Genomic DNA, 72089 nt, shown 5'->3' with positions numbered 1-72089 from the left:
AAAGTTCTGCATTCAACCTCTATGCAAGCTTTATGACTGTGTTTGTATTAGTCTAAAGCCCCAGACAATACAATAGAAAATGTATAAATAATGTACTGCTGAACAATTTATGAGATAATTTCTGTCTGTTTATAACAATGTATGGTTAGTAAACACTGTACAAATTGATAAAACTAATGCACTAAATGTTCTGCTTCCTGTCTGCATGACAGAAGTGCGTGTCAGGAAATTGTGAATTCCCATGATTTTCTTTCCATTCATTTTAAGAAACAGAAAACTCATACTTAAATCCTTTAAATCAATCAGATAACGACAGAAGAATTAGTCTGACAGTGTACAAAGTGGTGGAGGGACCACCTAAAAATGCAAAAGGAGCTACAGACAGTTTGGGGGAGGAGGCTGAAGGCCAGGAATATGCAGGAAGTTGGAGGCTGATTGTTGCAGTTTGGATCCCACTACCCTTACCTCCCCACCTCTCCACTGGGCTGTTAGAGGCAACTCTCAATTCTACCAGAACCAAACAAAACTCATGCAGAAGAACACCTTCCTCAGTCCTGCCAGATCTCAGAACTCCCCCTGCACAGATTCTAGGACCTCCTCTCATAGCTCAGAAAATTGCATTCCCAATGCTCCCAGATCCCAGAACTGTCACAATGCATCCAGACCCTAATACGCCCAATGCTCCTAGATACCAGGAACCCTCTCCCAAGCTTTCTGTGATGTTTCTAGAGCCTCCATCCCCAGCAAACTCTGGGACCCACCCTCCCAAAGCTTCTGAATTTTGGGAACATTCTTATCAAAATAGTGCTAGACAATGAGAGTCCATCCTAGTATGGCCAAACCCTAAGCAGAAGTTAAGGCCAACTTCAATGGAGTGAGAACTGATCTGGCACAAATAAATTGGAATCAAAGATTGGTAGGCAAAACTGTAACTGAACAACGGGCTGCCTTTAAAGAGGAGATAGTTTGCGTACAGTCAAGGTACATTCCCACAATGGGAAAAGGTAGGGCAAACAGATCCCGAACTCTCTGGATGACGAAAGAGATAGAGGCCTGGCCAGCAGGTCGGATGGTGGCGTGGGGGCAGCATAAAATTGAGCAGCAGGCTCCAGGAGGTCTACCCGCCCGGAATCCGCCTCCGGACAAGTTTACAGAGGTCAGGCGGGGGGGTGGGAAACAGCCTGCCCGCCCGAGGCCAATCAAGACCCTTAAGTGGCCACTTAACGGCCACTTAAGGGCCCTTGCCCGCCTCCACGGGTATTTTACCCATGGCAAATGGGTGTGCTGGGGATGTGAAAGGCCGCCCAGCGATAGCTGCCGACCTTTCTGCCCCGGGGGCCGCTCCCACCTCCCAACCCACCCCGGGATCCAAGATGCACCCCCCCCTCACCCCAAACGACCACCCTAGCCTCACCAGGGCATGATCGATACCCCTGGTGAGGCAACTCAAACTTACCCACTCCATGACTTCGGCTGGGCTGCAGTCCCAGCAGTGGCCGCCGCTCTCTGTGGCGCTGCTGAGACTAAGAGCTGCTGGCCCGCTGATTGGCTGGCAGCTCACTGAGGCGGGATCTCCTCCCTCAAGTGGGTGGAAGTCCTGCCTCAGGCCAATTAAAGCCTGGGGATCCGTAAAATACAGGACGGATCCCCAGGCTGAGCAGAAGCGGGTTTGTCACTGACATTTACGTCGGAGTCCGGCTCCCATCCACCCACTGTAAAATTCCGGCCAGAGAGTAAGATGAAGCAATAAAAGGGTGCATATGACAGACGTCAGCTGGATAACGTAATTGAGAACCAAGCTAAATATAAAAAGTTCAAAGGGCAAGTGGAAAAGCAGATAAGAAAAGCAAAGAGACAGTATGAGAGGAGACTAGCAGCTAATGTAAAAGGGAACTGAAAAGTCTTCCATTGACATATAAACAACAAAACGGTGGTAAAAGGAGGAATGGGGCCCATTAGGCATCTAAAGGGGGATTTACACATGGAGTCAGGAGACATGGCGAAGGTACAAAATGTGTACTTTGCATCGGTCTTTACTAAGGAAGAAGATGCTGCCCAAGTCATGGTGAAAAAGGAGGTAGTTGAGACATGGGGTGGGCTAAAAATTGATAAAGGCGAGGTATTAGATAGGCTGGCCGGACCTAAAGTTCATAAGTCACCAGGACTGGATGAGATATAGCCAAGGATACTGAGAGAAGTAGGGGTGGAAATTGAGGAGGCACTGACCATAATCTTCCAATTCTCCTTGGATAGATGGGTGGTTCCAGAGGACTGGAGAATTGCAAATATTACATCCTTATTCAAAAAAGTGGGTAAGGATAAGTCCAGCAACTACATGCCAGTCAGTTTAACCTCGGTGGTGGGAAAGCTCTTAAAAATGATGGGCTAGATTTTACCAGCCCCCCAAAGTTGTGGGTTATGGCAGGGGTGCCTGGAAAATACTTCTGGGAGAGGCCCGCCACGAGTCTCAATGTCAGGAAGGCCCTGCTGCATTTTATCGGCAACAGCGAGGCCTAGGGATGACCCCCCCCCCCAATGGCGCCACTCGGTGGTGGAGTCTTCACTTAAATATTTAAATAAATGCATAAGCACTTACCTTGTCCCTACAGCCATGGCATGCCGTTATTCCAATCGGTGGCCGGAACCCCCGCGTCTTTAGATCTTCGTTTGGAGATCCAAGGTGTGACGCTGGTGGGGAGGGGGGAAGAATGAATTTTTCAGGGCGGTAGGGGGAGTGGCAAAAACAAATGCGATTGGTTGTGGGGATGGTGGGAAGGGGTTGAGGGATATAAATAAAAGTTTTTGCTGGAGGGAGAGGGCAATTTATATATAGATTGCTCTTTGGGGGTGGGAGACGGGATTCAAAGTTGTATTAAAATGTTATTTTTATTCCTGGAGACTGGGACCTTTAAAAATTTAAATGTTACTGAAGGGCTTGAAACCCTTTAAATACAGTGCTGCGCCTGCCCGGTGGTGCCCTCTATGTCATCGGGGATGGGCATTCCATCCCCTCCATGTAAATGAGCCATCGTGTGAAATATTATGGCGGCTCAGCGGCGCACAAGTCATGCGTGCCTTTTTTGATGTGCGTCGCCAAGATCGGTAGACAGCTTTCAAAATTCAGCCTGATAATTCAGGACGTTAACAGTCATTTGGACAAATGTGGATTCATTAAGGAAAGCCAGCACGGATTTGTTAAGGGAAATCATGTTTAACTAACTTGCTTGTGTTTTTTGATGAGGTAATGGAGAGGGTTGATGTGGTGTATATGGAATTCCAAAAGACATTTAATAAAGTGCCACATAACAGGCTTGTGAGCAAAGTTAGAGCCCATGGAATAAAAGGCACATTGGCTGCATGGATACAAAATTGGCTGAGTGAGTGAAAACAGAGGAGTGGTGAACGTTGTTTTTCAAACTGGAGGTAGGTACATAGTGGGGTTCCCCAGGCGTCGGTGCTAGGACCCCTGCTTTTCTTGATATATACTAATGCCATAGACGTGAGTGTAGAGGGTACAATTTCAATATTTGCAGATGACACCAAACTTGAAAGTGTTATGAGCTATGGATAGTGATAAACTTCAAGAGACCATAGACAGACTGGTGGAATGGGCGGACAAGTGGCAGATGAAATTTAATGCAGAAAAGTATGAAGTGATTCCTTTTGGTAGGAAGAATGAGAGGCAATATAAATTAAAGGATACAATTCTAAAGGGGGTACAGGTCCAGAGGGACCTGGGGGTATATGTGCACCAATCACTGAAGGTTGCAGGGCAGGTTGGGCAAGTGGGTAATAAAGCATACAGGCTTTATAAATAAGGGCATATAGTACAGGAGCAAGGAAGTTATGATAAACCTGTATAAAACACTGGTTCAGCATTAACTGGAGTATTGTGTCCAGTTCTGGGCACCACACTTCAAGAAGGTTGTTAAGACATTAGAGAGGGTAAAGAAAAGATGAGAATGGTTCCAGGGATGAGGAACCTCTGTTACATAGTTAGGTTGGAGAAGCTGGGCTTGTTCTCCTTGGTGAAAAGAAGATTAAGAGATTTGATAGAGGTGTATAAAATCATGAGGGGTCTGGACAGAGTAGATCGGGAGAATATGTTCCCATTGGCCAAAAGATCCAGAACCACAGGACACCAATTTAAGTTGATTGGCAAAAGAATCAGAGGCAACATGAGGAAAAATTATTTTACACAGCGTGTGATTAGGATCTGGAATGTTCTGCCTGAGACTATGGTGGAGGCAGATTCAATCGAGGCCTTCAAAAGATAATTGGACAATTATATTGTCACAGTCAAGTGAGGAGGGGTTGAAGGGCTTCCCTCTTTCCCTCTCCTTATTTGACCATAACAGGTTTAATTCTTTCTTAAAGTGGATGTGCTGGCCAATTCAGTATGTGTTTGATTATTTACTTGCTATGTTCATAACAAGAGCCAGACAGGTTTTCTTGAGTTTAACAAAGAAACAGGTTAACTTTATTGCACCTAAACTGAACTAATAATATCATAAACAATGTGTCAACTTTCACTCTCATGCACACAATAGAGGTTTACACACACACAAATAGGTTACAGAGTGGGGAAAGGTAGATTGGTTGAGTTAGAGTCCATAAAAAAGGGGCATACAGTCTATGGCATTTGGTGATTCGGCTGGCTTCATGCTGAATTCGGTGGTCCTGAGACTTTTAGTTTGAAGAGTTAGATGACTGGTTTGGTGAGTCCTTGGAGATAGCGATGCGGATGATTTCCTCCAAAGGTGTTTGTGGTTGTAGCTGGATTATGCAAAGTCAACAAGCGGGATTTGAAAGCTTTCAAGCTGGAATGGAGAGAGAGGGAGAGGGACCTTCACTTAGGGTCTGCTCATGTCAGAGTCCAGTTGCTTCTCATTTGCTGCAGAGAAAACACCAGCTTAAAACCACAGATGGGAAGGGGCTTGTCACATGACAGTCACGTAGTCATTCAAACATAGCAGGTAGCAGTATTTTTCTGCTTGCTGAGAGAACAGGTAGTTCCTTTAAACGTCCTGGGTCTTGGTTCTTGCTGGGGACTGAGCAGACATTTCATCTCTCTCCTCACAATCCTTTGCAATGTAGGATACAGTGTTGCAACTAGGTAAACATCTTAAGCTTTTCTTTATTAAATGTCTTTAAAAAAAATAAATTCAGATCTCCGATCAGCAGACCAAAGAAAATTATCATTCAACAAAACCATTGGCGTAATAAATGAAGAGAAAAAATTTGCAGTGGTATGAGAAAAAGGCCAGGGAGTGCATCTAGGTGAGTTGCTCTTGCAGAGAGTTGGCACAGATGCGACAAGCTGGGTGGCCTCCTTCTGTGCTGTAGAAATTCTATGATTCTATGATACGATGACCCTAAGGCTGCCTTAAATGCTTACGTCAGTGTCTCCGGTAACACGACTTGGCATAACACCCTTGTTCTTATAAAACTCACAACAAGCAATGTTATGGGAGATCTATTGAGAGGTGAAGTGATTTGTTATAAGTTTTCAGAAAATAGCAATAACTGCTGCTTCACTCATAATTCATACCCTTATCGGTTCCCAAGATTTGATCTTTTTGGGGCATATGCGTTTTTATTATATGTTAATATCTTCTTAGTAACAACTCCTAAGGATTCTGCACTTGATATGTATTAGGAGTAATTAATTTTAAATTTGTTGCTTATATTTTATATTGCAGACAAATTAGTGTTGGACATGTCATATTTCTGTATACATATTTGAGTTTGCTTTGCACTTCGTTCTTTGAGGGGGTTACATGTGCTGTGGATAAAGGGGAACAGGTGGATGTATTGTACTTAGATTTCCAGAAGGCATTTGGTGAGGTGCCACATCAAAGGTTATTGCAGAAAATAAAAGCTCATGGTGTAGGGGGTAACATAGTGGCATGGATAGGAGATTGGTTAGTTAACAGGAAACAGAGAGTAGGCATAAATCGGTCATTATCTGGTTGGCAAGATGTAACGAGTGGTAAGCCACAGGGATCTGTGCTGGGGCCTCAACTTTTTACAATTTATATAAATGACTTAGATGAAGGGACCAAAGGTATGGTTGCTAAATTTGCAGATGACACAAAGATAGGTTGGAAAGTAACTTTTGAAGAGGACTTAAGGGGGCCACAAAGAGATATAGATAGGTGAAGTGAATGGGCAAAGACCTGGAAAATGGAGTATAATGTGGGAAAGTGGGAAATTGTCCACTTTGGCAGGAAGAATAAAAAAGAAGCATATTATCTAAATGGTGAGAGATTGCAGTGCTCTGAGATGCAGAAGGATCTGGATGTCCTAGTGCATGAATCGCAAAAGGTTAGTATGCAGGAACAGCAAGTAATTAGGAAAGCTAACAGAATGTTATTGTTTATCGTGAGGGGAATTGAATACAAAAGTAGTGAGGTTATGCTTCAGCTATACAGGGCATTGGTGAGACCACATCTGGAGTACTGTGTACAGTACTGGTCTCCTTATTTAAAGAAGGATGTAAATGCATTGGAGACAGTACAGAGAAGGTTTACTAGACTAATATCTGGAATGGGCGGACTGTCTTATGTGGGAAGTTTGTACAGGCTAGGCTTGTATCCGCTGGAATTTAGAAGAGTAAGACGTGACTTGATTGAAACATATAAGATCCTGAGGGGTCTTGACAGGATGGATGTGGAAAGGATGTTTCCCCTTGTGGGGGAATCAAGAACTAGGGGTCACTGTTTAAAAATAAGGGGTCGCCCATTTAAGACAGAGATGAGGAGAAATTGTTTCTCTCAGAGGGTCATGAGTCTTTGGAATTCTCTTCATCAAAAGGCGGTGGAAACAGAGTCTTTGAATATTTTTAAGGCAGAGGTAGATAGATTCTTGATAAGCAAGGGGGTGAGAGGTTATCAGAGGTAAGTGGAAATGTGGACTAATCAGTTCAGCCATGAACTTATTGAATGGCGGAGCAGGCTCGAAGGGCCGAGTGGCCTACTCTTGCTCCTAATTCGTATGTTTGTATGTATGTTCGTATGTTAATGAATAATTTAGTATCTGCGCATTTCCTGAAACCCAGCTATGGAGACATAGGCACCTGGGATCTCAGGTCTGGTTGGATGTATTCATGGCAGTTTTATCACATGACCTCCCATCACCTACTGCCCCACCAACAAAAGCTTTTTTTTCCATCTGCAATATTTTTTATAACTAATAAACAAAAGTGTTCAAAGAAAATGAAAAGATAAACACACGATTTTATTAATGCCCCTATGATTTTTCTCTCGTGCTGCTCCCAACAATGTTCAGGAGATTAATCTTTAATTCTTAGAGACTCCAGGACAACTCTGGAAGGTTAATAACCACAGTTTACTATATAAATTGTTATTACTGAGGCAGGAGCAATGCACTGTCAATTCAGTCCCATCACACCATAGGTCGCAGCATATTATTATTGTTTTCCCAACCGGAAAACAGTCAAAATAAACACTCGAGTAACCCTAGAATAAAACAGACCAAACCAGGTATCTTTAGACAACAACAAATTAATTATTTATTAAAACTAAAACTTGAACACTGTTAAGATAAACATATATCTAAAGACCTTATAACTTCTTATTTTAACCTAACTCCCCCATTCACACACATGTACTCAAAAATCAACGGTTAACAGGTTTTTAAAAAAATGATGGAATGAATTTTACCGGCCCCTTGATGCCGTGGGTCGCGGCGCGGGGGCTGGTAAAATTCTGTGGGGAGAGGCCAGCCTCGACCCGCGACGTCAAGAAGGGCCCGTTGCATATTACAGGCGGTGGGGGACCTCGGTGCGGCCTCCCCGCCACCTGGCGGCAGGCCCTTCATCTAAATATGCAGATTAACATTAAGTAGATGCAAATAAACTTCCCTGCACGCGGCCACCATCCCACGCCGATTTTACGACCGGATTTCATTCCTCGTGCGCCTTCAGAACTCCTTCCGAGGTGAGGAGGGGGGGAGGAATAAAATTTCAGGGGTGGGAGGGGTGGGGGAGCGGGGAAAACAATTTTGATTGGTTGTGTGAATGGTGGGAAGGGGTTGAAGGGCAAAAGTTTGAAGGTTGGGGGTGGTGGTAACGTTCAGTTCGGGGAAAAAGACGTTTTTTGGTTATCCTTGGCAATGAAATTACCATTGGGGGGCTTGGGGAAGGGCCTCCATCACAACAGTTTTTATTTCATAAAAGTTAATAATGCTACACCTTTAAAAATTGTAATTTCATCTAAGGGCTTAAAGCTATTTAAAAATGTTGCCGGTGCCTAAATGTGATGCCGGTCGCCGTTGCCGGGGACGCGGCAGTGGCCCCGTCCACGTCATCAGGGGTGGCCGCTCTTCCCCCTCCATTTAAATGAGCCCCCGTGCGTAATATTGCAGGGGCTCCTCGGCGGCACTTCCGCCTGATGTTTCAGCCTGATGTTTTTAAAATTAGCTGTTTCTTAAGAGTAAATAAATAACTGGGTTATAAGTCTTTGTGGGTTGCGTTCCAGATGGGTGAGGTATCCCAGTGTAAAAAAAAATCAGAATCCCCTTAAAGTTTCCACATGGATTTGATGAGACCGTTCTTTCTTGATAGGCATTCAAAGCACTTCGGCTGCAGCAGGCACCAAACAGTTCTTTAACATGGGGTATAATGACAGATCTATGTTTGGATTTTAAAATTATTAGATTTCAGTCTAAGTTTTACTTTGTCAATCTTGAAACAAAGACTCCTTAGATTAGAAGTAAAGAAAAAGGAATTTTGCTACCTCCAGCAATATGAATGTTCTCTTCAAAAGGGATTTTTTTCTCCTTAGGCAATTAACACAGCCTGTGGCTCATTGTAGAATTTCTGTTGAGAGAATGCTCTTCTTTCAAGGCAAGCACGCTTTGCTGGTATCTCTCAAAACTGGTTTAGCTAGTTTTTACACAGTCCAATTGAAACATTACACCATATGAGCTCTCTCTCCTGCTGTTACCTAGGTAACAGGTGCAGCTGTGGCACACCATTCTCAGAAATCTAAAACTTCTCTCTCTGTCTTAAAGCTACACTGTTTTTAACAGAGTCTTAAAGGTACACTTTATTTAAACAGAGTCTTACTGGTACACTGTTTATAAATAGAGGAGGGAAAAAAACAGTTTTGTGAACCTCTGCCCTTGGCAAATTGAAACGCCATTCTAAAAATGCGTTTTATGGCAATGCAAACAAAAAACTGGGAAAAAACACTCTTACATTTTTTCACATCCATGCCCCATTCACTCTACTGATAATTTACAGAATTTTCTTTGTACCGTCGCCATCCATATAACTTAACATGGTTAAATTTGTGACAAAGCTTCGGCGATAACATTGGTTTTTCCCGAAATACATACAATTTTCAAATGATAATGCTGTAACAACAAACTTCATTTAAATATTCTAGCATTTTGGTTTTTACATTTTGCCACAAACGTTAATGGGTTATGGTCAGTGTATATTAATGTTTCTTTATAGTCTTGGCAGACATATACTTTGAAATGTTTGAGTGCCAGCAAAAGTCCTAATGTTTCTTTTCCCACAGTGGAATACTTTTTTTGATGGCAATTTAGTTTTCTTGAAAAGTATCTTATTGGCTTCTCTATGCCCGATTCGTCATACTGCAATAGGACTGCACCAACTCCCAAGTCGCTAGCATCGATCGCTATTTTAAAGGGTTTAGCAAAATTTGAAGCAGCCAACTCTGGTTCATTAGTTAAGATTGCCTTTAGCTTTTCAAAAGCTGCCTGGCATTCATCTGTCCATACTACTTTGTTTTTCTTTTTTTGTAACAAATCGATTAATGGAGCAGCCGCAGTACTAAAGTTCCATACAAATTTTCTGCAAAAACACCACATCCCTAAAAACCTCATTATATCACATTGAGATTTGGGGATAGGGAACTCTACTAAGGCCTTTGCTGTTTATGGCAATACTTGTCCTTGCCCCATTATGTGTCCGAGGTAAATTACTCTTGCTTTTCCAAATTTGCTTTTTACCAGATTTATCACAAAGCCCACACTTGTAACTTTTTAAACAAAATGTTTAGCTGGTTTAAGTGTTCTTGCCAAGTTACATCATCGAGATACACTACATAGTTGGGAACACAGGTTACCACTTGATTCATTAATCTTTGAAAAGTGCCTGGGGCATTGTTTAGCCCGAAGAGCATCACCCGGCACTGATAAAGACCATCAGGTGTTACAAAAGCTGATATCTCTTTGGCTCGAGGAGTCAAAGGAACTTGCTAGTATTCCTTTAACAAGTCAATTTTGGTAAGAAACATGGCACTGCCCACTCTGTCAATATAGTCTTCTAAACGCGGAATTGGGTAGGAGTTCGTTACTGCATTGACTTTTCTGTAGTCTATACAAAATTGCGTTGACCAGTCAGGTTTAGGTACTAGAACTATTGGTGAACTCCAGCTGCTTTGACCAGGTTCGATCAAGTTGTTTTCCAACATGTATTGGATTTCTGCTTTTATTTGGGCCTGTTTGCCTGGACTTAAGTGGTAAGGATGTTGTTTTAAAGAATGGTTCCCCCTATATCCACATCATGTGTGGTTAAGGTTGTACATCTCAGCTTATCCCTACAGATTTTTTTAAATGTTTTGAAAAGCCTGGTTAGATCTTCACATTGTTCTGCCTCTAAGTGCAAAAGCACGTTGTCCAATTTTCCTAGCCATTCTGTATTCGCTAATGTGATAGTTGGAGGTTCAATCTGAGAATTGTCTATGCCTCCTTCTGCCTCATCCTCACTATCCTTTTCCTTCTCAACAGTCCCGATTACCTGACATACCTGTACTGGCTTATCCTCCTCCCTGCGATAATATTGCTTTAACATATAGATGCGACACAATTGGTTCTTCTTCCGGTGATCAGGGGTGCCAATCAAGTAATCTACCTGACCCACTCTTTTGATCACTCTATATGGGCCACTGAACCGTGCTTTTAATGGTTCCCCCTGTAATGGTAACAGCACCAATACTTCATTCCCTGGTTGAAAATTGTAGGTTTTTGCATTCTTGTCTGCCCATTTTTTCATATTGGCTTGGGATTATTTAAGGTGTTCCTATGCCCTACAAAACTGCTTTACATCCTTTGTAAGGCCTGGCCAATAATAATGTTGGCTGATACATGATTTGATCTTCCGAATTCACCTGTGTCCTGCAAAAGGATTGTTATGTGCTAACCTTAATAATCTCTGGCGATATTTAGGTGGTACCACTACCTGTTCAACAACTGTCCAGTCTTCATCTGCAGGTCTATGAGACGATCTCCATTTCCTAGTCAAAACCCCATTTGCCATATAATAGCCTTCTGGAACTCCTTTCGCCTCAGCTTCTGTCAGAGACATCTGTGCTATTTGGTATAACTCTGGATCAGCTTGCTGTGCTGCAATAATAGAAGATCTGTACAACATCCCATTTGGATTATCTAAATCCCCAAATAAGGTTTCAGATATTTGGCTATCTGTTTGTGGTGCCAATTTTATCTCCGACAATGGATTTTGTTTAGCCATTGCTCGGGTGACTACACACGCAGGAAATATTCCTGGAAATTGTTCTGTTTCCCTAACTTCACTTGGTTCCTCTGTAATTATGGGAGAAACTGATACTTTTGATCTGGCCAAACTCTTTCCTCGGAGTAGATCAATTCCCTCTACTGGCAAACTGTGGACAACTCCTACAGTTACCATCCCAGATATTAAGTCACTCTCCAGGCCTACTTTATATAAAAATACAGGTATATACTCCCCGCCAATTCCATTAACTAAAATTATAGCATTTAGGGTGCTCTCTGGTGGAAATGTTATACCTTTCCCCAGCAAGAGTGTTTGGGTTGCTCCTGTATCCCTGAGTATAATGATAGGTGTTCCAGCCTCACTTAAAGGATATGGATTTACGTTCCCCATTGACAAAAATTCATTATAACTTTTGGGTATCTTATTCTTAACCTCTACACTCACTTTTGTTTCTATATCTGGTTTTACAGCCGCTGTTAAAGCTATAGCTTGGTCTGCTATACTCTCAGTCAGAGTCTTTTCCTCTGCATTAGCTTTGCGTACCCCAACAAGTCCTATGGGTTTACCACAGAATTTCCATCATTCTGAATGAAGGTGACCCGTTTTGTGGCAATGATAACACATTGGCTAGTGAACCTCACTTCTACCCTCAGCACCTTCCTTTCTGGCCGGAGGAGGTCATCCTGGGGCATTCTCAGTTATTCCTTCTCGCCCTGGCTACTTGCCTTCCTTTCACCCTCCCACTTTCTATCCTTCTTGGGTTTATGGGGGTGATAGACAAAAGGTTTTGGCTCATTCACAAGCTCGAAACATCAGCAAATTTCGCTGCTTGCCGAGCTTTCAAAACTTTCAGTTCATCTACATGAGTTCTCACTACTGAAGGAATTGAATTTTTAAACTCTTCCAAGAGAATCAATTCTCGAAGGTTCTCATATGTGGTTTCCATCTTTAATGCCCATATCCAATGGTCAAAATTAATTTGCTTCACCCTCTCAAATTCTACATAAATCTGCCCAGCCAATCTCCGTAAGTTCCGAAACTTCTGATGGTAAGCTTCAGTGACTAACTCATATGCAGCGAGAATAGCCTTCTTTGCCATCTTATAATCTGCAGAAACCTCTTCAGGAAGGATGGCATAAACTTCATGAGCTCTGCCTATCAACCTGCTTTGCATTAGCAGTGTCCAGCTTTCCTTTGGCCATTTCATTTGTTTGGCTATTTTTTCAAAAGATATGAAAAATGCCTCTATATCTCTTTCCTTAAACTTAGGAAGAGCTTGTCTAAACTTAAATAGCTTTTCACTGGGTCCTGAGCTGAATTCAGATTCTTCCTGACTAGAATTTTCCCTGGATTCAAGACTACCTCTTTGTCTTAGTTCCATCTCTTTCAACCTAAATTCTTGCTCTTCTCTTTCACTTTCTCTCTGAAGTTCAAGTTTTCTTAATTCCTTTTCAGCCTCAAGTTTTTTCATTTCTAACTGAATCTTAGCCAGTTCAACTGCATTACTCTCTGACTTACTACATTCTTCTTCTTCTGATTTTAAATGTTGGGCTATAACATCAATTATCTCTGCTTTTTTAGCATCTGATTTTAATTCTAACCCAAATTGTGCTGCTAATTCTTTTAATTTAACCTTAGTTAAAGTTGTCAAGTCACTGAGGGACACATTCTCCTTTCCCAGAAAAACTGCTGCAACTGCTAATGCCATTCTGATGATATAAACTATACCTTATTACACAAGAAAACTAGTTCCTTTTATTTTGTTCGCAATTGGCATTAGATTTGGATGCCAACAATTGAACACTCCAATTAATATGATCCCAGATACGAGCGCAACTAATATGATGCCAGAGGCAAGACCTCAATTTATATGTTATCCCAGAGACAAGCAATTATTATGATTCCAGACGTGAGCTCCCCGATTAATCTGTTTCTGGATGAGCACACCAACTAATACGTTACACCGAGGTAGGAGCAACGCACTGTTAATTCAGTCCCATCATTCCACAGGTCGCAGCATATTATTATTGTTTTCCGACCCAACCAAAAAACAGCCAAATTAAACACTCTAGTAACTCCCAGAATAAAACAGACCAAACCAGATATCTTTAGAGAACAACAAATTAACTATTTATTAAAATGAAATCTTAAACACTATTAAGATAAACCTATATCTAAAGACGTTATAACTTCTTATTTTAACCTAACTCCCCCATTTGCACACATTCACTCAAAAATCAATGGTTAACTGTTTTTAAAAAAATGATGTTTGAAAAATTAGCTGTTTCTTAAGAATAAATAAATAACTGGGTTATAAGTCTTTGTGGGTTACATTCCTGATAGGTAAGGTAACCTGATGTTAAAAAAGAAATCAGATGCCCCTCAAAGTCTCCACACAATTTCATGAAACAGTTCTTTCTTGATAGGTATTCAAAGCACTTTGGCTGCAGCAGGCATCAAACAGTTCTTTCAAAATGCTGTATAATAACAGATCTATGTTTGGATTTTAAAATTGGTAGATTTCAATTGAAGCTTTACCGCAAATTCCAGAAAACACAATCTGTCAAGAGAGAGTCAATCTTGAAGCAAAGACTCCTTAAATTGGAAGTAAAGAATAAGAAAGTTTGCTACCTCCAGCAATACGAATGTTCTCTTCAAAACGGATTTTTTTTCCTCCTTAGGCAAATAACACAGCCTGTGGCTCATTGTAGAATTTTTGCTGAGAAAATTCTCTTCTTTCAAGGCAAGCACGCTTTGCTGATGTCTCTCAAAACTGGTTTAGCTAGTTTTTACACAGTCCAATTGAAACATTACACCATATAACCTCTCTCTCCTGCTGTTGCCTAGGTAACAGGTGCAGTTGTAGCACACCATTCTCCATGAAATCTAAAACTTCTCTCTTTGTCTTAAAGGTACAGTGTTTATAACAGAGTCTTAAAGGTACACTGTTTTTAAACATAGTTTTAAAGGTACACTGTTTTTAAACAGGAGGAATAAAACAGTTCCATGACAAAATGTATATCATTGTAGCTGTGGGCTGAATTTTTGCTGCGTACTGGCAAGTCCTGCTGCTGGGACTGGAAACAGGAGGTGACCGTGCTTCGGCAGGTGACAGGATCTGGGGCGACATATTGCCAGCAGCAGCCAGTTAACTGGCCACCGCCCGGGCTGTTGTCCAATTAAGGATGGAGACACACCTGCAAGAGCTGGCAGCCAAAATGGAGGGCCAGCAGCTCAGCGGCGCGCACTGCTAGTGGTGGCTATTGCTGAGGCTGCAGATCCAGGGAGAGTGCACCTCAATGGCACCCTTAAAGACAGTTGAGGTAGGTTGGGGGAAGCCAGGGCCTGGCAGCCATGCCCCAGTGATTGGTGCAGTAGGGGAGGTGTTGTGGTGCATCGGCGGTGCCATTGCCACGGGGGCAGCCATTGCTACCGGGCCATGGGGTTCCCATAAATGAGTGGCCTCCATCACACGGAGCTCACTGGGAGGTGCCAGGTTTCACTGGGCGGTGTCCCCGGACGATGGCAGGTCCTCCCGATGTGGGCAAAATGCCTGCAAAGGTGGGGACTGGCCCTTAATTGACAACTTAAGTGGCTCAATTGGCTACCTAGCAGGTGGCCAAAGCACCAACTTTCCTGCTGCCATGTCATATTGCTAGTGGCAGGAAGATGTTGGGCTCACCTTTCGATGCCTTCCCCCGCCATTTTGCCAGCCCTCCTGCTTCCTTGCTCATTGCCAATGCACTGGGAAAATTCAACCCGGTGGGCTGGATGGTGGTGAACTCAAAAATTGGCGGCCCACCCACGAGGTCAACCTGCCCCCTACCTGCCCCCCAAGTCTCGTGGAAGGGCCAGGTTGTCCCTCCCCGCCATTCTTAAAGGTCAGCCTGTCCTGCTGCCTGATTTAAACTTTTAAAGACGGACGCACCCCCCAAAAAAAATTAAATAAATACATTTCTAAAGCCCTTTTCCAGCACCCCAATAACAATCACATTAACTATTTGCCCTTTCTCCCCAAAGCACTTAACTTTAACATCATGACCTTTACCTCCCTAAACTGCCCAAAGTTTACAGTTCAACCCTTCCCACCATCCCCTACATCCATTACATATATTTGACCCCGTTCCCCCCCACCCTGCACTGACAATCTTATCTCCTCCCCTCTCCCCACCAGTGTCGCACCGCCTTTCCCTGGACGGGGATTTGAAGGCACAGGAGTGCCAGCTACTGTGCCAAAGACCATGGCATGCCCACAAGATTGCAGCTAAGTGGATGTTAATTAATTAATTTTATTGATTTGAACATTTTAAATGTGGTCCCGTCGCCTGGCGGCAGTTGGGGGGCAGGCCACCAAGGAGCCTCACTGTCGCCAAGAGGATCGGGCCAGGTCCTCACGCCATCAAGGTCCATGGCAGGCCTCATCCAGAACCATCTTCAGGCTCCCCCCACCCCACCCCGCCATGGAACCCGACACTGGGAGAGAACAAGATCCGGCCCTATATTTCTATATGCACTTCTATGCGTCAACCTTGACTTAGTGGTAGCACGCTGTCATCTGTGTCAGAAGGTTGTGTGTTCATGCCTCATGCCAGCAACTTGAGCACATAATCCAGGCTGGCATTTTAGTACAGTGTTAAAGAAGCGTCGGAGACTTTAAACTAAGGCCCCAATCTATCATCTTAGGTGAACGCAAAAGATCAGGGGAATTCTCCTCATGCCCTGGCCAAAATTTATTCCTCAACTAATGTCATTAAAATACTGGTTATCTGGTCATGTATTTCATTGCTGCTTGTGGAACCTGCTGTGCACAAATTGATTGCATTATTTACAACAGTGACCACACTTCAAAAAGTATGTCATTGGCTGTATGCTTTGGGATGTCCTGAGGTCATAGATGATGTTTTATAAATGCAAGTCCTTTCCTTTCCTCAGCATAAAAGAATCACTGGTTTGGTTACATGCCCACAAATATCCCTTATTGAGTTGACAAATTTCAGTGTGCCAGTTGATTGGAATGCTAAAATTCCCAACATTCATTTTGTGGGATTACTGCAATTTACATTTATAGCAGTTGCTGTAACATCAGAAACCTTGTGGTCACTGCAGGTCAAAGCCATGGTTGTCATTGCATGACAATGTGCATATCTGATTGTGCATGTTTATGTCTGTATGTGCATGTCTGATTGTGTGTCTCTGTATGTCTATATGTGTGTGTTTATGTTAGCATGTATGTTTATATATGTGTATGCATGTCTGATTGTATATATGTGTGTGTGTGTCTGATTGTATGGCCATGTATCTGTATGTATATGTGTCTACTGTGCGTGTGTGTATGTGTGTTTGTTTGTGTCTGTATGCATGTGTATGTTTATGCGTGCGTGTGTGTGTGTGTGTGTGTTTTCAAATGCAGTCCCCATCTTTGTTTGGTGTGTAGAATATTCCTCAACTGGAAGATAAACGAACCCCTTAATGGGATGAAATAAGTGAGGGAGAGAAGAAGGGAGAGAGAACTATAGGTGGAAAGAAAATATCTTTTCATTTATACAGGCTTATATCATTTTCTCATTAGATCAAAATGTAGTTTCCATGCAATTAACTCCATTTTCTTTGAAGCACAGTTGTTAAATAGGCAAACGAAGTCACCAATTTGTGCACAGAGTAAGTGAGATGAATGCTTAGTTGATGATATTTATTTATTTATTTATTCATGCATGGGGTATGGACATTGCCGGAAAGGTCAAAATTTAATGCCCATTCCTAATTGCCTTTGAGAATGTGATGGTGAGTTGCCTTCTTGAACCACAGCAATTCATGCAGTGATGGTATTCTTACATTGTTGTTAGGTACAAAGTTCCAACATTTTAACCCAGTGATGATGAAGGAACAGCAATATATTTCCAAGTCAGAATGACATGTATTGCAGTGTGCCCACAGCCCTTGCCCTTCTAGGCCATGGAGTTTGCGAGTTTGGAAGGTCCTATCAAAGAGTTACTGCAGTGTCTCCGGCAGATGGTATACACTGGAGCCAAGTTGCACTTGTGGTGGATGGGGTGATTATTTAATGTGGTAGATGCAGTGCCAATCAATGTCTGTATGATGTGAAATTTCTTGGGTGTTGCTCGTTCTGAACATATCCAGGCAAGTGAAGAGTACTTCATCACACTCCTGACTCTTGCCTTATGGATGGCAGAAAGGCTTTGGGGACTCAGGAGGTGAATTACTCATCACAGAATTCCCAGCCTCTGGCCTGCTCTTGTGGCCACAGTATTAATGTGGCTGAACTAATAAAGTTTCTGGTCAATGGTGAACCCCAGGATGTTGATGGTCAGGGATTCAATGATGGTAATGCTATTGAATGTTAAGGGAAGGTGGTGAGACTTTCAGCTTTTGGAGATAGGCATTGCCTGGCACTAATATTACTTGCCAAACCTAGATATTGTTCAAGTATTGTTACAATCGGACACTTAGTGTTTCATTATCTGAGGAGTTGCAAATGGGACGAAACATTGTGCAATCATAAGCAAACATCTCCACTTCCAACCTTATGGAAGTTAATTGATGAAGCAGCTGAAAACGTTTTAGCCTAGGACACTGTTCCAAGGAATTCTTGTAGCAATGTTCTCGAGCTGAGATAATAGACCTCCACAACCATCTTTCTTTGTGCTCGGTATGATTGCAGCCAGTGGAGAGCATTTACCCAGATTCCCAGTGACTTCAATTTTCCAACAGCTCCTTGATGCCACACTTGGTCAAATGCTGAAATGAAAGTAAAATACTGCAGATGCTGGAAATCTGAAATGAAAACAGAAAGTGCTGGAAATAGTTAGCAAGTCAGGCAGCATCTGTGAAGAGAGAAGCAGTGTTAACATTTCAGGTCTGTCATACACTTCAAACGTAAACTCTGCTTCTCTCGCCACAGTTGCTGCCTGACCTGCTAAGTATTTCTAGCACTTTCTGTTTTTATTGGTCAAATGCTGCCCTGATGTCAAGGGCCAAAGGCAGTCACTCTCACCTCACCTCTGGAATTCAGCTCTTTTATCCATGTTTGGACCAAGGCTGTAATGAGATCTGGAGCCGAGTGACCCTGGCGGAACCCAAACTGAGCATCAGTGAGCAGGTTATTGCTGAGTAAGTACCACTTGATAGCACCGTCGACGACACCTTCCATCATTTTGCTGATAATTGGAGTAGACTGATGGAGTGGTAATTGACCAGATAAGATTGCTCTGATGATGCTACCTTCCATGACGGTGCTTCTGATATGACCTCCTTTTTCCTCAACCGAGGATTTCCCCCCACTGTGGTTGACAGGGCCCTCAACCGTGTCCAACCCATTCCCCGCACCTCTACCCTCACCCCTTCCCCTCCCTCCCAGAACCGTGACAGTGTTCCCCTTGTCCTCACTTTTCATCCCACCAGCCTCCATATCCAAAGGATCATCCTCTGCCATTTTCGCCACCTCCAGCGTGATGCCACTACCAGTCGCATCTTCCCCTCCCTTCCCCTGTCAGCATTCCGAAGGGATCGTTCCCTCCGCGACACCCTGGTCCACTCCTCCATTACCCCCACCACCTCATCCCCGTCCCAGGGCACCTTCCCCTGCAATCGCAGGAGGTGTAATACCTGCCCATTTACCTCCTCTCTCCTCACTATCCCAGGCCCCAAACACTCCTTTCAGGTGAAGCAGCGATTTACTTGTACTTCTTTCAATGTAGTATACTGTATTCGCTGCTCACAGTGTGGTCTCCTCTATATTGGGGAGACCAAGCGCAGACTGGGTGACCGCTTTGCGGAACATCTCCGCTCAGTCCGCAAGCAGGACCCTGAGCTTCCGGTTGCTTGCCATTTCAACACTCCCCCCTGCTCTCATGCTCACATCTCTGTCCTGGGATTGCTGCAGTGTTCCAGTGAACATCAACGCAAGCTCGAGGAACAGCATCTCATCTACCGATTAGGCACACTACAGCCTGCCGGACTGAACATTGAGTTCAATAATTTCAGAGCATGACAGCCCCCCATTTTACTTTCATTTTTAGTTATTTTTTTCTTCCTTCTTTTTACATTCTTTTTTACATTTTTTACAATCTTTTTTTGCATTTATTTCATTTCATCTTAGTTTGTTCAGTTTGCTTACCCACTGTTTTTTTCAGGTTTTTTTTCAGGTTTGCACTTGCTGCTGTTCAATATTCAGTGTATTCACACCTAATCTGTACTAATGCTTTGTCTTTCAACACACCATTAACATATTGTTTGCCTTTGCTCCGTGACCTTTTGGTCAGCTATGTGGCCTGGTCCAATCTGCACCTTCTCCTTTGTTATCTCTTGCCCCACCCCCACCTCACTTGCTTATAATCTGTGACTTTTCTAATATTTGTCAGTTCCGAAGAAGGGTCACTGACCCGAAACGTTAACTCTGCTTCTCTTTCCACAGATGCTGCCAGACCTGCTGAGTGATTCCAGCATTTCTTGTTTTTGTTTAAGATTTCTCCTGCTTTTTGTGGCAGGACATATCTGTGTAATTTTCCACATTGTCGGGTAGATTCCAGTGTTGTAGCTGTACTGGAACAACATGGCTAGGGACACGGCTAGTTCTGGAGCACATGTTCTTCCACACTACAGCAGGGATGTTGTCAGGGCACATGGCCATTGCTGTATTCAGCACACTCAGCTGTTTCTTGGCATTGTGTGGAGTGAATCGAATTGACTGAGGACTGGAATCTGTGATGGAAACCACAAGAAGAGGCTGAGATAGATCATCAACTTGTTACTTCTGGCTGACGATAGTTGCAAATTCTTCAACCTAGTCTTTTGCACTGACGTGCTGGGCTCCCACATCGAGGATGGGGATGTTTGTGGAGCCTCCTCTTCCTGTTAGTTGTTTAATTGCCCAGCACCATTAATGATTGGCAGGACTGCAGAATTTTGATCTAATCCATTTGTTGTGGGATTGCTTAGCTCTGTCTATAGCATGCTGCTTCCATTGTATTGCATGCATGTAGCCCTGTGTTGTAGGTTCACCAGGTTGGCACCTCATTTTTAGGTATATCTGGTGCTGCTCCTGGCATGTTCTTTTACATTCTTCATTGAACCATGGTTAGTCTCCTGGCTTGATGGTAGTGGTACAGTGAGGGATATGCCAGGCCATCAGATTACAGGTTGCGGTGAAATACAGTTCTACTGCTGTTAATGGCTCATAGCACCTCAGGGATTCCCATTTGGAGCAGATAGATCTGTTCTGGGTCTATCCCATTTAGCACAATGGTAGTGCCACACAAATGATGGATAATGTTTCCAGTGTGAAGTCAGGACTTTGTCCTCACAAGGACTGAGTGGTGATCACTCCTACCAATGCTACCATGAACAGATGCATCTACGACAGGTAAGTTGGAGAGGACAGGGTCAAGTAGGTTTATCCCTCATGTTGGTTCTCTCACCATCTGCCGCAGGCCAATCTGGCAGCTAGGTCCTTCAAAACTTGGCCAGCTTAGTCATTAACAGTACTGTCGAGCCACTATTGGTGACGGACATTGAAGTCCCCCACCCAGAGTATATTCTGTGCTCTTGTCACACTCAGTGCTTCTTCCAAGTGGTGTCCAACATGGAGGAGCACTGATTCATCTGTTGAGGGAGGGAGGTAGTTGGTAATGAGCAGGAGATTTCCTTACCCAAGTTTGACCTGATGTCATGAGACTTCAAAGCCAATGGGTTCGAAGCCAATGTTGAGGACTCCCAGGATCATTTCCTCCTGACAGTATATGACTGTGCTGCCATCTCTGGTTAGCCTGCCCTGCTGATGCGACAGGACTTCTCCGGGATGATGATGGAGGAGTCTGGAATATTGGCTGAAAGGTATGATTCTGTGAGTATGACTGTGCCAGGCTGTTACTTGACTAGACTGTGGGACAACTCTCCTAATTTGGCACAAGTCCCCAGTTGTTAGTGAGAACCTGTCCTCTAATATTTTGAAGAAGAGCCCAGAACATTTTCCCATGTCCTCACCAATATTTATCCCTCTACCAAAATCGCTAAAACATACTTTCTGGTCATTATGTTGTTATTGTTTGTGGGACCTTGCTGTGTGCAAATAGGCTGCTGTGTTTCCTACAACATTGGTTATATTTCAAAAGTACTTAATTGGCTGCAAAATGGCAATCTTAAGTCATGAGAGGCACTGTCTAATGTAAGTTTTTTCTTTTAGAACAGTTATTCTTTCAACAGAACCAGATACTAGACAATTTCAATAAAACGAGTCGAGAAAAGAACGCAGGTAGAAATCTGGAATGTGGAGTGCTAATTCTGGAAGATTTGAATTGCTTAATTGGTCTCCAAATATATATTTTGAATTCACCTCATCATTCTGCTTTCTGGATTGTTTCTCCCTGGGTTGTCCTTGTCCGTTCTTCCGCTTCTTCATCTTCTAGCTGCTCTCGGTCTGCATTTTTCCATGCAGCCAGTGTAGATAAAAGAAGTCTTCCTACTGCCACTGGCTAGGATCCTAAATGATTTCATATGAGACAGCAATTGGCACTTAATTCCTCCCATCTAATGTACTATATTTTCTACTTGTTTCATATATATTGAGGCAAAAAATTAGATGACCACTTTACATTTGAATATTGCACACAATTTTTTTTTTAGTCCATTCACAGGATGAAATGCTCTGAGAAAGTAGGATTGTGTCCTTTGTAGCAGTTTGATACAACTGAGTGGCTTGCTAGGCCAAGTCAGAGGGAAGTTAAGAATCAACAGTGTGGGACCAGATCAGAGTAGGCAAGGATGACAGAATTCCTTTCCTAAAGGACATTAGAGAATCATTTGGGTTTTTCAAATTTTCAAATTGCCAATCGGCCATTTTGTGAATTTCAGATGTTTTATTGAATGATACAAGGCTGAACTCGCTGATTGCTGGACATGTTGTGAACGTCACACATTTATTGATTGACACAAAACTCACCTCGCTTCGCACATTTTATTGAATGACACAAGGCTTAACTCGCTGATTGGTAGATGAGGGGGGGCTTCCAGTGTAGTTTTGAGAGTAACAATCTCAAGTGTTAGCAGACAAGTGAGAATGCCAGAATGATAAAATCTAAAATGGCCGCAACCATTATTGCAGCACATCGAATTAAAGAATTTGGAAGCCAGTGAGTAAAGAATGTGACCTGTTTATAGTCCGCTTTTTATAATAGTTTTTGAGTATATAACTGTCATTTGACACAAGAAACCTCCCTTGTCTTTTTGTTTTAAATAGTCATGGTTTATTGCGACACCATGAAATTCACAATTCTTAAAATGCCGTGACCATGAAATTTGTAAAATTTAACCATGAATTTGGTAGAGCCCTACTTATGTTCTTAAGGAAAGGAACCAACATGAGGAGACAACCTCCTTGACCTCGTACTCAAAAATCTACTTGTCAGAGATGCATCTGTTCATAACAGGAATGGTGGAAGAGAACACTGCACTGTCCTTCACACTGAGGACACCCTCTGTCATGTTGTGTAGCACTACCACCATATTAAAGGGAACAGTTTTAGATCAGATCTAACAGCTCAAAATTGGACATCCATGAGATGCTGTGGGCCATCAGCAGCAGCAGCAGAAATGTATTCCACCACGATTTCTAACCTCATGGCCTGATATATTCCTCACTTTACCACTACCATCAAGCCAGGTGACCAACCCTGGTTGAACTCGCTGATTGGTAGTTGAGGGAGGGCTTCCGGTGCAGTTTTGAGAGTCGTAAGTGTTAGCAGACAAGTGAGAATGCCAGAATGAGCAAATCAAAAATGGCTACAAGAAGAGCTTGCCAGAAGCAGTGCCAGGCCCACCTGATAATAAGGTGCTAACCTGGTGAAGCTACAACACAGGATTGCATGCATGCTAAATGAAGAAACAGTATGTTATAAACAGATCTAAACGATCCCACAATCAACAGATCAAAGCTCTGCAGTCCTGCCACATTCAGTCATGAATGGTGGTGGACAATTAAACAACTAACAGGAAGAGGAGGAGGCTCCATGAACATCCCCATTCTCAATGTTGATGGAGCCCAACAGCAAAAGACAAGGCTGAAGAGTTTGCAACCATCTTCAACCAAAAGTACTGAATGGGTAATCTATTTTGGCCTCCTCCTGATGTCCCCATCATCAGATGCCAGTCTTCAGACAATTCGCTTCACTCTGAGATATCATGAAACAGCTGAGCACACTGTATACAGCAAAGGCTATGGGCCCTGACAACTCTACTGTAGTGCTGAAGACTTGTGCTCCAGAGCCAACCACGCCTCTAGCAATGCTGTTCTAGTACAGCTACAATACTGGCATCAATCCAACAAATAGAAAATTGCCCTGCTATATCCTGTTGACAAAAAGTGGGACAAATCTAATCCAGTCAATTACCGCTCTATCAACCTACTCTCAATCATCAGAAAAGTGATGGAAGGTGTCAACAGTGCTATTGAGTGGCACCTACTCACCAGTAACCTGCTAACCGATGCTCAGTTTGGGTTCTGCCAAGACCGCTCTGCTCCAGACCTCATTACAGCCTTGGTCCAAACATGGACAAAAAAGCTGAATTCCAGAGGCGAGAGCGGCTGCCTTTGACATCAAGGCAACATTTGACTGTGTGGCATCAAAAATCTCTAATGAAATTGAAGTGCGTGCCTACAGTGTTTACCACCTACATGATGCATTGGAGCAACTCACCAAGCCTTCTTCAACAGCACATTCCAAACCCACCTCTACCGCCCAGAAGGGCATGGACGGCAAGTGCATGGCAACACCACCACCTCCAAGTTCCCCACCATCCCGATTTGTAAATATATCATTGTTGCTTCATCATCAGTGGTGTAAAATCCTGAACTCCCTCCCAAACAGCAGGGAGCACCTTCACCACATGGACTGCAGCAGTTGAAGAAGGTAGCTTATCACCACCTTCTCAAGGGCAATTAGGGATGGGCCTTGCCAGCAATGTCACATCCTGTTAATGAATAAAAAGATGCAACCTCAGTTTAACATCTCCTTTGCAAGAGTGTACTTTCTTAGTAGTAGTGGCATCCTCGACTTTGTGTTTAAGGTCTCTGTGTGGGACTTCAACTTACAACCTTCCAACTCCAAAGTGAGACTGTTAGCATGGAGCCACAGCTAACACCTAACAAAAGATTTAGACCTGAAATGTTCACCTGTCCTTTCACTTTACTGATGTTTGAGGGCAGATGGTCTATTTGTGACATTATCTGTTCTTATTTCTAACTCCCGACATTTTTTTCTTGATACTTGGATTGTTGCCAAAGTTGAGTAAATCCCTTTACCAATGGTATTAAGTGAGTAGTTGATAAATTCCAACATATCCCATGTCTTATAGGATATATCACTCACATTCATGGTGTTCTTTGAAGATAAAACTTGGATTATACCACAACATTCAGGGTCACGTTCTGGGTAGTCATTTCCAGAATAAAGGGAAGAGAAGCATTGCATATCATACAAAGGAATTCATGCAGAAAAGTAAAAGTGTGGAACATATATATAACACAAGTTTTATTTACATATTTGCATGCCTTTACTTACAAAGCATTAAATTCTACACTAAAATAATGGAAAATAAAACACAATAAAACCAAACCAAAGTACCACCAATTAAAGTACAGAAACATGGCACATAAATGTTAATGTAAAATTGACTTATTTGACATTTACACATTCTGTATCAGCTATACATTTTACTTGAAAGAGATTTTCATGTGGAATCAAGAGTTCATACAGTAGTTAATATAAAAATAAACTGTTGCTATTATATACAGAATGAACAAATTGCACTATTTCAATACTTAAAAAAAAAATCAGTAAACCTATTGTGGAATCTGTTCAGATCTGAGAATGTCTGCTGCCTACATTGATCAATGACGTATTATGTGGCGGGGTGTGGCCTGTTGATCCCACAGAATGATACAGTGGTACCACAACAGAGGTTACAGTTTCAGATTCATTACACACGATCTTCTGATATACACTTTGCAGGCCTGCTGTTTTTGGTAAAAGTGCTTGATAGTATGTATCTTTCCAAAGTAGATCTCGGGGAAGTGAAGTGCTTTTCCCCAAAGTAGTAAGGTGCTGAGAGGTACTTGTGGAAGAAAACGTATTTGGCCCTTGTGAAGATGGGCTCCAGCAGCGATCTGAATGGCCAAGGATCTTGCATTCACTGGTGCAGGACCATAACCCTATCCAAGAGAAATCAACATTTTTTGTTATTCCTGTAACTGCAATATTAACTCTTCAGTGCAGTTTACTGAAATCCACAGTAATTACAATGAAAAATGCCTCAGGCCTAGACAGTTGTAATTAAAACTCCACTGTTTGAATATAAAAATTTTATTATAATTATCCTGAAGTAATGAGGTAGTGTGTTGCGTACCATCTGTTTTCTGTAATATTACCGAAGGGGAGGAAAGAATAGAGGCCATGTTTATGTTTATTGGCAAATAGGATGATCCTGAGTAAATCTGACTTCATTCAAGTTCATCAATAAATGTGTATAGCATTTGAAGCAGTTTTACTTTGCCTCAAACTGCAAACTCACTGATGTTTATCTCTTGTCCCCCAAACCAGTAGCATATGTGCCCATCATATTATAGTTCCTTGAAAGATAACTCTAAAGCGGCAGTTATACTGTCACTTTCAGAATAATGTGAAGTGCTTTTGGACATGCCTTGATGTAAAAGTGGCAGTATAAATAGGAAGCCAGATCCCAATCCAATTCATGACTTCACTAAAATTAAGCTTTGGCAGAGGTCATTTTACGTCAGTTTGCACTGGGTGCAGTATCCCTTTAGCCTGCATGTGAAACAGAATTATAAAAAAGTGCCCATGGACAATTGTGGCTTTCAAAAGGGAATTGGATAAGCACCTGAAGAGAAATAATTTGCATGGCTACAGGGAAAGGCCAATGGAGTGGGACTAGCAGAGTTGCTCTTGCAGAATCTGGCAAAGACAAGAGGGGTTGAATGGCCTCTTTCTGTGCTGTAACAATTCTCTGATATGCCGACTAGAACCTGGCTCTGAAAGATCCAAATGCAAACAATATGTTAAATATTGGCAAAAATCTACTAACATGATGGTATTAAGAATAAATACTAAAATTCTCCATGGGTGCATTGATTATAATGATCAAGCCAGTGTAAACTATAAGCAGTGTGAAACTATCTCTTCAAGGTGGGCTCAACAGTTTCCCACAATGTGATACCATTTATAGATGTGGTCACCCCGCAGTTTAAGGGTATGCAGGCAGAGAGGGAATGGGTGACTGCCAGGCAGTCAATGAGGGCTAGGCAGGTAGTGCAGGAGTCCCTTGAGTGCAGCTCCCTCATCAACCAGTATTCAGTTCTGATGACTGGTGACAGTGATGGTTGCTCTGGAATATGCAGCCAGAGTATAGTCCATGGCAGGCTCAGCTGTATGGAGAGCCAGGAGGAAGACTGGAAAAGCAATAGTGATAGGGGATTCAACAGTTAGGGCAACGGACATGTGATTCTACGGCTGCAAATGTGAATCCAGGACTGAATGTGGCCTCCCTGGTGCCAGAGTCAAGGATATCACTGAAAGGCTGCAGGGCACTGTGAGTGGGGAGGGTGAACAGCTGATGGTTGTGGTCCATATTGGTACCAACAACCTAGGTAGAAAGAAGGATGAGGTCCTGAAGGCAGAGTTTATGGAGCTAGGAAAGAATCTAATAAGCAGGACCTCAAACATAGTAATCTCCGGATTACTCCCCATACCACGCATTAGTGAGTATAGAAATAGGACAATATAGTAGATGAATGCGTGGCTGGAGAGATGGTGCAAGAGAAAGGGCTTTAGATTCCTCGGACATTGGGACCGGTTCTGGGGGAGATGAGACCTGTACAGGCCGGACGGGTTCCATCTGAACAGAGCTGGGATTAATGTCCTTGCGGGGTGATCTGCTGATGCTATTGTGGAGGGTTTAACTAACTTGGCAGGAGTGTGGGAACCAGGAAGTAATATTAGAGAGGAAAAGCAAGGTGCACAGAGAATTGGGAGAGACCGATAGCTGTAGAGTAGGAAATAGTAAGGCATTAGGTGGGATCAGAGTAAGAATGAATGCATAAGGTTTAAATTAGGTTTACTGTGCATGTATGTGAATGAGCGGAGTGTGGTAAATAAGGTTGGTGAGCTGCAGGCACAGAGAGCCACATGGAAATATAATGTTGTGGCGATAACGGATACCTGGCTCAAAAGAAAACCGACATGGCAGAGTACTAAATAATCCTGGATACAAGCTGTTCAGGAAAGATAGGGAAGTAAAGAAAGTAGGAATGGTAGCAGTATTTATTAAGAAGAAAATTAAAGTGCTTGGGAGACAGGATGTCTGAGAGGTCAAGGACAGAATCTATTTGGTTAAAATTAACAGATGATGGAGGTGCCATTACATTGCTAGGTGTATTCTATAGGCCACCAACTAGTGGGAAAGATATGGAGAAACAAATTTGGAAGGAAATTACAAAGAGGTGCAAGAATTATAGAGTAGTTATAATGGGGGACTTTAATTATCCTAATATAGACTGGAATTGTATTAGTGTAAAGGACAGAGAGGGACAAGAGCCTCTAGAGTATGTTCAGGAGAATTTTCTACAACAGTAGGTTTCCAGTCCAATGAGGAAGGAGGCACTGCTGAATCTGGTGCTGGGGAATGAGGTAGTTCAAGTAAATCACCTGTCAGTGGAGGAACATTTAGGGGACAGTGATCATAGTATCATAAGATTTTGGTTGGCCATGGAAAAGAACATCGAGCAATCTAGAGCAGAAATAATTAATTGGGGGAGGGCCAACTTCAATGAGTTGATAACAGATCTGGCCCAGGTAAATTAGAATCAAAGATTGGCAAAACTGTAATTGAGCAACTGGCTGCCTTTAAAGGGTACAGTCAAGGTACATTCCTATGAGGGGGAAAGGTATGGCAAACAAATTCAGAGCTCCCTGGATGATGAAAGAGATAGAGAGCAAGATGAAGCAGAAAAACAGTGCTTATGACAGATGACAGGTTGATAATGCAATTGAGAACCAGGCTGAAAATGAAAGGTTCAGAGAGAGGTGAAAAAAAAAGAGAAGCAAAGACAGAGTATAAGAGACTGGCAGCTAACATAAAAGGGAATCCAAAAGTCTTCCATAGGTATATAAATAGTTAACAAGTGTTAAATAAATTACATAAATGATTAACAAGTTCTATTTGGGTAATGCTGCCTAGAAGGAGTGAGGCTGATAAGGGACCTAAAAGGGGATTTACACATGGAGTCAAAGGGCATGGCTGAGGTACTAAATGAATACCTTGCATCTGTCTTTAACAAGGAAGAAGATGCTGCCCAAGTCATAGTGAAAGACGAGGTAGTTGAGACACTGGATGGGGTAAAAACTGATAAAGAGGAGGTATTAGATAGGCTGGCTGTACTTAAAAATCACCAGAACCGGATGTGATGCATTCAAGGATACTGAGGGAAGTAAGGGTGGAAATTATGGAGGCACGGGCCATAATCTTCTAATCCTTCTTAGATACAGCGGTGGTGTCAGAGGACTCGACAATTGCAACTGTTACACCCTTGTTCAAAAAATGGTGTAAAGATAAGCCCAGCAACTACAGGCCAGTCAGTTTAACCTTGGTGGTGGGAAAGCTTTTAGAAAAAATAATGCTGGACAAAATTAAGTCACTTGGACAAATGTAGATTAGTTAATGAAAGCCAGCACGGATTCATTAAGGGCAAATCATGTTAAACTAATTTGATTGAGTTTTTTGATGCGGTAACAGAGAGGGTTGATGAGGCTAATGCAGTTGATGTGGTGTACATGGACTTCCAAAAGGCATTTGATAAAGTGCCACATAACAGGCATGTGAGCAAAGTTAGAGCCCATGGAATAAAAGGCACACTGGCTGCATGGATACAAAATTGGCTGAGTGAGCGGAAACAGAGAGTAGTGGTTGTATTTTGGACTGGAGAAAGATATATAGTGGAGTTCCCCAGGGGTTGGTGTTAGGACCTCTGCTTTTCTTGATGTATATTGATTACCTAGACTTAAGTATACAGCACAGAATTTCAAAATTTGTAGATGACACAAAACTTGGGGGTATTGTGAACTGTGAGGAGAATAGTGATAAACTAGAAGACATTGACAGGCAGGTGCAATGCGCGGACAAGTGACAGATGAAATGTAATGCAGAGAAGTGTGAGGTGATTCATTTTAGTAGAAAGAATCAGGAGAGGCAATATAAAATAAGGAGTACAATTCTAAAGGCGTGCAGGAGCAGAGGGACCTGGGGGTATACGTGCACAAATCATTGAAGGTGACAGGGCAGGTTGAGAAAGTGTTTAATAAAGCATATGGTATCCTGGGCGTTATGAATAGGGGATAGAGTACAAAAGCAAGGAAGTTATGATAAACCTGGATAAGACATTGGCTCAGCTTCATATGGAGTATTGTGTCCAGTTCTGGGCACCACACTTCAAGAAGGATGTTAAGGCATTAGAGAGGGTTCAGGAAAGATTCACGAGAACGGTTCAAGGGATGAGGAACTTCTGTTACATGGGTAGGTTGGAGAAGCTGGGGCTGTTCTCCTTGGAGAACAGAAGATTAAGATCAGACTTGATAGAGGTGTTCAAAATCATGAGAAGTCAGTACAGAGTAAATAGGGAGAAACTGTTTCCATCAGCAGAAGGATCCAGAACCAGAGGACACTAATTTAAGGTGATTGGCAAAATAATTGGCGGCATAGTGGCGCAGTGGTTAGCACCGCAGCCTCACAGCTCCAGGGATCCGGGTTCGATTCTGGGTACTGCCTGTGCGGAGTTTGCAAGTTCTCCCTGTGACTGCGTGGGTTTTCGCCAGGTGCTCCTGTTTCCTCCCACAGCCAAAGACTTGCAGGTTGATAGGTAAATTGGTCATTGTAAATTGCCCCCAGTGTAGGTAGGTGGTAGGGATTATGGGACTACTGCAGGGTTAGTATAAATGGGTGGTTGTTGGTCGGCACAGACTTGGTGGGCCGAAGGGCCTGTTTCAGTGCTGTATCTCTAAATAAATAAATAACAGGCAATAGCAACACGAGGAAAAGCCTTTTTAAGCAGCGACTGGTTAGGATCTAGAATGCAATGCCTGAGAATGTGGTGGAGGCAGAATCAATCAAGACCTTCAAAAGAGAACTGAATATTTATATGAAGAGAAAAAATTTGTAGGGCTATGGGGAAAAGTCAAGAGATGGGCCTAGGCGAGATGCTCTTACAGAGAGCCGGCAGACATGATGGGCCAAATCGCCTCCTTCTGTGCTGTAACCATTCTATGATTCTATGACTACGAGTGACTTTATTTGAATTATATTTCAATCCTTGCATTACATTCAAAGTTTTCAGAACAACTGGGTCGGAAAGAATTCACTTGTGTGGACAGTAGCAGAGATTTATTAATCAGAATTATACTAGAAATCGTTGGCTCACCATTGTGCTTTTGACTGAGGGCATTCCTTTTGCTCACACCAATGCCGCTGATATCAGAGTCACTATCATTAAAGTCGCTGTCTCCTTTCCCACTGTCTTTCCCGCTGAATCTGTCCTGAGTTTGACGTGCAAGTTCGCTGAAAGGAAATGACAAAGGCATAGTACTTATTTATCCACTGTTCAACAGGATATGCTACTTAAATGTAACGAATAACTTGGACCTTGGTATAAAAGCACTTACCTTTTATTTAAAGCAAATTGTTTGCCTTGCCAGATTGCGATTGGATGAAGAGTTTGAGGTCCAAAACAAGAGATGGAAGGAAAACACTGAACAAACAGAAACAGAAAGTGTTAGGGAAATAATTACCACTGGCGCCATCGCCAATACCAACACACTCAACCTACGCCAAGACGGCGGCGGTAACTGGCAGTCACCCTCACCTCCGGCTCTGCTGTTCTGCGGCTCTCTCCTGACGGGTACTGACTCGCTGTGCCTTCGCCAACTTCCGAGCCCGCGGCGCCTGCACATTCGTTTTCTTCAGAACCGCCGGGATACCGCCGAACGCCGAGACTGACGGGGAAGCTGCCCTCCGAGCCCCGATTCCCTCTGTCCGCCTGCGGCGAGGCTTTCACCCAGCCGCCGGGCTCCTTGCCTTTGCCACAGGCGGTGGCGATGGTGATGATGGCCATCAGCAAGGCGACACAGCCGCCCGCCAGCACCAGGATGACGATGAAGGACGTGTCCCAACTCTGCTTCCCCGGGCCCAGCAATCCGCTGCCTCCGGGAGGCTCGGCGGCCGCGATGAAGTTGAGGGTGACGGTGGCGGACAGAGCGGGCCGGCCGCTGTCACTAACGGCCACGATGAGCCGCAGAGGCCCGGGCCCGAGCGGCTGCCGTGCGAGCGGGCGGCTGAGGTAGATTTCTCCCGTGTCCCTGCGGATGGTGAAGAGTCCGGCCCGCTCCCCGCTCACGATCCGGTAGCTCAGCCTCGCGTTCACCCCTTCGTCAGCGTCCCGGGCCCGCACGCGCGTTGCCAGGTAACCGGAGGACGCGTCGCCGGGCAGCGTGATGACGTCCGCGGAGCCGTTGCTAGGCAGCGGCTGGGTGACGACCGGCGCGTTGTCGTTGCGATCGGCGATCCTCAGGCTGATGGTGGCCGAACTGCTGAGCGGCGGGGAGCCGCCATCGGTCGCCTGGAGCCGCAGCTCGGCCTCTTGTAGCGACTCGCGGTCGAAGGAGCGGAGAGCGTAGATGGCGCCGGTGGCCGGGTCGACGGTGGCCAGGGTGGAGGCCGGCTCCAGCAGGCGGTAGGTGACCCTGCCGTTGTAGCCCAGGTCGGGGTCGCGGGCGATGACGGTGGCGATGTAGGCCCCGGGCTGGTTGTTCTCCAGCACCGACACCCGGTAGACGCTGCGGGAGAAGGAGGGCGCGTTGTCGTTCTCGTCGCCCACCCTGATGGTGTAGGGCCGGATGGTTCTGTGCGGGGCCGGGCCCAGATCCTCGGCCACCACCGTCAGGTTGTATTCGGCCGCCTGTTCGCGGTCCAGCGCCGCCGCCGTCACGATCATGTGGCTGCTGCCGTAGGCCGGGCGCAGCTTGAAGTGTTCGTGTCCGTACAGAGTGCAGGAGACCCGGCCGTTAGCGCCCGAGTCCCGGTCTGAGGTGCTGACCAGCGCCACGAAGCTGCCCTTGGCCGCCGCCTCGGTGATGTAGGCGAGTCCGGAGCTGCTGGAGGCCATCGGGGTGATGCTGATCACCGGCGCATTGTCGTTGACGTCCAGGATGCGGACGGTGACCTTGCAGCCGGTGGGAGTCGGGTTAGCTCCCAGGTCCTGCGCCTGTACATCCAGCTCGAAGCTCGGCCTGCTCTCGTGGTCCACCGGGCCTTCCAGGGTCAAGCGGCCGGACTGGGCGTCGAGTCGGAAGAGCCGCCGGACGTCGGCGGCCACCTGTGGGCTGAAGCCGTAAACCACCTCGCCGTTGAGGCCTTCGTCCGGGTCCACGGCCTCCAGATCCAGCAGCAGGGAGCCCAGCGGCGCATCTTCATCCAGCTCCACCAGGAAGGTGCTCTGCTCGAAGGCCGGCTTATTGTCGTTCCAATCCAGGACCCTGACCTGGAGCTTGGCTGCCCCTGTCCGGGCTGGGTTCCCTCCATCCTGGGCTGTCAGCTCCAGGGTGAAATAAGCTTCCGTCTCCCGGTCAAGCGCCTCGACCAGCACCAGCTCGGCGGATTTAACCCCGTCCGCCCTGGTCTGCACCTCCAGTTCGAAGTGCCTGTTTGTGGAAAGTTGGTAGTTTTGCAGATAGTTGGCGCCAACGTCGGCATCGAGCGCCGCGTCTAAGGGGACGCGGGTTCCCAGTGCCGAGCTCTCGGAGATTTCCACTAACATCTCCGAGTTGGCGAACTCGGGGGCGTTGTCGTTGATGTCCTTCACTTCGATCTCGACATGGATCAGGACGAACTTCTCCCGGGAGAAGTTCACCACGTCGAAGACGATCAGACAGGGCTCTTTCTCCTGGCAGAGCTGCTCTCGATCAATGCGGCCCTCGACCGTCAGCTGCCCGTCACTTTCTCCAACTTGCACTAAGGATGAGTTGGACTTTTGCATCAGACGGAAACCGCTCGGGCCGGCAACGGCCGCGTTTAACTGCAAATCTGCTGCCAGGTTTCCGATCACGGTGCCGGGAAATTCCTCTTCGTAGGTGGAGTACCTGGCCGTTTTGCAGTCACTCATCGGAGTAACAAGTAATACAAGAAACAGGGAACAGAGGTCGAAGAAGGGATCGCAGACTGGAGCAGCAAACTTGCCTCTGCTTCTTTCGGAAGTCATTTTCGCAATTTGGTTATTCTGTTCACTTTTTAATGAAATTCTTATTGTCAGTGGCAAGTCTGAGATTTGTTGCTTTCGGTATCTGTGCTCGGAATACCTTGCATATACTTTCAGAACTCAAGTTGCGAGCATAAAAGTATGTGCCCGAATTGTCACTTGAATCAATTCCGAGTGTGGAGTTGCCACCGGGCTGGGGTCTTTTATTGACAAGTGTATGTAAATTTGACAGTGGACAGCCAATCATATTCCGCGAGATGGGACAACAGTCTTCCTGACAGAGGATAACGAAGATGTCCAAGATATCGATTCTGGGTGAGGTTAGAAACCATAAATGTGCAAAATACTATCAAGTCAAGTACACTTGAAAAGTGTACATATTTATCTCTATTAGAAGAGAAGAAATATGTTTAAATTGAAAAAAGACAATGCCGATTGATTAGAATTAGCATTCTAGAACTGCGTGTATATTTTAATATATTAATTAGTTTGTCAGGTTAAAGATGTAAATATATAAACTAATGTTTCTCTAGTTTCACGTTAAAATTATGAACCATAAACACTAATGTACATAAGTAGTTTCACATGTTAAAGCTGCAAACCATACAGTGGTGCACTATCGCTGCTCATCCTTCTTGATTGTCTTTAGCCTTTGACAAGGTTGACAACACCATCCTCTTCCTCCTCCAACACCTCCTTCATTGTCCAGTTGGGTTGGACTGCTCTTGCCTGGTTCCATGCTGTCTCTCTGTTTGTAGACAGAGAATCTCCTGCTCTAGCTTCTCTTCCTGTTCCCACACCGACCTCTGGAGTTCCTCACGGATCAGTTCTTGTCTCCTCCTACTTCTCATCTTCATGCTACCCCTTGGCACCATCATCCAAAAACACGTCAGATTTTGAATGTTTGCTGATGACAGCCAGCTCTACCTCACCACTACCTCTCTTGACCCCTCCGCTGCCTGTAATTTGTCACGCTGCTTGTCTAACATCCAGTATTGGATGAGCAGAATTCCTCCAGTTAAACATTGGGTTGACTTATGCTATTGTCTTTGGTCCCCACCACTAACTCTGTTCTCCAGTCACTGACTCTATCCCCACCCTAGCCACTGTCTGAGACTGAACCAGACTGTTTACAACCTCTATGTCCTAGATGACACTCAGCTAAGGTTCCAACACCATATCCTTTCCATCATCAAGCCGGCCTACATCCACCTTAGTAATTTCCTCCGTGTCTGCCGTTCCTCAACCTATCTGCTGTTGAAGTCATCATCCATGCTTTTGTTACTTCAAAACTCAACTATTGTAGTGCTCTCCTGGCCGATCTTCCACCCTCCATAATCTTCATTATCTTCATCTTCCAAAACTCTTGGCCTGTATCCTAACTTGCACGAGTTTTTATTAACCCTTCACCTCTGTGCTCACTGACCGACATTGGTTCCTGGTCTGGCCATGCCTCAAATTTAAAATTCTTATAGTCATAACGGCACAATTTAGCACAATAGAGCAGTTTAGTCAGTCGCATTCCCCTGCTCCATCTCCGTAGCCCTACAAGTTTATTTCCCTCAATGCACATCCAGTTTTCTTTTTAACTCATTAATCATCTCCATTTCCATTACCCTTGTAGGCAGTGAGATCCAGATCATTACCGCTCGCTGCATTAAAAGGTTCTTCTTCACGTTGCCCCTGCATCTCTTGTCCAGATCTCTGTCCCCTCGACCTTGTACCATCAGCTAATGGAAACAGTTTTCTTTGTCTACCTGATCTTAAGTAGTCAAATTCTTCCCCCTTCTCCCATATCAAATCTCACCTTAATCTCCTTTGCTCCAAGGAGAATAACCCCAGCTTCCCAAACTAACCTTGTAGCTAAAATCCCTCATCCCTGGAACCATTCTGGAAAATCTCTTCTACACCCTATCAATGGCCCTCACATCCTTCCAATATCCAATTCATTTATATATATCAAAACAGTGGTGCTAGTACTGAACCTTGGGGAGCACCACTATCTATCATCCTCCAGTCTGAAAATCCACTACTTGCTGTTTTCTGTCCTTAAGACAATTTTTTATCCAAGCTGACATTGACCCTCCTCAACTTTGTTAACCAGTCTTTTATGTGGTACTTTGTCAAATGCTTTCTTAAAATCCATGTTGACAACATCTATTACTTTCCCTTCATCAACCTTCTCTGTTACTTCATCAAAAAATTCAATTAGATTAGTCAAGCATGATCTGCCTATTACAAATCCAAGCTGGCTCTCCTTAATTAATTCAAACTCTCCAAGTGCCTGTTGATTATTTTCCCTGATTGTTGTTTCTAAAACCTTACCCAACACTGACATTAAACTGACCAGACTGTAGTTACTAGGAATGACCTTACACCCTTTCTTGAAAAAGGGTGTTACATATGCCACTTTCCAATCCTTTGGCACCTACCCCGTATCTAAGGAAGATTGCAAGATTATGGCAAACCCTTCCATGATCTCCACTCCTGCTTCCTTTAACAACGTGGGATGCAAGCCATCCGGACCAGCCGAATTATCCAGTCTAAGCATAGCCAGCCTTTCCAGTACATTCTGCCTATCAATTTTCACCCCATCCGTTACCTGTACCGTCTCCACTTCTACTGATATTTTATCAGCATTCTCTTCCACCTATACAAAGTACTCATTAAGTATTCTAACCTTTCCCTCTGTCTCTAAGCACATATTATCCTATTTGTCCCACACCACCTCTTACCACCTGCTTACTATTTACATGCCGGTTGTAGATTTCTGGGTTCCTTTTATGTCAACTGCTAACCTGTTTTCATATTCTCTCTTTCCCAGTCTTATTTTCCTCTTCATTTCTGCTCTCAACTTATTGTATTTGGCCTGGTTCTCACTTGAAGAATTCATCTAACAAACGTCACACAGCCTCTTCTTTTGTTTCATCATATTCTCTATCTCCCTTGTCATCCAAAGAGCTCTGGCTTTGGTTCCCTTACCTTTCTCTCTCATTGGAATGTGCCTAGCCTGTACCTGAAACATCTACTCCTTAAAGATCACCCATTGTTCCATTACCATTTTTCCTGTCAGTCTTTGGTTCCATTTTACCCTGGCTAGATCACGTCTCATTCCATTCAAGTTAGCCCTCCTCCAATTTAGAAGTTTACTTTAGATTGTTCCTTGTTCTTCTTCATTACTAATCTAAATACAATAATCAATCTTCCCCAAGTGTTCTCCCACAGATATTTGGCCCACCTCATTTTCCAGCACCAGATCCAACAATACCTCCTTCCTAGCTGGACTGAGAACATACTGCTCAAGGTTGTTCTCCCGAACACACTTCAGAAATTCCTTACCCTTTGCTGTAATATTGTCTCAATCAATATTTGGGTAACTAAAGTTCCCCAATATCACCACTCTCCAGTCTTTGCATATCTCTGTGATTTGCCTGCAGATGTGCACCTCTATCTCTCTTGCTATTTGGAGGCCGACAGAATACCCCCAGTAGCATGATCATGCCTTTCTTGATTCTCAACTCTAAGCAAATGGATTCTGTCTTTGCTCCCTCAAAAACATCCTCTCTTTCCAACACTAAAATATCTTCCCTAATCAGTACTGCCACCTCACCTCCCTTCTTTCCTTCCCTATCTTTTCTGAACACTGGGCATCCTTAAATATTAGTGCCCAATCTTCGCCATTTTAAAGCTACGTTTCCATTATTGCCAATGCATCATATTCCCACGCAGCTATTTGTGCTTGTAGCTCACCAAAAGCACTTTGTGCTTTTATGTACATGCATTCTAAACCTGTCCTTGTAGTCTGCTTAGTCTGCCTCTATCTAATGTGATACTAATTCCTTCTCTAGTATTATCCAACTCAACTGTCACTGCTTTATGCACCTTATTTCTCTTTTCTACTTTTATACATTGGTGGCAATCCCCCTGCCAATTTAGTTTAAACTCTCCCCAACTACACTAGCGAACCTCCCCACTAGAACATTGCTTCCAGTCCTTTTGAGGTGCAAGCTGCCGCTTTTGAATAGCTGGCTTCTGCCCCAGAACTGGTCCCAATGCCTCAAGAATCTGAAGCCCTCCCTCCTGCACCATGCCTTAAGCCACGCATTGATCTTCCCTATTTTCCTATTTCTGCTGTTGTTAGCACGTGGCACTGGAAGTAATCTAGAGACTACTACCTTCGAGGTCCTACTTTCCACTCTAGTTCCTGAAAGTCCTCAAGTCCCTTCATGGGCTCTCCCCTCCCTACCTCTCTAACCTTCTCAGTCCGTAGAACCCTTTGTGATCTCTGCAGTCCTCCAATTTTGGCCTATTGTACATTCCCAATTTCCATCGCTGCACCATAATGAATGCTGGAGGAAAATAAGTGGGTGGTTATCTGGCATGACAGGAAGAAGAGACAGAAAATGCAGGAATCCTCCAGGAGTGTGACATTCACAAGCCTGTTTTCATGTTGAAAGTGATGACATCTTGGGGCAGTGCAGTCTAGAACACATCCATGACACTCTGGGGCAGATGACCACACAAGAGAGCACACAGATATGTAGAAAACAGTTGTCATAGGGATTTCGATAGTCAGGGTTTTTTGATTCTTTTATGGGATGTGGGCGTCGCTGGCAAGGCCAGCATTTGCTGCCCATCCCTAGTTGCCTTGACAACTGAGTGCTTTGCTAGGTCAGTTCAGAGGGAAACTTAGAGTCAGCCACATTGCTGTGGGTCTGGAGTTACCTGTAGGCCAGACCAGGTAAGAATGGAAGATTTCCTTCTCGAAAGGACATTAGTGAACCAAATGGGTTTTTATGACAATCGATGATAGTTTCATGGCACCATTACTGAGACTAGCTTTAAGTTCCATATTTTTTATTAATTGACTGAATTTATAAATTAATTGAATTTAAATTCCATCAGCTGCCGTGGTGGAATTCAAACCGTTGTCCCCAGGACATAGCTTAGATTACTAGTTCAGTCATAGTACCATTACACCAGGGTCTCCCCAAAACAGGCAATTCTGTAGCTGCCGACATGAGTCTTGCATGGTTTGTTGCCTCCCTGATGCCAATGACATAGGAAAGTAAAGGGTTAAAATCCAACAGAGTTTCAGGAGCTAATAAGGATACTAAAAAGAAGGACCTCTCAACTGTGGTAATCTCTGGATTACTCCCAGTGCCACAGGACACTGCTAGTGAGTATAAGAACAGCAGGGGAAAAAAAACAGGTTAATGCATGGCTGGAGAAATGGGGCAGAAGGGAGGGCTTCAGAATCTTGGAGCAGGAGGGACTTTTACAAGGTGAACTGCCTGTACCTGAACAGGGCTTGGACAAATGCCCATGCCAGAAGGTTAACTAGTGCTATGAGGGAGAGTTTAAACTGATTTGCAGGATGAGGGCAACTAGGATGAACTATATGCATATACAATTGGAGAGACAAACAGCATTAGAATAAAGACTCATCCAAAAAGAGGAGGGAAGAAATGTGAAGCAGACTAAGGTGAGTTTGGAGTGCTTGTGATAAATACAAATACAGTTGGTGAGCTGCTGGCTCAGTTTGTCACATGGGGTCATGATACAGTAGCAAAAATGGACACCTGGCTCAAACAAGGACAGGAATGGAAACATTACTTTCCTGGCTACAGTCTATTTAGCAAGATTAGGAAAGAAAAAAAGAATGGGGAGAGTTTCAGCCTTAATCAAAGATATTGTTACAGCCTTGCAAAGGGATGTGCTTGAGGATGCAAAGACAGAATCTGTTTTGTTGCAATTAAGGAGTGGAAGAAGAGTTGCTATGCTGCTGGGTGTATACTATAGATCACCAGATAGTGGGAAGGAGATGGAAGAGCAAAGCTGCAGAGAAATTTTTGAAAGATGTAAAAACAATAGTGTAGTGATAATGTGGGACTTCAATCATCCTAATATCAACTAGGAAAAACAGTGTAAAAGGCAATGAGGGGGAGGAATTCCTGAAAGGTGTACAGGGGAACATTCTTGATCAGTATGTTTGCTGCCCAATGAAGGAAGATTGACCTAGTTTTGGGGACTGAAGTAGGGCACATGGAGCATGTTTCAGTGGGAGATCATTTGGGAAACAGTAATCACAATATCATTAATTTTAGAGTAGTTTTGGAAAGCGTCAAGGGACAATCAAATGCAAAAGGTCTGATTTCAGTGGGCTGAAAAGGAATCTAGCCTAGGTGGATTGAGAAGATAAAGGTTGGCAGGTAAAACAGTAAATGAACACATTCCTGTAAAATATTGAGATTGAAATGAAACAGACAAAAGAGGTTTATGGTAAATGTCAAGTTCATAATATGGTAGAGAATCAGGTAGAATACAGAAATGCAAAGGAGAACTTAAAATGGAACTAAGAGGGGCAAAGAGAGTGTATTGGAAAAGGTTAGCAGGTAATGTAACAGGGAACACAGGTTTTTTTTTAGAAACATACAGAGAGTAAAAGGATCGTGACGTGAGAATGACTGTTCTTGATATTAAGGCATCAAGGAGTGCTAGCAAAACTGGAGTCAGTGGGAATCAGAGGAAAACTTTCTGCTGGTTTCAGTCACACCTAGCACAAAGGAAGATGGTTGTGGTTGTTGGAAGTCAATCCTTTCAGTCCCAGGACATCACTGCAGGAGTTCCTCAGAGTAGTGTCCTCGGCTCAACTGCAGCTGCTTCATCAATGACTTTCCCTCCATCATAAGGTCAGATGTGGGGATGTTTGCTGATGATTGCGTGATGTTCAGCATCATTCATGACTCCTCAAATACTGAAGCAGCCCGTGTCCAGATACAGAAAGACCTGGACAACACCCAGGCTTGGACTGATAAATGGCAAGTAACATTTGCGCCACACTAGTGCCAGGCAATGACCATCTCCAACAAGAGAGAAGCTAACCATTTCCCCTTGACATTTAATGGGATTACCATCGCTGAGTCCCTCACTATCACCATCTTGGGGGTTACCATTGACCCTTGACCAGAAACTGAACTGGACCAGCCATAGAAATACTGTGGCTACAAGAGCAGGTCAGAGGCTAGAAACTTTGCTGCGAGTTACACACCTCCTGATTCCCCAAGGCTTGTCCACCATCTACAAGGCACAAGTCAGAAGTGTGACGGAATACTCTGTGCTTACCTGAATGAGTGCAGCTCCAGCAACACACAAGAAGCTCAACTCCATCCAGGACAAAACACCCCACTTGATTGTCACCTCATCTACCACCTTCAAACAATCAGTCCTCCACCACTGACACACAGTGACAGAAGTGTGTACCATCTACAAGATGCACTGCAGCAACTCACTAAGGCTCTTTTGATAGCACCTTCAAACTCGTGACCTCTACCACCTAGAAGGACAAGGACAGCAGATGCATAGGAACACCTCCATCTGCAAGTTCCCCTCCAAGCCACACACCATCCTGAGTTGAAACTATATTGCAGTTCCTTTACAGTCGCTGGGTCAAAATCCTGGAACTCCCTCCCTAACAGCACTGTTGGTGTACCTACACCAACTGCAGCGGTTCAAGAAGGTGGCTCATCACCATTTTCTCAAGGGCAATAAGGGATGGGCAATAAATGCTGGCCTAGCCAGCAACGCCCATATCCCATGAACGAATTAAAAAAAAGGAAGGTGGGCTAATTGGGAATCAAAAATTAATGTTGTGGAGGCAGAGGACATGGCTGAGCTACTGAGTATTTTGTATCTGTCTTCACAAAAGGGATGTTGGCAATGCCATGGTAAGGGAGGAGGAGATTAGAAAAATTGAATACAATATAAATAGATAAAAAGGAGGTATTTAAAAGGTTGGTAACGCTCAATGTAGAAAAGTCACCAGGTATGGATGAGATGCATCTTGGGTTCCTGAGGGAAGTAAAGGCAGAAACAGCAGAGGCTCTGGCTGCAATCTTTCAATCCTCCTTGTATATGCGAATGGTGCCAGAGGACTAAAAAATTGTAAATGTTACACCGCTATTCAAAAAAAGGGGAGAGGGATAAACCTGCTAACTACCTGGCCTAATGTCAGTATCTGGGACAAAATTAATTCACTTGGAAAAATGTGTATTCACAAATGGTGTTTGACAAACCTGATTGAGTTCTTTGATGAAGTAATGAAGAGGGTTGATGAGGGTAGTGTAGTTGATGGTGTATATATATATGGACTTTCAAAAGCCATTTGATAAAGTTCCATATAATAGAAAATGCTGCAAATAGCAGGTCAGGCAGCATCTGTTGAGAGAGAATGAAAGTCAACGTTTCAGATTGATGACCTTTCAAAAGGTCATTGAGCTAAAACATTAACTCTGAGGGGACTTTTGTGTTCTCCCCACATCTCCCCTGTGAATGGCCTTCCCGCCCTGCACCATTTGAGGCCCTTAAGTAGGCAATTTATCCCCAATTAAGGGCTTCATCTCATCACTGCCAGAATTAGCCCAGCAGTGGGTGGGCCTGTCGCCGCACAGGGAGCACGCCAAACAAGAGACTTGGCATCGGGGATGGGGGGTTGGACCCACTGGGAGCCACCCACCTGCCCTTGTTGCTGACCACCACTTCACCCCATCCCTCATGAAACCTCTCCCACTCTGCCTTACCTATGGCCTGAGTCCAGTGCCTCGAGTGAGTGCTTTATTGGCAGCAGCCACCGCCTCTGCGGTGGCACTGCTCAGTTGAAGAGCTGCCAGCCTCTGATTGGCCAACAGCTCTCAGCAAGCGGGACTTCTGTCGCTGAGGTCCTTGATCCCAGGGAAGTCCTGCCATTGTTCATTTAAGTGCCTACTTGGCACTCGATCCAGTGGGCCTTCCCCAGAGGAAGCAACACGGGACTCTCGCCGGCACTTTGGTCGGTGGTTGAGATCCCCATCACCAAGACAAAATCCCGGCCTCTGTTTTTGTCTCTCCACAAATGCTGCCTGACCTGCTGAATATTTCCAGCATTTTCTGTTTTTATTTCAGATTTCCAGCATATGCAGTGTTTTGCTTTTGCCACATAGTAGACTTGTTGGGAAAATTGCAGTGCATGGGATCAGAGGGACAGTGGCAGTCTGGAATTAAAAATTGGCTAAGTGACAGAAAGCAGGGAATACTGATGAATGGTTGTTTTTCAAACTGCAGGGAAGTATACAGTGGTGTCCTCCAGGGACCCATTTTAGAACCACTGCTCTTTTTGATGTACATTAATGATCAGGTATAAAGGGTATAATTTAAAAGTGTAGATGAGACAAAACCTAGAAGCATCATTAACAGTGAGGAGAATTATAGCATATTTCAGAGGGACATAGATTATGAAATGGACAGACACATGGCAAATGAAATTTAATGCAGAGAAGTAACGCATTTTGAAAGTAAGAATGAGAAGAGATAGCATAAGTTATATGGTACCATTTTAAAAGGAATACAGCAACAGAGAGACCTGGGGTTCACATACAAAATCCTTGAAGATGGCAGGACAAATTGAGAAGGCTGTTCCTTAAAAAAAAAGTCATCCTGGGCTTTATAAATAGAAGCGTAAAGTACAAAAGCAAGGAGGTTATGCTAAACTTTTAGAAACTTTATTATCCCTCAGCTAGAGTATTGTGCCCACTTCTGGGTAGCATACTTTGGGAAGGATGTCAAAGTCTTGGGTGGGGTGCAGAGGAGATTTACTCAAATAATAACAGGGATGAGGGACTTCACTTATGTGGAGAGATGAGAGAAGCTGGGATTGTCTGTCATTGAGGGTGATAGTTAATGGGAGATTTAATAAAGGGGCTCAAAATTATGAAGTATCAAGAAAAATGTTTTCCACTGGCAGGGAGGTCGGTAATCAGAAGGGACATATTTAAATTAATTGGCAAAGGAATCCAAGGGAAAATGAGACTTTTATTTAAGCAGTGAGTTGTAATGCTATGGAATGAACTGCCTGAAAGGGTAGTGGAAGCACATTCAATGGTAACTTTCAAAAGGGATATATAATTGAAAAAGAAAAATGTGCCTGACGTTGAGGAAAGTGCAGGGGAGTAGGACTAATTGGATAACTCTTTCAAAGAGCTGGCACAGACATGATGGGCTAAATGGCTTCCTTCTATGCTATATGATTCTATATAACTCTAGTTTCACATGTTAAAGCTGGAAACCATATACACTAATGTATGTATCTGATTTCAGATGTTAAAACTGAGAGGGCCAGCATGGATCTGTAAAGGATAGGTTATGTATAATGAACCTCATTGAATATTTTAAGGAGGTCACTAATGTGGTAGACTAAGGAGTGTCTCTGGATGCTATTCATGTGGGCTTCCAGAAGGCATTCAACAAGATCCACGTAAGAGACTGTTGACAAAAATGAGCGTGCATAGAATTGGATACATCCTATTAGCTTGTATAGGGATTTGGTTAGGAGGTCGGAGACAAAGAGTAGGGATAATGGGTATGCACTCAAACTGTGTGACCAGTTGTGCCCCCAGGGATTTGTACCAGAACCTTAGTATTCCACAATATTTATAAATGACTTAGGTGAAGGAATAGAGAGCTGAATATTCAATTTTGTTGGCAATACCAAGGTGGTGGTTCAGTAAATAATGTAGATAGGAGCAGAAATTTGCAAAAGGACACTGATAGATTAGGTTAGTGGATGGAATTGTAGTAAAATGGAGTTCATTATGGGGAATTATGAGACAATCTGGCCCTAAAAAAGATAGACCAGTATTTTCTAAATGGTGAGAAACTAAGAACTGTGGAGGAGCAGGTGGATTTAGGGGCCCATATACAGAATTCACTAAAAGTTAGTAAACAGGCTCAAAACCAATTTAAAAGGCTAATGGAATGTTTGCCTTAATATCAAGGCAGCTGTAATACAAAGGGGTGGAAGTTATGTCACAGTTAAATAAAGCTCTGGTTCGACCCCATTTAGAGCACTCTGTTCAATTCTGGATAAGAGACCTCAGAATAGATAAATTGTCCATGGAGATGGTGCCGTGCAGGTTTACTAGAAAGATACTGGGGCGAAAAGGATTAAACTATGAGGACAGGTTGCATAGACTCGGCTTGTATTCCCTTGAGTATAGAAGATTAGGGTGTAATCTACTGGATGTTTAAGATTAAAGAAGTTGATAGGGTAGATAGAGAGAAACTATTTGCTCTACTGGAGAAAGTCCAGCATAAGGTGGCATAATTTTAAAATTAGAGCGAGGCCGTTCAGGGGTGATGTCAGGAAGCACTTCTTCACACTAAGGTTAGTGGAAATTTGGAACACTCTCCCCCATTAAACTGTTGAGGCTAGGTTAATTGAAAATTTCAAAGCTGAGATTGATAGATTCCACGCACTTCCTTCAAGTAAAAGGTGTCGCTATGGGTACCCGTATGGGTCCTAGTTATGCCTGTCTTTTTGTAGGATATGTCGAGCATTCTTTGTTCCAGTCCTACTCGGGCCCCCTCCCCCAGCTCTTTTTCCGGTACATTGATGACTGTATCGGTGCCGTTTCCTGCTCCCGCCCCGAACTGGAAAACTTTATCAACTTTGCTTCCAATTTCCACCCTTCTCTCACCTTTACATGGTCCATCTCTGACACTTCCCTTCCCTTCCTCGACTTCTCTGTCTCCATCTCAGGGGATAGGTTGTCTACTAATATCCATTATAAGCCCACCGACTCCCACAGCTACCTCGACTACACTTCTTCACACCCTACCTCCTGTAAGGACTCCATTCTATTCTCCCAGTTTCTCCATCTTCGACGCATCTGCTCTGATGATGCTACCTTCCATGACGGTGCTTCTGGTATGACCTCCTTTTTCCTTAACCGAGGATTCCCCCCCACTGTTGTTGACAGGGCCCTCAACCGTGTCCGGCCCATTTCCTGTACCTCTGCCCTCAACCCTTCCCCTCCCTCCCAGAACCGTGACAGGGTTCCCTTTGTCCTCACTTTCCACCCCATCAGCCTCCATATCCAAAGGATCATCCTCCGCCATTTCCGCCACCTCCAGCGTGATGCCACTACCAAACGAATCTTCCCCTCCCTTCCCCTGTCAGCATTCCGAAGGGATCGTTCCCTCCGTGACACCCTGGTCCACTTCTCCATTACCCCCACCACCTCGTCCCCGTCCCATGGCACCTTCCCCTGCAATCGCAGGAGATGTAATACCTGCCCATTTACCTCCTCTCTCCTCACTATCCCAGGCCCCAAACACTCCTTTCAGGTGAAGCAGCGATTTACTTGTACTTCTTTCAATGTTGTATACTGTATTCGCTGCTCACAATGTGGTCTCCTCTACATTGGGGAGACCAAACGCAGACTGGGTGACCGCTTTGCAGAACACCTCCACTCAGTCCGCAAGCAGGACCCTGAGCTTCTGGTTGCTTGCCATTTCAACACTCCCCCCTGCTCTCATGCTCACATCTCTGCTCCGGGATTGCTGCAGTGTTCCAGTGAACATCAACGCAAGCTCGAGGAACAGCATCTCATCTACCGATTAGGCACACTACAGCCTGCCGGACTGAGCATTGAGTTCAATAATTTCAGAGCATGACTGCCCCCCATTTTACTTTCATTTTTAGTTGTTTTTTTCTTTTTTACATTTTTTGCAACCTTTTTTTGCATTTATTTCATTTCATCTTAGTTTGTTCAGTTTGCTTACTCTGTTTTTTTTTCATGTTTGCACTTGCTGCTGTTCAATATTCAGTCCGTTAACACCTTTTCTGTACTAATGCTTTGTCTTTCAACACACCTTTAACACTTTGTTTGCCTTTGCTCCATGACCTTTTGGTCAGCTATGTGGCCTTGTCCAATCTACATCTTCTCCTTTGTTATCTCTTGCCCCACCCCCACCTCACTTGCTTATAACCTGTGACATTTTTAATATTTGTCAGTTCTGAAGAAGAGTCACTGACCCGAAACGTTAACTCTGCTTCTCTTTCCACAGATGCTGCCAGACCTGCTGAGTGTTTCCAGCATTTCTTGTTTTTATTTCAGATTTCCAGCATCCGCAGTATTTTGCTTTTATTTGATAGATTTTTGTTGGGCAATGGCTTTAAGGTTTGTGAAATCCAGGTGGGTAGATGAAGAAGATACAGATCAGCCATTGTCTAATTAAATGGCAGAACAAGCTCAAAGGATTTCACATATTAAAGCTGTAAATCATATACACTAAATGTGCATAACCCTAGTTTTACATATTAAAGCTGTAAACTATATGCACTAACGTATGTAACTATTTTCATGGTAAAGCTGTAAACCATATTTCTCATCTACATGCTGCACCTCGGTGGCATCAATCAAAACACATCAGGTTTCATATCTGCGCTGATGACATGCAGCTCTACCTTGCCATCACCTCTGTTGACCTTCCACTGCCACTGATTTGTCATAGTGCTTGTCTGACATCTGTAAGAATATAAGAAATAGGAGCAGAAGGTGACCATTCAGCCCTTTCAGCCTACTCTGCCATTCAATAAGATCATGGCTGATCAACCTCAGTTCCACTTTCCTGCCTTATTCCCATATCCCTTGATTTCCTTAGTATCCAGTATTAGATGAACAGAAGTTTCCTCCAATTAAATATTGGGACAACCAAAGCCATTATCTTCAATCCCGTCCACAATCTGGTGTTTGAAAACCACCAACTCCATCACCGTCTGAACATGTACCAGGTCATTCGCTACCTCGGCATCCTATTTGACCCAGAGCTGAGTTTTTGACAATACATCCTTGCCATTGCCAAGACTGCCTACTTCTAACTCTAACTTCTAACATTGCCCAGCTCCATTTCTGCCTCAGCCTGACTGCTGCTGAAATCCTCATCCATGCCTTTGTTATCTCTAAACCTTAAATTTTGAATGTTTCAGTGTTCTCCTAGCCTGTCACCTACATAACCTCCCTGCATAACTCTGAGTTTATCCAAAACTTTATTGTTTGTATTCTAACTTGTAACAAGTCCTTTTCACCCATGCCTCTGACCTAAATTGCCTGGCAATGCTTTAGTTTTAAATTCTTATCCTTGTTTTCATATTCCTCCATGGTTTCTCCCTGCCCAACTCTGTAGCCTCCTCTTGCCCTACAACTCTCTGAGATTTCTGTACTCTGATTCTGGCCTCTTCTACATCCCCAATTTTTATCGCTCCACCATTGATGGCCATGCCTTCAGCTGCCTAGGCCCTAAGCTCTGGAATTACCTTCCTAAACCTCTCTAGCTCTCTCCTCCTTTAAGCCACTCTTCAAAACATGCCTCAGAACAAAAGTCAACATTTATTGGCCATCCGTAATTGCTCTCGAGAAGGTGGTGAGCAATGTTCCCTCTAATTTCCCTTCACTGTGCGTGGCCCATTTGTTGCATTGTACATTTCCTTTAAGATTATCACGCGCCATGGCATCTCATCTTAAAGGAACCGCTGCTTGCATGCAGCCTGCGTGTCCCCTGCACAGCGCATTCCCAATTGCTGCACAGCCCTGCATTCACGCAGCTTAGAGGGAATGTTGGTGGTGAGCAGCCCTCTTGATCTGCTGCAATCCCTGTGATGAAGGTACATCCATAGTTTTTTTCAGTTAGGTAGGAAGTTCAAGTGACAATGAGGGAGCAGCGATATGTGGATGGTGGATGACTTTGAGAGGAACTCGCAGGTGGTGGTGTTCTCATGCGCTTGCTGCCCTTGTTGTTGAGCAGGTTATTGGTAATTAAGTGCCACTGGAAAACACTGTAGACAAAATCTTCCATCACTTCTCTTAACGGAGGTTAGACAGATTATGTGATAATTGGCTGATTTGGATTTGTTCTGCATTTTGTGGACAAGATATACCTGGGCATTTTTCAGGTAGTTGCCAGTGTTGGCCAGTTGTGCACCTCATTCTGGAGCACAAGTTTTCAGCATTACAGCTGGGATGTTGTCGGGGCCCCTGACCTTTGCTCTATTCAGTGCGCTCAGATGTTTCTTGATATCATGTGGAGTGAATCAAATTGGCTGAAGTCTGACATCTGTGATGGTGGGGAGCTCAGGAGGAGACCATGATGGATCGTCCATTCGGTACTTCTGGCTGAAGATGGTTGCAAACACTTGTCTTTTTCACTCACATGCTGCTCTCTGCCATCATTTAAGATGGAGATGTTCATGGAGCCTCCTCCTCCCATTAGTTGTTTAAATGTCCACCAACATTCACGACTAGATGTGGCAGGACTGCAGAGTTTTGATCTGACCTGTTGGTTATGAGATCGCTTACTCAATCTATGGCACCCTGCTTCCGTAGTTTAGCATGCATATAGTCATGTGTTGTACTTTCACCAAGCTGGCACCTCATTTTTAAGTACACCTGGTGCTGTTTCTGACATGAATTCCTACACCCCTCATTAAACCAGGGCTCTTCCCCTGGCTTGATGGTACGGGTATATTGATGAATATCCTGGGCCATGATTGTGGTGGAATACAGTTCTGCTGCTGATGGCCCACCTCATGGATGCCCAGTTTTGAGCTGCTAGACCCTGAACTGAATTTATCCCATTTAGCACAATGGTAGTGCCACACAGCACGATGGAGGGTGTCCTCAGTATGAAGATGGAGCTTTGTCTCCACAGGACAGCGCAGTGATCACTCCTACCAATCCTGTCATAGACAGTGACAGGTGGGTTGACGCGGACGAAGTCAAGAAGGTTTTTCCCTCTTGTTGGTTTTTCTCAACACCTGCAGCAGGCCCAGTCTGGCAGCTATGACCTTCAGGGCTCGGCCAGTAGTGGTGCTACTGAGCTACTTTTGGTGATGGACGTTGAAGTCCCCACCCAGAGTACATACTGTGGCCGTGCTACCCTCAGTGCTTCTTCCAAGTGATGTTCCAAATGGACTACTGATTCATCAGCTGAGGGAGGGCGGTAGGTGGTAACAAGCAGGAGGTTTCCTTGCCCATATTTGTCATGATGCTATGAGATTTCATGGGATCTGGAGTCAATGTTGACACCCCCAAGGGCCACTGCTTCCTTACTGTATATCACTGTCCTGCCATTTCTTGCCAGTGGGACAGGACATATCTCCCTGGGTTGGTGATGGAGGGATCTGGGACGGTAGCTGAAAGGTATGATTCTGTGAGTGTGATTATGTCAGGCTGTTGCTTGGAGCCTATGGGACAGCTCTCCCAATTTTGGCATAAGTCCCCAGATGTTTGTGAGGAGGACTTTGCAAGGTTGACTTGGCTGGTTGTGTCTTTGTCATGTCAGTTGCTTAGGTCGATGCCAGTAGTCCATCCAGTTCTTTTCTTAAGACTTTCCTTGCCGTTTGCTACAACTGAGTGTTGAGTTTAACATTTTAAAATAGTAAGCCTTGTGGGCGTCTCGGGAGAGACCAAGGCTAAGGGAGTAAACCCTAACAGAAAATCCGGAGCGGAACCCCGTAGGCGGTCATGTGTCACCTTTGGCATGTTTCCGGCAGTTCCTGCAGCCATACTGGTGCCAAACGTCGTGTCCTGCACTCCTTTGGACCCCACCAGAAAGGCCGAGAGGGGGGTTTTGACGACTGGGCAACTCTCAACCTCCATAAATTTGCCCAGGCATGCGCCATGGAGAGGTCACTCCACTGACCACCTCCAGGCGCGTATCCATTGTCTCTCGAGATAAGGAGGCCCAAAAGAAAGAAAGAAGAAGAATACACTGATGTAAAGCTGTATCATATACACGTACATTCTATTGAATTATATACGCATTCCACATATTTTAAAGTCCGACTAACAGTAGATTATTTTGGAACTTTGTTTACAAGCCAATCCCAAACAAACTTTGGCGTTATTTAGTTGGCTTTGTATGTACCGATTTAGTCTATGTGAGAAATGTTGAATTTTGCTTCAATACTTCTTTGTTGTTTTTTTTGTTCTTGTGTATCACTTTTCTGGCTGATCGCTTTGCCCAAGTAGCCTGTATAGAAAATAGTGGCAGGTGAAGAACAACCGTTTCTAATGGGATTTGGTTTAAGCATTAGCAGATTTAGCGAGGTTTCAATGGTCAGATTAGTTCAATCACTTATGAAAGTCTCGTTAGCTGTACGTTTATAATAGCCTGGCAGGGCACCCCATTTGAGGCATCAATGTCTGTTTTATTTCAATGCAGCAAACTAAAAGGATACTCGACAATTTCCACAGAGGACCCGCGCTAAGTTTAATATAATGAGCAATCGCCACATGTATCCATTCTGTGTTTCTATGCGAACACAATCAACCGCCGTAACTCTTTGACTAAACGATGATATGTGCTGAATTGAATACAATTGCGTTGGATATTAAAATACATTTAGTGATCCACCCCACCGATATGCCTGTTACGCCTATCTCGGGACTTTATTTCCCACCTTTCGTGCTCGCTAACACTTGGCTTCGTTTTTTTTTATATATAGAGACAAAACATCAGTAGGCGGTTCGGATTGTTCAACCCAAGGGAATGAAACCATCTGCCATGAGAGCTAAAGAATCAGGAAACAGGTCGCGTGATAGTATTTGTGTTGTTCTCTATATTGAATGCTATTCAGCACGAAATGCTCGAAGCTGCGGTATCTTAGAAGCTTTGATTGTGCCTTTCGAAATGTAGAAGTCTTGTCATTTGAATTTATGTAAGTGAGCCCGAAGCACGCTTTGTATATATTTTCTGCATTTACACTCTTCCGCAATAATTCGAAAGGAACTACCGCACGCAAATACCACCCAATATTAAATATTAATAATAAATCTTTAAAAAGATGAAAGAACCGTGTTTGCCTATAATTCAAGTCAATGGGAGACAGAGATCGCAGCCACTTGCGGAAACAAGTTAACATTTTGGAATATAACCCACACAATTCACCACATAATACCAAGAGACTGTTGGAAAAAGGAATTAGTGACAGTGGAGGACTAATAATTGTAGGAATTACTTAAAAATTCTGGAAAACTAGAACATATATTGCAGTAGTAGGTTATGTTGGATTCGTAACATCTGAATTCCAATCACATTTTAAGATATGTACGATGTGGATATAGTATTGTAACATTTAGCGTGTTTAAGTACTATCGAAATTGCGCATAAAAGTAATTAACTGGAGTGAGGCCACGCGAGTGGAACGAGACTGGATTGTTGGAAATGGTTTGAGTTTCCCAGGGATGGACCGAGGATTATGTAGACGGGTATATGAAAAGCATCCTCACTACCCGAATCCCTGCAGAGAAAACTTTTGCCGATCACTTGTCGTAAAGAACAAAGAAAGGCTTAATCGTCTCGTTATCATATCAAAAGAGAGCAGAGCCATCTCAAAGGCCATTTTCCAAGTAACTTAGCAGACAACTGCCTAGTGATCACGAGAGCAAACACGGGCACAATGGGCCCATTTCTTTCAGGGAAAGCAAATGCTGGATGCCAAAAAGTTGGATTTAGTCGGACTGTATCTAATGCTGGTATTGTACAAAACGCGTGCAGACAGCGAGCTTGAAATAAAATCACGTGACGAACAGGATTCTGCTGCTGATTAAAGAGAACTTTTTAGCAGTTTATAATTGCAGGTCAACCTGACAAAATTTAATGACTGATATAAAGCAAAATAAAAAAAAAATCTCGGGGATTTGTTAAACTAATCGGTTTATTTCTTCCCCTAAGCAGTTTATTTAAATTAGTTTTTTTTGTCTGACGCAAGCCAAGCTGTACAGATGAAATTCTGAGGAACGCAGATTGTTTATAAACAGTCTAGTATTTCCGTGAGCTGGGTGCAGTAAGGTCTTTGTTTTTGGTTAACCTACATAAAGACCTCTGTACAGTAAGCAGGTTATCTCCACATCCCCCGCTCCAAATAATGTGATCTGTCAACATTATGGTTCACAAAAATAAATCACTCCATATGTGTTAAACGTTTCTTTTTCCAGTTCAAAGATATTGAATAGTAAGATCATCCAAGGACTGGCGGTATGACAGTCGCCTTAGGGCTCCTGCTATCGAGATCTGGGATTTACTTTTCACTGATGCATCACTCGCTCTATTAAACAAAACAACAAAAACAAAATGCTGGGAGTTGGCAGGTCTACATCAGAATATGTATTTTCCATTATGTAACCCCTTTAGCTATCTACTAAAATACGGCGATGATAATTTTACAAAGCTTTCCAGAAACAAATAAAGTATCACAAATGCATCAGTTCTCATAAATCTGTAACAATGCTTAAATTATTGTATCCTTTTACAATGTGTGGTGCGGTCTGCCTTTTTATAGTGTTTTATGGGAAACAATATGTTTACCTATTACAAAAACAAAATTAAAAAAGTTTTTTTTCAATATATGCTATATTTTAATTTTCACCAAAAACGCCTCTGAACGTTATCCCCAGTAAAAAGCAAGTTTTCCCCATGGTCTGTTAATCACTTAATTTACTTAATTGACAAGACCGTCTGAAATATTATGCGACCTCCTGACATACTTGCATCCGTGGTCAGTGTGACTGCTAGTAAGGAAATAAAAGGGCAGCAACATAAAGCCCACCTCTTCAAACTAAAGCGTAATGAGTGCATTTCTACACTGACATTAGCATGGGAGGCATTTGTTTTTTTTTTAAATCTTACATATATTGTATGAAATTTGAGAATAGAATCGTGAGCACTTTCTAAAACATGTTGATCTGGTGACCCGAACCAGAATTCTGACATACAGATTCAAGTCATTGTAAGCTCTGAAGCGCAAAGTGAACAAAAGGTATGTACGCGTGAATGGGCCGGCGGTGAGAGAGAGGGAGAGCTGGGGAGCCCTGGTTGATGGGTACATTCAGGATCCAAGAAAGGCGTCTCAAATCCTCCTTAAATCATCATTGAAAAGTCATTAGAAATCTGGCAGGAGCCTCTGCACATATTGGCGAGAAATAGAACAAAGCACAAACGTCTTCACATGATGGGAAAGTAAAGAAGTGGGACAATTTTAGTCTTTTTTTATCCCATTTAACGAACGCTATAAAAAGGCAGACCACACCACACATTGTAAAAGGATGCTACAATAATTTAAGCATTGTTATAGGTTTATGAGAACTGATGCATTTGTGATACTTTATTTGTTTCTGGAAAGCTTTGTAAAATTATCAATGCCGTATTTTAATCGGAAAGTTTTCTTGTTCGATAAAAATACAGCAGAAAAAAGGAAGGTGTGTGTGTGTGTGTGGTGGGGGGGGGGGGGGGAGGTGGGGGCGATGAAGGAACCAACCAACCTCCGACCCAGGTAACTATATCAAAGAGTGAAATATTTCATATTCTGAGAAAAAAAATACATTTGGAGCCTAAGTTGCTGGGAAAACTTCCATAAAATATATCACGTAAGGGAGCCGTGCACCCCGAAGGATTGGGATCTATTAAATATTTATTTAACTAACAATGGCTTTTAGGCATACAATCCGGATGCTGCAAATAATTTATGACTCACCTGCGACCAAACTGACAGGGCCCGTGCAGATCGGATGATGCGAAAATGTAAAGTTTCTCCAGTGATCCGGACTGGACTCAGAATTGCAAAACTTAAACTGTGCCTTGTTTACAGATCATAATGAACTGCATCAATAAAGACCATGACTAGAGTCTAAGCAATCTGTTCATTTGCTAACAATTCTCTAAGGGCTGAATTCTTAAGAAGAAAGGAAAAGTTGTTAATTTGTATTACACCAGTTTGGCATAATACTAACTTGATATCAGTTAAAAGCCAAGAGACTACTAAAAGTGATTAATATCCTATATCTTCAAATTAAACATTTTCACATCATTGAGGTTGCTATTATCGGAGGCACACGGCTCTCTGAAGTCGATGTGCATATGGAAGTCTAGAATTACACTATAAACAGAAAATGCTGGCAATACTCAACAAATTAGGCAGCATCTGTGGAGAGAGAAATTAAGTCATCGTTTCAGGTCTGTCACCTTTCATCAGAAATCAGATACTGCCTGACCTGCTGAGTATTTCCAGCATTTTCTATTTTTGTTTCAGATTTCCAGGATGCAGTATTTTACTTTTGTACTAGAATTATACTATCGCAGAACATTTATCTAAACCAACATCGTCAGTTACAAATGATAATTGCGCAGGAACAAAATACTGGAGTCGGCCATTCAGCCCCTCGAGCCTGTTTCACTATTCAGCCTGATGATAGCTAATCCCTACCTCAACTCCATTTACCCGCCTTTGGTCCATATCCCTTGATACCCCTACCTAACTAAGGTCTATCATCTCAGTCTGAAAAGTTTCAGCATTCAGTACCCTTAGACATATAAAATAATGGAAGGAATGGATTTCCTCGATTATTTGATAGATTATTTCAGTTTTACAGACCAGGGGTTAAACTATGCAAGGGTTGATTCGGCTAGATATTAGGCTGTTTTCCTTTTACCACAGAGTGAATCTTTGGAATATGTTATCAACGTGTGTGATGTGTGTGCTGACCTTCAAAAGGGAGCTGGACTCGTTTTTGACTGGGAAAGAGATCACGTCATGTAAAAGTACAAAAGCAAAATTACTGTGGATGCTGGAAATCTGAAATAAAAGTCGAAAATTATGGAAATACTTAGCAGGTCAGGCAGCATCAGTGGAGAGAGGAAAAGAGTTATGTTTCAGGTTGATGATACCTGGCTTTAGTGCATTTAGACACCAAATGATAGCTGACTTTTAACAGCCACCTTTTTTTGATAATAGGCCATTGACCTGAAGTGTTAATACTGTTTCTCTCTCCACAAATTCCACCTGACCTGCTGAGTATTTCTAGCATTTTTGGGTTTTATTTCATATAAAATGTAAGTGGTTTAACAATTAATATATGAATGCTCAGTATGATCTCCTAGACTGGTTTCGATCACCCAAGAGTGTTGAAGAGAAATTTTCCAGGTTTTGTTATTTCCTTATTGGCTCTGGAGGTTTTTGAGTTTTTTCCTCTCCCAAGATATTACATGGCCACTGGGGTTTAGGAAGTGTTTAGTCATGATCTTCAGACATCATAATGGGGCTGGATTTTATAATCTTGCCACCGAGATCAGCGGTGAGATGAAAAAATGGCAGCCCCCCATGCGGGCCGCACACCATAGAACTGCCGCAATCTTCTGTGCAGCGGCTCATTTGCATCACTGGGGCAGGCCGCACCTTCCCCTCCCCCTGTTCATGTGGAAGGGGCAGGGCAGGTTGTCTGTCGCCGGCAATGGTGCCAGCTGCTTGTGAACAGGCACTAACGCCATTTTTAAAGGGCTGTCATCCCTACCAGCTAATTTAAATATTTAAAGGTAAATAGAATTAAAATAAATAAATACATCTCTTTTCCCCTCTCCCACCCCCTCAATAACAATTAAATTAATTATTTGCCATGTCCCCTCCAAAACACTTACCTTTACCATCTGACCTTCCCCTCGCAAACTGTACAAACTTTCAACTACAACCCTTCCCACCACCCCTGCACCCATGACATGAACTTGACCCCACTCCCCCTCCCCCCTCCCTGCCCCGTACTGATAAACTTACACCCCCACCCCCCCGCCCCTCCCCACCAGCATTGTGCCTCATTTCCCTGGACATGGATCCGAAGGCGCTGAAGTGCTGGTCGCGGGGCTGGAGATCGCAGTGGGACATCAGCCGGCTATGTGAGCTTAATTAAATAAATCATTAAAATGTATTTAAATATTCAAATTTGGGTCCCATCACTGAGCGGCAGGGGTGCCGCCACAAGGTCTCGCTGCCGCCAGTAATATCAGGCTGGGCCCTTGTGGTGTTGGGATGTGTGGCAGCCCACTCCCAGAGGCATTTTCTGCGCCACCCCCACCCCGACCCCGCCATGAAACCTGATGTCGGGGTTCAGTAAAATCCAGCCCCATAATTGTGGGATAGGCTTAGGCTTAATGCACCAGCTAGTCTTTTCCTGCCTGCCATTTTCATGCATTCATATCCAGAGACTTCTCTCAGATAGATTTCCAGATTTCCACTACCTTTGTATGAAAAGTACATGCTGATTTCACTCCTGAATGGCCTAGGTCTAATGTTAAGATTGTGCCCCATGATTCTGGAGTGCTCCACCGAATGAAATTGTTTCTCTTTTATCAAACCTAACGAATAATTTTGTCATATTAACCACTTCAATCATATCAGTAATCAACCTGCTATACTCAAGGAAATACACGCCAAGCTCATACAACCAACTCAAATTTAACTCTTTAAGGTATGGGTTCTTGCATGGGCATTGTTTTTTAATGTTATGAGAGCACTAAATTTTCATCACATTTAAAATATTTCATGCAAAACTTTAAAAGTTTACACCTGAGCAATTTTAAAATGCAGTCAATGCAAACTCAACCTGATGTGAAATGGCCCTTCTGTGAAATTTGCACACTTCTTGACTTTAGTGAACTTGTGCACCATATGATACCTGACTGATAATGGTCATTGGTGCACAGCCAAAATGGTTTTGTCCTGGTGTGAAATTGTCAATATAATTGCAGCTTTACAATATTTACAATATTCTCAGAAGATAGTTTTAACTGCAGAGATTTGTCCCAGCGAACAAGAAGAATGATAACATCTGTGAATTCTGAGATTACAGATCATTAAACAAAAGGCTCAAGAATTGCTTGCCTGTCTACCTGAAAGTCAAACACTCCTTTCTTCATGTTGTTCCTGCTACTGACAGTGATTGTTCCTACCTTACCACAAAAACATGGTACTCTGAAATTGCCTCTGGATATAGTGATCTCTTGTCACAGTTATACAACTTGATGTCATTGTCCACTTATTCATTTTGAGTACATTTATGTTATTGGTGCACATATTCATCAAGAACAATTCTTCCCCTGCCCTCATTGCTTTTCTACTAACAAGGTAATGGATATATTGAGGAAAATAAGGAATATGGTTGCTGAGAAAATCTATTTGACAGAATAAATTGGAAGAAGAAACAGACTATTATCTGCTAGAAGAAGTCACCTACACCAACTAATTGTGTTCTTTTCATTTGACTAAGAGCACTTCTATAGCACAGAACCGTTTCAGAAGATGGTTCTATACATTGGATTCTGACTCTACTTGCTGCTAAAACAACCATTCGTAACAGCCTCAAAGTGAGGTTGGTTGCCTTATTGCCCTGTTGACACTGACTTTGCAGCCAGCTCCAATTTGAAAGCAGTCTACCAGCAGGTGTCCAAAATGCTCACTTGTCTCAGGTAATTGAGTAATTTGCAGTAATTTGGACAGAGAAGCAGCAAAACTCAGCCAGCACATTGTGAGGCTAATTTTGACTTTGGATAACCAATCGATGGAGCGTGCTAGACGGCCGTCCATCCTGGTAGTAAAGAGGTCCCCATAATTTTGAGGCCTTGGCCTCATTTAAATTGACAAGCAAACTGTAGGGCACCAAACAGGCAGCTCACAGGATTGAGGGTTCAGGACAGGGCCAGTCTGGCTGCCAGCAAGGTATGGGGGTGCCCTGGAACTGCAGCAGCCCAGATTATTTTTGTGAGCCTTGGAGGAACCTGCAAAGTGCAGTTCCAACCAAAAATGGTAATCAGGTTCCTATCTACACAGGATGGCGATTTCCATATTAAAAAGGGAATATCATCTAAAACAGGTAGGCTTTTTGGACAACCAGCAGTAGGCTGTTTTCAAAATGGTGCAATCTGCAAATCCCATGTGAATGGAGTGGTAAGGTTACCAACCCCATTTTGAAGACATTACCAATCTATTAATGTCAGGAAAATGCACTCAAAAGTGAGTGATTCTGTTGCCCATATCCTAACTGACACCAATTCCCATTCACCCATCATTCCTGTGCCCGCTGGCCTACACGGGTCCCAGTTCATCCATGCATCAAATCAACATTCTCATCCTTGTGTTTAAATTTCTTGATGGCCTTACCCCTCCCTATGCCTGTAACCTCCTCAAGCCCTAACCACCCCACCCCCCACCCCGAGAAATCTGTATTCCTCCAATTCTGTCCTGTTGTGCATCCTCAACCTCCTTTGCCCATCATTGGCGATTGTGCATTCAGTTGTTTAGACTTCCACTCTGAAATTCCATCTCTAAATCTCTTCACTTCTATCTCTTCCTTTAAGGTTCTCCTTAAATCCTATCTCCTTGACCACATGTTTGGCCCCCTGTCCTAATGCCTCCTTTTTTGGTTGTGTGTCAATCTTTGTCTGTTTACGCTCCTGTAAAACACTGAGGGACAATTTATTATATTACTATATAGATATAAGTTATTATTGTTACTAAAGCCCTTGTGCAGTCCTCCATACATGTAATAAAGCAGTCTCACAATCATGTAGCTGTACAGAGCTTTCCAAGGTATTGGTGATGTCATCATCATAAAAGAAAAAAGGTAGTTCAAGAAAGATTTTAAAACACACACATCACCAATGACTTGTACAGCATCAATTTTGCTATAATGACTTACCCAGTGATGAGGAGAGCCCCGTAAGGCAGGGAAACTGCCCTGCTGCCTATATAGAGTGCATAGGAGGCCCTCAGCTGCTCATTGTGGTACCTGTTCCTTTCATGTCAGTGCAGTGCAATTTCTAATAATGGTGACTCTGATAGTGAAGTCAGAATGCTGGTTTGCACCTCGAATATCTGGAGACCATCTGTACTAGTGGGTTTCTGAGAATTCTTGTTTAGTATAAGGATATGAAAGGGTTAATCTTGAGAGCATGTAAAGATTACCATCCAACATGATGATGTAAGAGATCATGTGGGAGAGACTTGAGAACAGAAACAGCATGGCTTTTGAAGGAGATACATGGGCTAGTGTGGAGTGTATATAGAAACATTAATGCTTAAATACTACAGTTTAAGAACCTCTCTGGTAGACTCAATTAGGTGGCAGCATACAGAACCAAACAAATAACATGGTGAACATGGTGGGATGGTGAACAGTGAATAAGTTTGATGCAACTACCATCCTTTAACCAAAAGAGAAAAAATTAAAACAACCAGCTGAAAAGAGAAAAAGAAAACACTACAGACCTTAAGAGGTGGAGAGAAGCTTAATAAGTTTGCAGATGACACCAAGATTGATGGTATAGTGGACAGTGAAGAAGGTTGTCTAAGGTTACAACAGGATATAGATAAATTGGGAAAGTGGGCAAGGGATTGGCAAATTGAATTTAATGCAGACAAGTGCAAAGTGATGCATTTTGGGAAGTTAAACCAGGGCAGGACATATACAGTGAATGGCAGGGCCCTGGGGAGTGTTGTTGAGCAGAGAGACCTTTGGGTGCAAGTACATAGTTCCCTGAAAGTGGCAACACAGGTAGACAGGGTGGTGAAGAAGGCGTATGGCATGCTTGCCTTCATTGGCCAAGGCATTGAGTACAAGAGTTGAGACGTCATACATAACGTTGGGTAGGCCGCATTTGGAGTACTGTGTGCAGTTCTGGTCGCCGCACTACAGGAAAGATGTGATTAAGCTCGAGAGGGTGCAGAAAAGATTCACAAGGATGTTGCCTGGTTTGGAGGGCTTGAGTTATAAAGAGAGTTTGGATAGGCTGGGTCTGTTTTCCCTGGAGTGAAGGAGGCTGAGAGGGGACATGATAGAGGTATATAAAATTATGAGAGGCATAGATAGGTTGGATAGCCAGAGTCTGTTTCCCATGGTAGGGGTGACTAAAACTAGAGGGCATAGATTTAAGGTGAGAGGGAGGAGGTTAAAAGGGGATCAAAGAGGTAAATTTTTCACACAAAGAATAGTGTGTATCTGGAATGAGCTGCTAGAGGAGGTGGTGGAGGCAGGACCAGTAGAAACATTTAAGAGGCATCTGGACAGGTATTTGAATGAGCAAGGCATAGAGGGATATGGAGTTAATGCAGGCAGGTGAGATTAGTATAGATAGGCATTATGGTCGGCATGGACGTGGTGGGCCAAAGGGCCTGTTTCTACGCTGTACGACTCTATGACTCTCTGACTCTAAGCTCCATAGAACAGAAGTGTGGCTGCCTGCAAATCAATTGATCAGATGAGTCATAGTGTTGATGGTCGAGGATTCCTGGTTAAAAAAAGCCTTTGAAGAGCTTAAATTAATTTTCTAAAGGCATTGTGTGAAAAAATGGGGAAAACCCAATCCCACAATTGGGCAGAACATGAGGGAAAAGAGTAGAAAAACCCTGAAAAGTGCATGAACTGCCGAAAAGCACGGGAAACCCCTGGACACAGCAGGGAGACTCCATTAATGCAGCCAAGCCTGAAAAAGAAAAATAAATAACCTGCAGCTCTCAAGGAAAGGGGAAAACACTTCAGCAGTCTATTGGAACAGAAGCGAACTCTCAAACAGCTGTGTCAACTCCATTAGACAAGCTGAGCAAACAAATAAAGTGAAGTGGGGAGGGGGAGCAGCCCCAAGTCATGGTCCACATAGGCACCAACGACATAGGTAGGAAGAGAGATGGGGATTTAAGACAGAAATTCAGGGAGCTAGGGTGGAAGCTTAGAGCGAGAACAAACAGAGTTGTTATCTCTGGGTTGTTGCCCGTGCCACGTGATAGCGAAGCGAGGAATAGGGAGAGAGAGGAGTTGAACACGTGGCTGCAGGGATGGTGCAGGAGGGAGGGTTTTGGTTTCCTGGATAATTGGGGCTCTTTCTGGGGTAGGTGGGACCTCTACAAACAGGATGGTCTTCACCTGAACCAGAGGGGTACCAATATCCTGGGGGGGAGGTTTGCTAGTGCTCTTCGGGGGGGTTTAAACTAATTCAGCAGGAGAATGGGAACCTAAATTGTAGTGCCAGTGTACAGGATGTTGAGAGTAGTGAGGTCAGGGATATGGTTACAAGGACGCAAGAGGGCACTGGCAAGCAAGAACCTGGTTTAAAGTGTGTCTATTTCAACGCCAGGAGCATCCGGAATAAGGTGGGTGAGCTTGCAGCATGGGTTGGTACCTGGGATCTCGATGTAGTGGCCATTTCGGAGACATGGGTAGAGCAGGGGCAGGAATGGATGTTGCAGATTCCGGGATTTAGATGTTTCAGTAAGAACAGAGAAGATGGTAAAAGAGGGGGGGGTGTGGCATTGTTAATCAAGGAGAGTATTACAGCGACAGAAAGGACGTTTGAGGACTCGTCTACTGAGGTAGTATGGGCCGAGGTTAGAAACAGGAGGGGTGAGGTTACCCTGTTGGGAGTCTTTTATAGACCTCCGAATAGTTCCAGAGATGTAGAGGAAAGGATAGCGAAGATGATTCTCGACAGGGGCGAGAGTAACAGGGTAGTTGTTATGGGGGACTTTAACTTTCCAAATATCGACTGGAAATACTATAGTTCGAGTACTTTAGATGGGTCAGTTTTTGTCCAGTGTGTGCAGGAGGGTTTTCTGACACAGTATGTAGACAGGCCAACCATGGGCGATGCCACATTGGATTTGGTACTGGGTAATGAACCCGGCCAGGTGTTAGATTTAGATGTAGGTGAGCACTTTGGTGATAGTGATCACAATTCGGTTAGGTTTACCTTAGCGATGGGCAGGGACAGGTATATACCGCAGGGCAAGAATTATAACTGGGGGAAAGGAAATTATGATGCGATTAGGCAAGATTTAGGATGCGTAGGATGGGGAAGGAAACTGCAGGGGATGGGAACAATCGAAATGTGGAGCTTATTCAAGGAGCAGCTACTGTGTGTCCTTGATAAGTATGTACCTGTGAGGCAGGGAGGAAGTTGTCGAGCGAGGGAGCCGTGGTTTACTAAAGAAGTTGAAGCGCTTGTCAAGAGGAAGAAGAAGGCTTATGTTAGGATGAGACGTGAAGGCTCAGATAGGGCGCTTGAGAGCTACAAGCTAGCCAGGAAGGATCTAAAGGGAGAGCTAAGAAGAGCAAGGAGAGGACACGAGAAGTCATTGGTGGATCGGATCAGGGAAAACCCTAAGGCTTTCTATAGGTATATCAGGAATAAAAGAATGACTAGAGTTAGATTAGGGCCAATCAAGGATAGGAGTGGGAAGTTGTGTGTGGAATCAGAGGAGATAGGGGAAGTGTTAAATGAATATTTTGCGTCAGTATTTACAGTAGAGAAAGAAAATGTTGTTGAGAATACTGAGATTCAGGCTACGAGGCTAGATGGGATTGAGGTTCACAAGGAGGAGGTGTTAGCAATTTTGGAAAGTGTGAAAATAGATAAGTCCCCTGGGCCAGATGGGATTTATCCTAGGATTCTCTGGGAAGCTAGGGAGGAGATTGCAGAGCCTTTGTCCTTGATCTTTATGTCGTCATTGTCGACAGGAATAGTGCCGGAAGACTGGCAAATGTTGTCCCCTTGTTCAAGAAGGGGAGTAGAGACAGCCCTGGTAATTATAGACCTGTGAGCCTTACTTCGGTTGTGGGTAAAATGTTGGAAAAGGTTATAAGAGATAGGATTTATAATCATCTTGAAAAGAATAAGTTCATTAGAGATAGTCAGCACGGTTTTGTGACGGGTAGGTCGTGCCTCACAAACCTTATTAAGTTTTTCGAGAAGGTGACCAAACAGGTGGATGAGGGTAAAGCAGTGGATGTGGTGTATATGGATTTCAGTAAGGCGTTTGATAAGGTTCCCCACGGTAGGCTATTGCAGAAAATACGGAAGTATGGGGTTGAAGGTGATTTAGAGCTTTGGATCAGAAATTGGCTAGCTGAAAGAAGACAGAGGGTGGTGGTTGATGGCAAATGTTCATCCTGGAGTTTAGTTACTAGTGGTGTACCGCAAGGATCTGTTTTGGGGCCACTGCTGTTTGTCATTTTTATAAATGACCTGGAAGAGGGTGTAGAAGGGTGGGTTAGTAAATTTGCAGATGACACTAAGGTCGGTGGAGTTGTGGATAGTGCCGAAGGATGTTGTAGGGTACAGAGGGACATAGATAGGCTGCAGAGCTGGGCTGAGAGATGGCAAATGGAGTTTAATGCGGAAAAGTGTGAGGTGATTCACTTTGGAAGGAGTAACAGGAATGCAGAGTACTGGGCTAATGGGAAGATTCTTGGTAGTGTAGATGAACAGAGAGATCTTGGTGTCCAGGTGCATAAATCCCTGAAGGTTGCTAACCAGGTTAATAGGGCTGTTAAGAAGGCATATGGTGTGTTAGCTTTTATTAGTAGGGGGGTCGAGTTTCGGAGCCACGAGGTCATGCTGCAGCTGTACAAAACTCTGGTGAGGCCACACATGGAGTATTGCATGCAGTTCTGGTCACCGCATTATAGGAAGGATGTGGAAGCTATGGAAAGGGTGCAGAGGAGATTTACTAGGATGTTGCCTGGTATGGAGGGAAGGTCGTATGAGGAAAGGCTGAGGGACTTGAGGTTGTTTTCGTTGGAGAGAAGGAGGAGGAGAGGTGACTTAATAGAGACATATAAGATAATCAGAGGGTTAGATAGGGTGGATAGTGAGCGTCTTTTTCCTCGGATGGTGATGGCAAACACGAGGGGACATAGCTTCAAGTTGAGGGGTGATAGATATAGGACAGATGTGAGAGGTAGTTTCTTTACTCAGAGAGTAGTAAGGGCGTGGAACGCCCTGCCTGCAGCAGTAGTAGATTCGCCAACTTTAAGGGCATTTAAGTGGTCATTGGATAGACATATGGATGAAAATGGAATAGTGTAGGTCAGATGGTTTCACAGGTCGGCGCAACATCGAGGGCCGAAGGGCCTGTACTGCACTGTAATGTTCTAAAAAAAAAGTGCTTAAGCAAAAAAAAACCCTAGAACAGCCTATTAAAAACAGCAGGGGGCACTTGAAACCACCTGATGCACTCCATTGAAGCAAGCTAGCCTGAAAAAAAGAGTTTCTTAAAGAGGAACACACTAAAATGTCCATAAAATAAAACAACATGGATCAATAATTGGGAATACTGGAGAGTTTCATAAGGCATGAGGGACCCAATCAGACTCAAAACTAGGTACTATGGAGAAAAAGGTTTCTCAGATATAGAATTACATCGAAATTGGACAGTAGGTCTGATGCAGAGCAAGTGAATACATTATTATATTCAATTGGTGCTGTAGCTGATGATGTAATAGCAAGACAAGGTATTGATGAAACATCAGCCAAATTTGATGAAGTTTTAAAAGCTTGTGATTCCTATCTCAATTTATGCAGCAATAAGATTTTTGAAAGAGCAAAATTCAATAAAAGGGTTCAGAAACTGGGCAAAATGGTCAATAATTTTATCAATGATTTTTACAAACTTGCAGACGGACATGACTATGGAGACCTTAAAGATGAATTAGTAAGAGATCATATTGTTATGGTTGTTGTGGATGATTCCATATCAGACCTTTTACAGTTTAAAGAAGACCTTACCCTAGAAAAAAACATTCAGCTGGTGAGGAAAGCTGAGGACAGGAAGGACAACAAACCAATCCTGTGAGGTGAAGAAAGACCTTGGTTCAGGAAACCTCCTGCAACTGTACAGTTCCTTCACCAGATGGCTGAAAAAGAGGCTCCAGGAAAAAAGGTACATGTGAGTGGGCGGGGGAGGGGGTGTGGGGATGGGGAGTGAAAGATGCCATTAAACACTGTCAGCGATGTGGCGCCAAACGCACAAACAATGTCCTGCCAATAGAGCAGAATGCATTTATTGCAGAAAAATAGGGCATTTCAGTAAGATGCGCCAAAATAAAATCTCCACTACCTTAATCAAGCGCTAAAGGAAAAGCATTTAAGAATAGAGGTTAATGAAGTTAAACAACATCCTGCAGCAGACCAATTGAAATATTTTCTTTGCCAGATCAATGATCCAAATCAAGTATTTTTGTCAGCAAACATATATGGCAACAGACATATCACTAATTTCAAACTTGACACCTGACCAATATGTTGAGGAACCAAATAGAGAACAGGCCATCCTAGACTGGGTATTGTGTAATGAGAAAGGATTAGTTAACAATCTTGTTGTGTGGGGTCCCTTGGGGAAGAACGACCACAACATGCTGGAATTCTTCATTAAGATGGAGAGTGAGAGAGTTGATTCTGAGACTAGGGTCCTGAATCTAAATAAAGGAAACTACGAAGGTATGAGGCCCGAGTTGGCTATGATAGATTGGGGAACATTACTTAAAGAGTTGACAGTGGATAGGCAATGGCTAGCATTTAAAGAGTGCATGGATGAACTAAAACAATTGTTCATTCCCGTCTGGTGCAAAAATAAAACAGGAAGGATGGCTCAAACGTGGCTTACAAAAGAAATTAGGGATAGTATTAGATCCAAGGAGGAGAAATATAAAATGGCTAGAACAAGCAGCAAATCTGAGGATTGGGAGCAGTTTAGAATTCAGCAAAGGAAGACAAAGGGATTGATTAAGAAGGGGAAAATAGAGTATGAGAGTAAGCTTGCAGAGAACAGAAAAACTGACTGTAAAAGCTTCTATAGATATGTGAAGAGAAAAAGATTAGTGAAGACAAATGTGGGTCCCTTGCAGGCAGAAATGGGGGAATTTATAATGGGGAACAAAGAAATGGCAGACCAGTTAAATACATACTTTTATTCTGTCTTCACAAAGGAGGACACAAATTACCTCCCAGAAATGTTGGGGAACATAGGATCTAGTGAGAAGGAGGAACGGTATGAAATCAGTATTAGCAGTGTAATGGTGTTTGGGAAATTGATGGGATTGAAGGCTGATAAATCCCCCAGGCCTGATAATCTACATCCCAGAGTACTTAAGGAAGTGGCCCTAGAAATAGTAGATGCATTGCTGGTCATTTTTCAAAATTCTATAGACTCTGGAACAGTTCCAACAGATTGGAGTGTAGCTAATGTAACCCCACTATTTAAAAAAGGAGGGAGAGAGAAAACAGGGAATTATAACCTGACATCAGTAGTGGGGAAAATGCTAGAGTCCATTATAAAAGATGTAATAGCAGAGCACTTGGAAAACAATGACAGGATCGGACAAAGTCAATATGAATTTACGAAAGGGAAATCATGCTTGACAAATCTACTGGAATTTTTTGAGGATGTAACTAGTAGAATAGATAAGGGAGAACCAGTGGATGTGGTGTATTTGGACTTTCAGAAGGCTTTCGATAAGGTCCCACATAAGAGATTAGCATGCAAACTTAAAGCACATGGGATTGGGGGTAAGGTACTGACTTGGATAGAGAACTGGTTGGCAGACAGGAAACAAAGAGTAGGAATAAACAGGTCTTTTTTTTTCATTGCAGCAGCTTATTCGGGAGCAGAGAGTGCGAGCGAGTGATCAGCTGGGAAGGTCAGTTTCAAAGAAAACTTAATTTCCTTTTGTTTTCGGCGGAGACCAGGGGGCTGCTGGGTAAGTAAAACCCTATACATTTGGGCTGTTTAAAATAAATAGCCTTTCATTGCAGCAGCTTATTCGGGAGCAGAGAGTGCGAGCGAGTGATCAGCTGGGAAGGTCAATTTCAAAGTAAACTTAATTTCCTTTTGTTTTCGGCGGAGACCAGGGGGCTGCTGGGTAAGTAAAACCCTATATAGTTGGGCCGTTTCTGAACCCGAGACACTACACCTGTAGTGTCTCCCACCCGCCCTCCTCCTCTAACCAAAAAAAAAGGACTCGGTGGTGTGTAGATAAGGTAAGGCTTTTTCTATTTCTCTTTTTTTTGTATCGTGTGATTGGTAAAAACTTTTCATTCCTTTTTCATTTAACTAAGTTAAAAGCTTAAGATTAAAAATGGCAGGAGATCTCAGACCCGTGTCATGCTCCTCTTGCTCAATGTGGGAGCTCAGGGACGGCTGATGTCCCTGACTACTTCACGTGCAGGAAGTGTGTCCAGCTGCAGCTCTTGTTAGACCGCATGACGACTCTGGAGCTGCGGGTGGACTCACTTTGGAGCATCCGCGATGCTGAGGAGGTCGTGGATAGCACGTTTAGCGAATTGGTCACACCGCAGATTAGGATTGCTGAGGGAGAAAGGGAATGGGTGACCAAAAGGCAGAGAAAGAGCAGGAAGGCAGCGCAGGAGTCCCCTGCGGTCATCTCCCTCCAAAACAAGTATAGCATTTTGGATACTGTTGAGGGAGATGGCTCACCAGGGGAAGGCAGCAGTAGCCAGGTTCATGGCACCGTGGCTGGCTCTGCTGTTCGGAAGGGCGGGAAAAAGAGTGGAAGGGCTACAGTCATCGGGGATTCGATTGTAAGGGGAGTAGATAGGCAGTTCTGTGGTCGAAAACGAGACTCCCGAATGGTATGTTGCCTCCCAGGTGCACGGGTCAGGGATGTCTCAGATCGGCTGCAGAACATTCTGAAGGGGGAGGGTGAACAGCCAGTTGTCATTGTGCACATAGGCACCAATGATATAGGTAAAAAATGGGATGAGGTCCTACAAGCAGAATTTAGGGAGTTAGGAGCCAAGTTAAAAAGTAGGACCTCAGAGGTAGTAATCTCAGGATTGCTACCAGTGCCACGTGACAGTCAGAGTAGAAATGAAAGAATAGTCAGGATGAATGCGTGGCTTGAGAGATGGTGCAGGAAGGAGGGGTTCAGATTTTTGGGACATTTGAACCGGTTCTGGGGGAGGTGGGACTATTACAAATTGGACGGTCTACACCTGGGCCGGACTGGAACCAATGTCCTTGGGGGTGCTTTTGCTAACGTTGTTGGGGAGGGTTTAAACTAATGTGGCAGGGGGATGGGAACCAAATGAGGAGGTCAGTGGACAGTAAGGAGGTAGTAACTAAAGCCTGTAAGGAACTAGATAATGAAGTCAGCGTGACTAAGGGAAAGAGTAGGCAGGGAGCAGATGATGAACGCAAAGGGACTGGTGGTCTGAGGTGCATTTGTTTTAATGCAAGAAATGTAGTAGGTAAGGCAGATGAACTTAGGGCTTGGATTAGTACCTGGGAGTATGATGTTATTGCTATTACTGAGACTTGGTTGAGGGAAGGGCATGATTGGCAACTAAATATCCCAGTATATCGATGCTTCAGGCGGGATAGAGAGGGAGGTAAAAGGGGTGGAGGAGTTGCATTACTGGTCAAAGAGGATATCACAGCTGTGCTGAAGGAGGGCAATATGGAGGACTCGAGCAGTGAGGCAATATGGGCAGAACTCAGAAATAGGAAGGGTGCGGTAACAATGTTGGGGCTGTACTACAGGCCTCCCAACAGCGAGCGTGAGATAGGGGTACAAATATGTAAACAGATTATGGAAAGATGTAGGAGCAACAGGGTGGTGGTGATAGGAGATTTTAATTTTCCCAACATTGACTGGGATTCACTTAGTGTCAGAGGTCTAGATGGAGCAGAATTTGTAAGGAGCATCCAGGAGGGTTTTCTAGAGCAGTATGTAAATAGTCCAACTCGGGAAGGGGCCATACTGGACCTGGTGTTGGGGAATGAGCCCGGCCAGGTGGTTGAAGTTTCAGTAGGGGACTACTTTGGGAATAGTGATCACAATTCCGTAAGCTTTAAAATACTCATGGACAAAGACGAGAGTGGTCCTAAAGGAAGAGTGCTAAATTGGGGGAAGGCCAACTATACCAAAATTCGGCAGGAGCTGGGGAATGTAGATTGGGAGCAGCTGTTTGAAGGTAAATCCACATGTGATATGTGGGAGGCTTTTAAAGAGAGGTTGATTAGCGTGCAGGAGAGACATGTTCCTGTGAAAATGAGGGATAGAAAGGGCAAGATTAGGGAACCATGGATGACAGGTGAAATTGTGAGACTAGCTAAGAGGAAAAAGGAAGCATACATAAGGTCTAGGCGGCTGAAGAAATACGAAGCTTTGAAAGAATATCGGGAATGTAGGACCAATCTGAAACGAGGAATTAAGAGAGCTAAAAGGGGTCATGAAATATCTTTAGCAAACAGGGTTAAGGAAAATCCCAAAGCCTTTTATTCATATATAAGGAGCAAGAGGGTAACTAGAGAAAGGATTGGCCCACTCAAGGACAAAGGAGGAATGTTATGCGTGGAGTCAGAGAAAATGGGTGAGATTCTAAATGAGTACTTTGCATCGTTATTCACCGAGGAGAGGGACATGAAGGATGTTGAGGTTAGGAACAGATGTTTGATTACTCTCGGTCAAGCCGGCATAAGGAGGGAGGAAGTGTTGGGTATTCTAAAAGGCATTAAGGTGGACAAGTCCCCAGGTCCGGATGGGATCTATCCCAGGTTACTGAGGGAAGCGAGAGAGGAAATAGCTGGGGCCTTAACAGATATCTTTGCAGCATCCTTAAACACGGGTGAGGTCCCGGAGGACTGGAGAATTGCTAATGTTGTCCCCTTGTTTAAGAAGGGTAGCAGGGAAAATCCAGGTAATTATAGACCGGTGAGCCTGACGTCAGTGGTAGGGAAGCTGCTGGAGAAGATACTGAGGGATAGGATCTATTCCCATTTGGAAGAAAATGGGCTTATCAGTGATAGGCAACATGGTTTTGTGCAGGGAAGGTCATGTCTTACCAACTTAATAGAAATCTTTGAGGAAGTGACAAAGTTGATTGATGAGGGAAGGGCTGTAGATGTCATATACATGGACTTCAGTAAGGCGTTTGATAAGGTTACCCATGGTAGGCTGATGGAGAAAGTGAAGGCGCATGGGGTCCAAGGTGTACTAGCTAGATGGATAAAGAACTGGCTGGGCAACAGGAGACAGAAAGTAGCAGTGGAAGGGAGTTTCTCAAAATGGAGACGTGTGACCAGTGGTGTTCCACAGGGATCCGTGCTGGGACCACTGTTGTTTGTGATATACATAAATGATTTGGAGGAAAGTATAGGTGGTCTGATTAGCAAATTTGCAGACGACACTAAGATTGGTGGAGTAGCAGATAGTGAAGGGGACTGTCAGAGAATACAGCAGAATATAGATAGACTTGAGAGTTGGGCAGAGAAATGGCAGATGGAGTTCAATCAGGGCAAATGCGAGGTGATGCATTTTGGAAGATCCAATTCAAGAGTGAACTATACAATAAATGGAAAAGTCCTGGGGAAAATTGATGTAGAGAGAGATTTGGATGTTCAGGTCCATTGTTCCCTGAAGGTGGCAACGCAGGTCAATAGAGTGGTCAAGAAGGCATACGGCATGCTTTCCTTCATCGGACGGGGTATTGAGTACAAGAGTTGGCAGGTCATGTTACAGTTGTATAGGACTTTGGTTCGGCCACATTTGGAATACTGCGTGCAGTTCTGGTCGCCACATTACCAAAAGGATGTGGATGCTTTGGAGAGGGTGCAGAGGAGGTTCACCAGGATGTTGCCTGGTATGGAGGGCGCTAGCTATGAAGAGAGGTTGAGTAGATTAGGATTATTTTCATTAGAAAGACGGAGGTTGAGTGGGGACCTGATTGAGGTGTACAAAATCATGAGAGGTATAGACAGGTTGGATAGCAAGAAGCTTTTTCCCAGAGTGAGGGATTCAATTACTAGGGGTCACGAGTTCAAAGTGAGAGGGGAAAAGTTTAGGGAGGATATGCGTGGAAAGTTCTTTACACAGAGGGTGGTGGGTGCCTGGAACGTGTTGCCAGCTGAGGTGGTAGACGCGGGCACGATAGCGTCTTTTAAGATGTATCTAGACAGATACATGAATGGGCAGGAAGTAAAGAGATACAGACCCTTAGAAAATAGGTGTCATGTTTAGATAGAGGATCTGGATCGGCGCAGGCTTGGAGGGCCGAAGGGCCTGTTCCTGTGCTGTAATTTTCGTTGTTCTTTGTTCTTTGCTCTTTGTTAGACAGGCAGTGACTAGTGGGGTACCACAGGGATCAGTACTACGACCCCAGATATTCACAATATATATTAATGAAAGGAAAGTCCTCATCAGGGAACTCCTCTTTGCTGACGATGCTGCATTAACATCTCACATTGAAGAGTGCCTGCAGAGTCTCATCGACAGGTTTGCGGCTGCCTGCAATGAATTTGGCCTAAACATCAGCCTCAAGAAAACGAACATCATGGGGCAGGACGTCAGAAATGCTCCATCCATCAATATTGGCGACCACGCTCTGGAAGTGGTTCAAGAGTTCACCTACCTAGGCTCAACTATCACCAGTAACCTGTCTCTCGATGCAGAAATCAACAAGCGCATGGGAAAGGCTTCCACTGCTATATCCAGACTGGCCAAGAGAGTGTGGGAAAATTGCGCACTGACACGGAACACAAAAGTCCGAGTGTATCAGGCCTGTGTCCTCAGTACCTTGCTCTACAGCAGCGAGGCCTGGACAACGTATGTCAGCCAAGAGCGACGTCTCAATTCATTCCATCTGCGCTGCCTCCGGAGAATACTTGGCATCAGGTGGCAGAACCGTATCTCCAACACAGAAGTCCACGAGGCTGCCAACATCCCCAGCATATACACCCTACTGAGTCAGCGGCGCTTGAGATGGCTTGGCCATGTGAGCCGCATGGAAGATGGCAGGATCCCCAAAGAC

General features: G+C 43.8%; 1 protein-coding gene across 1 annotated transcript; it reads right to left on the bottom strand.

Annotated features, from left to right (window-relative positions):
* Positions 1–25092: 25092 nt before the first annotated feature.
* On the bottom strand, positions 25093–33982 carry LOC137371469 (protocadherin-8-like). The gene is made up of 4 exons (XM_068034115.1): positions 31467–33982; positions 31267–31352; positions 31026–31162; positions 25093–25751 (listed from the first exon to the last, which is right to left on the bottom strand). The coding sequence occupies exons 1-4, from the start codon at positions 33855–33857 to the stop codon at positions 25399–25401; spliced, it is 2967 nt and encodes a 988-aa protein (XP_067890216.1). The 5' UTR covers positions 33858–33982; the 3' UTR covers positions 25093–25398.
* Positions 33983–72089: the final 38107 nt, after the last annotated feature.

The sequence above is a fragment of the Heterodontus francisci genome, chromosome 6 (genome assembly GCF_036365525.1).
Source record: "Heterodontus francisci isolate sHetFra1 chromosome 6, sHetFra1.hap1, whole genome shotgun sequence".
In the NCBI taxonomy this organism is placed as follows: domain Eukaryota; kingdom Metazoa; phylum Chordata; class Chondrichthyes; order Heterodontiformes; family Heterodontidae; genus Heterodontus; species Heterodontus francisci.
Note: the sequence above shows the minus strand (reverse complement) of the source record. Positions and strands in the feature narration are given on the sequence as shown.

Bases quoted from the DNA above. Each gene is read 5' to 3' on its own strand.
- LOC137371469 (XM_068034115.1), bottom strand. From the start codon at position 33,857: ATGACTTCCGAAAGAAGCAGAGGCAAGTTTGCTGCTCCAGTCTGCGAT. The intron at 31,353-31,466 runs GTGAGGGTGACT...CTGTTTGTTCAG, and splicing joins GCAGAACAGCAGAGCCGGAG to TGTTTTCCTTCCATCTCTTG. The intron at 25,752-31,025 runs GTGAGCCAACGA...TCTCTTGGATAG, and splicing joins CCTCAGTCAAAAGCACAATG to GGTTATGGTCCTGCACCAGT.